Source organism: Phragmites australis, chromosome 22, assembly GCF_958298935.1.
Source record: "Phragmites australis chromosome 22, lpPhrAust1.1, whole genome shotgun sequence".
NCBI classification, from domain to species: Eukaryota; Viridiplantae; Streptophyta; class Magnoliopsida; order Poales; family Poaceae; genus Phragmites; species Phragmites australis.
Genome location: NC_084942.1, coordinates 19561634 through 19622581, shown reverse-complemented (window position 1 = coordinate 19622581; position 60948 = coordinate 19561634). Strand labels below are relative to the sequence as shown.

Sequence of the window (60948 nt, the reverse complement as noted above, 5' to 3'; positions counted from 1 at the left end):
TTACTGTGAGGTTGCACAAAAGTTGTTGGAAAAGTTTGAAAATATTCAGGTGGATCACATTCCAAGGGGCGAAAAGCATCAGCTGATGCTTTAGCTAAATTGGCAACAACACTTGTTTTCCTTGATAGTGAACCTATACAGGTTAGGGTGGAAGAAAGATGGCTACTACCTACAGTGTTAGAGCTTATTCCAAACAAATATGAGGTGAATACTATACTCGTGGCCAATGTTGAACAAGATGATTGGCGGAAGCCATTCTTAGACTATTTTAATAATGCCAATCTGCCAAGTGATCCTGTAACTAGGCGTCATTTTTTACGTCAAGCTCCTTCTTATTTACTTAAGGCTGGGATTTTATATAGGAGATCTTTCGATGAGCTTCTTCTTTGATGTGTTTCCCAAAGCGAGGCTGATCAAATACTAAAAGAGGTGCATTCTGGGGTATGTGGTGGCCACTAATGTGGCGCAAAAATGTGCCATAGCATTAAACTGGCTGGGTATTATTGGCCAGGAATTATGATTGATTGTTTGAACATCGCTCGGTCATGCCATCTTTGCCAGATACATGGCGACTTCAAGCACCGACCCCCTGTTCCACTCCATCCAACTATACCATCATGGCCATTTGATGCTTGGGGCATTGATGTGATAGGCCCTTGTGATCCCCCTTTAGCTAGGGGACATCGATTCATTTTGGTGACCACTGATTATCTCTCTAGATGGGCCGAAGCAGTGCCACTACAGGAAGTAAAGACAAGCAATGTTATTAATTTTCTAGAGCAAAATATCATCTATCGCTTCAGTGTTCCACATCGTATTACTTCTGATAATGGCCTTGCCTTCAAGTCACATAAGATGACTCAATTTGCCGTGAAATTTAAGATACAATGGAATTTTACTACTGGATACTACCCACAAGCCAATGGGATGATTGAAGCATTCAATAAGACCCTCAGAAAAGTGTTAAAAAAGACCATTGCTAGAAATAAAAGAGATTGGCATGATCGGGTGTATGAAGCTTTGTGGGCGTATCGTGTTACAGTACGCACACCCACACAAGCCACACCATATGCTTTAGTTTTTGGTAGTGAAGCTGTCTTACCACTCGAAATTGAGATCCCATCTCTTCGTGTGGCGATACATGATGAACTGACTAAAGATGAACAAATTTTATTGCGGTATCAAGAACTGAATGTTGTCGAAGAGGTTCGACTGAACGCATTACAAAGCCTAGAGTTATACCGTAAGAATATGGTACGAGCTTATGATAAGCTTGTAAGGACACGAGTATTTAGAAAGGAGGAGCTGGTACTTGTACTCCGCCACCTTATTGTGCTCAAAGGAAAGGCTCGGGGCAAGTTCTAGCCGAAATGGGAAGGGTCTTATACTATTGAACAGGTTTATGATGGAGGCGCTTATCAACTCATCGATCAGGAAGGATTACGGCCAATGCCTCCTATTAATGGCCGGTATCTTAAGAAGTACTTCGCATAAAGTTGTTTTTCTTTCTTTCTTTTGGTTGCATTAACCCCTTGGACTACAACATGAAAAATGGGTTTTCTTTTGCTTCCATGACAAAACTCCATGGGTGTCCATATACACCCAACAATAAATAGGCTTTCCTACGTTGCACTTGGCCGGTGGCTTTAGGTTTGGCTGCTGGAAGACTTAGCAAGAGTATGATGAGTGGTTGTTCACAATCGACACACTACACAAGCACACAGTCACATGTTTTAGGACCAAGGCGTTAGGGATTGACTTGAATTGGATCTAAAGCGACAAGCCATTGTTCACCTTGTTTTCCTTCTCATTCGTTCAAGAGAGACATTAAGCCCCGGGGAAAAACCTATAGGAAGAAGAGCAAGAGAGGGCTACCTGACTTAACATAAGTTATAGCTTAGTGTGTAGCTCTTGCCACCCCGGCGAGCTATAAGCAAGGGTCCTTAAAAAAAGAGAGACTATGCCCGCAAGGTTTAGTTCAGAAAGTGTGGATGGTGGGATCTCAAAGGTCTTACAGTTGAAGTACGGAAAGCACTCAAGTCTCAACCGAGACGATGTCAAAATGGACCAACAAAAGACAAAGCATGTCTCATGGAAGTATGTGTGATCATATACGCAATCTGGATGAAAGTGCGTCAATTTTATGATGGAAATTCAAGGAATTAAAAGGAGTCTATGCAATACAACAAGGACAGGTTTATGAAATCTCCAGATTGACCGGAGGGAGATCACCTTCCACCACCCTTGCAACAAAATTGAGGCATTCCTATAGCCTTTAACCCCATGAAAACAATTATCTATATCAGCCACGCCTAATGTCTCTCGAGGGGTGCAGGGTTGGCAGCGTGCTCCAGCAGAAGAGATAGTTCAAGAAGGTCTCCACCGTCTTCAGAACAACCACACGAAAACATGCAAGTCACTTCTAATGATGATCTCAAGGGAAATAGCTTTGGTCACAACCATTCATCGTCAGGGGTGAAGCCCAGTGGGCCGACCGTGGTGCACCGGCACTAGGGTCCAAACTTTTTTTCAGTTACTTGTACCTATGTTTCACCACTTGTGCACTAGGTCTGCTCAAGGATGTGCACCAGGTCTGCCAGCAACCAGCCCAAGCGTGCAGCCCAGCCAGCCTGGTGCACGGCCCGCAATGGTTCTCCTTGCCTTCTCTAGACTCTTCGCCTCCCCCTCGCCGCACGAGGAGCTCGGTCCTTCACAAAAAAACTGCGGGCACCAGGCAGCAGGGACGCCGGCTCCAAGCCTCCAAGGACCAAGGTAGTCTAGCTTTTCTCTTGTATGGATCATGGATGGCAGCGGCGGGTGGGCGGGCGCCGGGCGGTCGTCCGTATGTACGCGGATGCGAAATTGCGGATTGGTTCATTCTTTTGTTGTTTCTAGCTTGCTCGGATGAATTAAATTGTTCCTTTCTTCTTTTCTTTATTAGATGGTTCGATTTCTTTAGATTCGCTTACCTCCGAGCCACCGGAGAGGTCCACAGCGAGTCAGCGATCGTGAGTCCACACGGTTCTTCAAGCGGACAAGAAGCAAGGTACCAGCTGCTTGCCTCCAAGGAACACCCATGCGCAAAGGTGGTGGGTGGATTTTTTTTTTCTTTTCCTATTTGTCAGTTTTGGCTTATTAGTTGTCAATTGCTTCAAGATTTTGGTAGGATGCTCCATGTTACAAACTGCCCTGAATTATGTTGATCGAAAATTGCCCTAAATGTTCAATTGCTTCAACATTAGAGGAATGCGTTTAATTTAGTTATATTGTGATTTTGATCACTGTACTTTTTGTGTGATCTAGGAGTTTGAAATGGGGGATTTGCAAATTGCAAAGAAAGGACTGGAGGAGAGGAATTGGGACTTTTGACTCCTTTGAGAACTGAACTCATTACAGTTATACAAAAATGTCAAGTAAGCTTATCTGCTTAATTCTTATGGATGCTTGATCAATTTATTTTTTTTATGTTGAATAATGTAATTGAGTTTTTGAATAATGTGTGATGACAAGTAAACTTATGGAAAGATGGTTGAAAAGGAAAACGCCAGACGATACTACTAATGTTGGGAATTCTCGTCAACAAGATACCGATGCTATGAATTTAGCTCCACAAGATATCAATTGGGAAGAGGAGATCCAATTTGATACAGGCAAAAGGAAAGAAATAACTACTTACCATCCTAATATCAGAGAAGTGGTAAGAAGAAGGTACTTACAAAATGGGCCTTATCAACCTCGTACTCTTGATTTTCCATGGACTCGGATTGGGGAAAAAAAAATAAGGTTTAATCCTGAATGGTTTGATGAGTTTGGAAGTTGGCTTGAATATAGCGAATCCAAGGATAGAGCCTACTGCTTTACTTGTTTCTTGATGAGAGACTGCACTAAGAAGGAGGCCGGATATAAATCTTTTGTTGTAGATGGTTGGAATAGTTGGCATAATAAAGATAGACTAAAAGATCATGTAGGTGGTGTTGGCAGCACTCATAATATAGCATTAAAAAATTATGATGCTTTGTTGCAAAGAGAACAACATATTGATGTTGCTATTCAAATACAGAGTGAATCTTCTAAGAATGCATATTTTGTTCGACTTAATGGCGCAATTGATACCTCCAGATTGCTACTGAAGCAAGGATTGCCTTTTAGGGGCCATGGTAAGTCAAATAAATCCTACAACAAAGGAAACTTCAGGGAACTTTATTGCTTGCTTAACAGAACAGAATGCAGCTTTAGCCAAGGTATTGACAATTGATGCTACAGATAATAGTCTCATGGTGTCTTCTGATATCCAAAAGGACATTGTTAAATGTTTTGCATATGAGATTTTGCATTCCATCATTGGAGATATTGGTCATGATATGTTTTGCTTGCTAGTTGATGAGTCCAGAGATGTCTCTTGCAAAGAACAAATGGTTGTGATCTTGAGATATATTGATAATTGTGGACTTGTGAAAGAGAGTTTTGTTGGCCTTGTTCATGTGAAAGAGACAACTTCTTCCAACCTCAAGTCATGTATTGATTATTTATTTGCAAAATTTAAGTTGAGCTTGAAACAAGTAAGAGGCCAGGGATATGATGGTGCCAGCAACATGCGAGGTGAGTTCAATGGATTGCAATCATTGATCATGAGAGAAAGTAATACTGCATATTATGTGCATTGCTTTGCTCATCAACTTCAACTAGTAGTTATGGCTGTCGTTAGAAAGCATACAAGCATTGGTAATTTTTTTAGTATGATTTCTACCTTGTTGAATGTGGTGGGTGGATCTTCAAAGAGAAGGGATATGGTTCGAGATTTCAATCTTGAAGAAATGCGTAAGACCTTAGGTTGTGGGTTGCTTAAAACCGGGACAGGATTAAATCAAGAGCAATATCTTCAAAGACCTGGAGATACTCGTTGGAGTTCTCATTATAAATGTCTTAAAAGTTTAGTTGACTTGTTCCCAACAATTGTCAAAGTGCTAGAATTTGTGGAGACAGAAGACAGGGATGGAAAAAATATAGAATAAGCATGTGGTCTTCAAGTGTACTTCTAGTCTTTTGCATTTGTCTTCTATTTACATCTCATGTTGACTATTTTAATGATCAAAAATACCTTATCAATTGCATTGCAACAGAAAGATCAAGATATTGTGAATGCTATTAACTGTGTGAAAGCAACTAGAAGCTATTTGGATGAACTTAGAAGAGACGGGTGGGAGAAAGTCTTAGGTGAAGTGTATGCATTTTGTGACAAGCATGATATTTCCAAGTTGGAAATGGATGAGGCATATATTAATCCAAAGAAGCCAAGGCAAAAATCTGGAATTACCAACAAACATCATTTTGAAGTTGATTGCTTTAATGACGTTCTTGATTGGCTACTTCTAGAGCTTGATAGTTGTTTCAATGAGACAACCTCTCAACTGCTTATTTGTTCGGCTGCTTTCAATCTAAGAGATTCATTTCATGATTTCAATGTGGAGAGTTTGATAAACCTAGCTAAATTATATCCCAATGATTTTGATTCTGGAGAATTGAGGGAACTTAACCATCTTCTTTCTCTTTACATTGCTGATGTGCGGGAAGATGATAGATTCTCCAACATACAAACTATTGCTGAGCTTTCAAAAAAAAATAGTAGAGATGAGAAAACATATTTGCTATCCTTTGGTTTATCGGCTCTTGAAGTTAGTACTTGTATTGCCTGTCGCCACTGCTACAGTTGAGAGATATTTTTCGGCCATGAAAATTGTGAAAACATATTTGCGCAATCTTATTGGTGATGAATACATGAGCAATAGCCTCATTTGCTATGTGGAGAAACAAGAAATTCAAAAAATTACAAATGATGTTGTGGTTCGTCGTTTCAAGGCGTTGAAAGAACGTAAATATTAGAAGGTAATGCATTATTTTTATTTGATCTTTTTAATTTAGTTTCTCATTCAAAAATGTTAAGTCATGTTTTTTACATATTTTGTAGGCCATTGAGGTTGAATAGTGTATTTTGCTAATGCCGATCGTATATTGTTCATGATTTCGGCGTTATTTACCTTTATTATGCTATTATAACAAATGTTATGGGATCCTTCATTTTGGTAAGCATTTCTATCGTTACTTCTTTGTTATTTATACATTATGTTAAATTTTTATTATCATATATACGTTAAAGTGTGCACTCAGGTGGTTCATGCTCTAGCTTCGCCCCTGTTCATTGTCCCACAAGTTGAGTCCTCCTGCAGCCTTACTCTTGGTTACCTCATAGCCCAGTGATAAAGGAAAGCCAACAAAACAAATGGCACGCCCGGTGGGACTAAGCAAAATTAGGACTATTATATGGATGCATACGAGCTGCCCCTATGATTACAAATGATGCTATTACTCCTCAGTTCTTGCTATTTCACAAGACTCCACGAATTTAAGCTGGAGGCACAGCTCTAATGGAAGGTTAGAGCTTCTTTGACTTCCTTCTTCTTGGATGCTAGCTCTGATGCTCTCTAAGCAAGTGTTGCCCTGCGCTAATAGCTCGTCAAAACTGGAGACGGCCTCTGAAGCTTCACCCATCATCTTGGTCATGTGAGTTTGCTATGACTGACTCACACTCTTGTTCCATGGAGAGCTCAAGTTGCGCAAGGCGCACTACATTTTCCAATTCCTTAATTTTGGAGAGATGTTGTTTCTTCTTCTCCTTCACGTCTTCCATGAGCCTGTCCCATATTGCACCGTACTTGTCACACCCTAAAATTCCTATTTTAGGTTGTGAGCATTTTAAAACAATAATATAATATTTCCCTGAAATTTGAATGCTTTTTCAAAATTTTGTTTAGAGTTTAAAAAGAATTTGTTTTGTGTGATGAAAATGTATTTATAAAATATTAGAATAGGTTAAGAAATTTCAAAGTTGGATAAATTCTTGTTCTATTTTTCCCATATTATCCAAAAATCCTCCGTGAACAATCTCATCTCACATCATTTTGATCTAATTCAGCATGCATTGCTTTTCCTCAATGTTTTTCTCTCTAGCATGTGGCTCCAAACCAGGATCAAGCCATCAACCTTGCAATGCGTTGGATTGCTAGCATGACAGCACACATGTGCGCTAAAGCCAGCCCAAACCAATTCTCTTGCATGTGCAATTACCTGATCGTTTCATCCACTTCCAAACGATGCTGTCCTTTCACCTGGCAGCCAAGGCCGGCCAACAAAGCTCGAGTTAGTGCTCAATCAAGACACATTGACATCAATTCATCCTCTTTCAATTTCTAGCAATTCATAGTGGAAACCGCCACTTTAATGGCCATAATGGCAATTGAAGCCGGCTACCAGTTACTCCTCGTCACCAACCTCATCTTCTCACGTAGTTTCGGAGTTTAATATGACCTCAAATGCAAATATTGACAATACCAAAGTTGTAGGTCTCGTCGAGAGCTTCGATTTGAACCTATGGAAGTCCCATTTTGGATAATGGACCTAGGAGTTATGGCCCCCAAAATCAGTGCTGCGTAGATAAATCTGAGCTCAAACAGTTTATCTTGTGGTGTATTTTTAAAAATCAAGATGACGTTTTCAGAAGTTTCAATGAATACTAAAGTTGTAGATCTTTTAGAGTACTATAATTTAGAGTCCAGAAACGTCAAATTTGGCGTCCGTACAAAGAAGATATCATCCTCGGAACACAGGCCTGTGATTTAGCGTCGTGCAATCAGATCACAACTTGGGCCTGGGCTGCGATGCGACCCGTCTGCACCATCTCCGTCAACCCCAGGCCTGTATTGTTTTAGTATCCTATCCAACCATAGAGTTCATGGCTACGATGCGACCCCATCTGCACCATCTCCGTCAACCCCAGGCCTTTTCCCTCACCGGCGATACCGAGAGCCCACCGTCGGCCGACTCCTCCATGCCAAACTCCCCTACTCTGCTCTCTGATCTCGCTCTCTTGGTGAGAATCCTAAATAACCACTCCGGAGATACTTTATTTGTATCTTTACTTTCCTGTTTAGGATGTTTTAGCCCCTGCCTTCTATAGTTAATTCTGTTCCAGCCCTTATTATTCAAATAAAATCATCTATTCAAATCTTGTTCGGTGAATTTCATTCAAATCCAAGCAACACTCTATGAATTCACCTAAATCTCGTATCCTATCCAACCATAGAGTTTTTTTTATGATGTGATGCCTCTTTTGATGTATTGTTCTTAGTTATTTGTGTTTTCTCTTTTGTCGGTTGTTCCTGCGAATAGACGACTACGTTCCGAAGCAATACGAGGATCTCCAAGAGCAACAGTTCGGAAATCGATGATCTGCAAAGTCAAGACTTCGGGTTATGCCAGAACCGAGTTTACGAAGATCACTGAGCAGCAACCAGGCAAGTGTCCTTGAACATCTTATACCTATTTTAGGATATTTATGTTAGTTGTTTACCCTTCATGCATGCTTGTCTAAAATGGAAGCCTATAATTAGAGTTTACTAGATTTTGTATGATTATTCTTGTCGCCGTTGATGAGTCATGGGATATGGAAGGGTAGATACGCTAGTTGCTGTCATGGTTGGGGTAAATGTTAAACTTGACTAATGTTTATGCAACAACAATTGGGTATGGTAATCTTGTAGTAACATGGTATAGGGATCCTAACTGGATAATTGGTTGAGGTGGTGCTGCAGGTTTGTGGTTGTTCCTGTGTGGGATCCTAAGGACCGATTTTTGGAGCATGTAACCAAATTAAACCGCAAGCATCCACGGGCATATATGGGTACGGCCTGGTCAATTAATTAGCCACCCCTCCGGTTCTGCGAGCACCATTGGACGGTTGAGTGGCACAAGAGGGGGCTTCTGCAGCGATGTAATCGTCTGTTAGCGGTGAAACCTCAGTGGGTGCTTGCAGGATGGCAGGAGCTTATTAAAGGCCTTGTGGTGATCTCCTGGCGCACACCTCGGAAGTGTGTAAGTGCTTCGTCGGCACGGCAACATGGAGACTGTCACCTGGTAATGCGGGTGATGAAATCACGACCCGTGGGGAAAGATGGGCAAACTCTGCAGAGTATAAAACCGATCGATCAGCCGTGCTCACGGTCAAGAGCGGCTTGGACTTCTTCTTGATTAGTTGGGTTTAGGGTTCTGTTATGTATGGTCGGATAGCCAGGTAATGGGATTACCTGGTGAGTTATGGTAGCCGGATATGGAATATCTGGTGAGTTTGATAGTCGGATGGAATCCAATGAGTTGTTCTTCTTATTTAAGTTGTGTCTTCACACTTAGTAAATAGGATACCTGATTCTGGGAGTTATAGGTCAAGGTTGCTTAGTGCAGTAAACCGGTGTCTAACCATTTCTTGACTTAAGCCCCATGTCATACTTTTCTACACTTACGGAGTACAATATATACTTACATTTGCTATTTTCAATAATAAATATTGCTCAGTTAGAGAAGACCTCATCAAGATCAAGGAAGTTAAAGGCTATATGAAGACGGAGCATTCCGGGTCGCATTACCCCCAGTCGATTGCCTGTGGTGTGCCCAGAAGATACTTAGGAGTCCTCTTGTGTTCTTCCGCTGCTGTCTTATAAACTCTGGTATTTATTTTAATAAAATTATTTTTGTTCGATATATAGAACTGTATATCACTAATAATGTCACCGTATGTATGATAAAATTGATCCTGCCATATATGTGGTGTTCGATATATAGAACTGTATATCACTAATAATGTCACTGTATGTATAATAAAACTGATCATGTCATACATGTGAAATACATTTGGTTATTTTTTTTTGAAAAAAACGGTTGCGAGTACTCTTGAGAGAATCAAGGCCGAGTATTGCAGAGCTGTGAGAGTTCTTTCCAATGGTTAGATGGCCTTGAATGTGTTCTACTGTTCTTCATCACTTCGCAGAGTAGAAACAATGATGGGAACAACACGCTCTGTGTCACCAGAGGTTTTCCTTCAAAGACTCTAACTCACCCATAAAATCGGAGACTGTCACTGGGATAGTATGACCATGTAACAACATTCTCCAGCTCTCTAGGCTCTGTGCTATTTTGGTTATCAGAGCACACTTGTCTAGCACAGGTGCGCCAATCAGCTTCTTGATTTTCCTAAAATCCTGCCGCAGGTAGCCCATTGCCATGCGCATATAGGGATCATTGAATCCAGGTACAACAATTTTGCTACGGCCCTCGCACTTGCTTGGCTTCTTCGATTCGGAGAGGCGGAGGAGTTCAGTGAAGTCATCCCCAACACCGTTCTTGAAGACTTGGATGATGCGCTCTATGGTAGATTTTGCTGAGGTGACTTCTAGCAAAACAACTTCTAATTTCTCCACACCATCTAGAGAGGAAAGGAAAGCAAACAGTCAGAGCCATGTGGTACTGAATGATACTGGAATGTTAAATAGGTAATAATCTCTGCGTACGGATTTATAACGCGAGAGCAGTATAGGAATAGTACCTGATGGCTTCAAACATTGTTTCTTGCGTGGACTACCATTATGGGAGTTGTTATGTTCAATCTCCATCTCGTATCCCTGCGCCTCTTTACCAATGCCAGCTACACTCGCATTTTCATCTCGACCGACATCAGAAGGAGAGGGACGTTTCCGTGTGGCCTTTTGAAAAACAACAGCTGTTTAGATACAATAATTATAGAGATCCTTTATGATGCCCTCAAATGAATGTGAGTCCTCCATTTTTTTCATTCAACTACTAATATACTTAGTATTTAGGACTAGTATTTACCGTTTAAGGGTATCATTGGAAAAAAATAATGGTATGTAGTAATTTCGTGCATCTATTAGAGTATTAACAGATAATTTCTCTTGTACTAAAAAACTAATATTTCTCTCTGTTTCTATGATTTATCTCTTTCATCGGAGAAGGCGCTGTAAAGGTTCTCTTATCTATTTATTCCCATCCGCCGTCCTCCAATGACCCGCCGCCAGCTGTTCCTGTGTACCCCTCCCGTCCACCCAGCACCCAGGTGCATATCCCATGGCCGCCGAAGCAGCCATGGATCGGAGGCGGCAGCCACGAACCCTAGCAGTCCGCTCGGGGAGGCGCTTGCCAGTCGCCCCGCCCCTGATCCGCCACACGTGATCGCGCCCCTCTCTCAAGCGGACGTGAGCTCCTCCCTATGAGAGAACCTGGATCCCGCGACCACCCGCTCCCGCATCGGTGGCGTCATGGCCGCGGGCGCCGCGCGGGCCGCGTACCTCGTCGCCAGCGGCTGGATCCATACAGTCCGGAGCAAGGGAGGGGTGCGTTCACCTTCGCCAATCGAACTCAAGGCGTAGCACGGGGAGCGGTGGCCCCTGCGCCGCTTTGGCAGCGGCGATTGGCCGAATGGGGCAGGCGGCGGGTCTGGGTCCTCGATGGCGCGGGTGGTGGCGACGGCCCCGGACTTGTACCACTTCCTCGTCGTCTACGGAAGAAGGCGTGGCGGGCGGCGCTGCGGACGACTTCGTGGCGGACCTGGCTGCGTGTGGCGATGTCGTGTTCGACGGGTTCCACTCTTCCACTGCGCTCATGGCTGCGCATCGAACGTTTAAGTGGAGCCTTCTTTCACCTGACCTCATTTGCCCGGCAAGTGTTTGTAGAATTGCTGGTGAGGATCTGTCAGCGTTTCTACTATGCGTGTTGATCTGTTGTTGAATGTTGTTTCTGGGTGCTCGGATTTGACGGAGTATTGGGTGTTTGAGCAACCGAGCAGGTGTGACATCCGGTCGGCGCTGAATGCTCGGGCTCTCTAGTTGAGCGCCCGTTATGCTGTTACTGGGAGCTGTTCTCTGCTAATTGTTTATTTCTCACCTTTTTGCTTTAGTCTCACCATCATATCTTTTTATTTAGTTCTCAAATGTTAGCTCTGTCCTCCTAAAGCACAACTTTTGTCCTGGGCTAGTATGTTCCTTTTCCTTCTTTTGTGATTCTGACATAGTGTAGAAATCAGGTGGCAATTCGGGAAATCTGCAAGGCAATTGATGTTCTTGTCCAGAACTGTGGAAAGAAGAAATTGGTTGATGCTATCAACTTACCACCTCCTGAACTCTACAGGCATGTTGAAGTATGAACATACTACAGCTCTGTATTTTACCAATTGTACAATCTTTTAACTTGTTGATAGGTCCAACTACAAGTACTTAATTGACCTGTAGTAGGTTAAAGAATACTTGAACTGTCCAGAATTTGTGTTGACTGGTGACCATAATGCTGTTTCCTATCCTTCTTTCTTCTATTTTCCTATATGTTTTATCATTTTTATTTGCTTGATATGATTGATGGAATGGCCACTCCTTCATATAAATGTGGTCAGTTGCACCTGAGCTCAGGGGCTTATCCTGCCCCTCAGTGGACGCGTGAAGATTCGGTGGCCGCACAGGCAGGTGGATTTGAGTACAGGCAGGTGGCCCCACTGTAAACGCGGTCAAATGAGGCCAGCTCCAACGGGAGCGGTAAAACGACTTGTATCACTGTATCGATTGCCACGTTCTCTCTTGCCGATCGGAAGTGAGAGGAAAGCTCTCCAACAGCGTCCGTATCAACCGGTATAGGGATACGAGCATGAGATCCTGTTCGGTAAATTTACATAAGTAAAAGTGAGTTTGTATCACTGTAGCTAGATGATGATAGTGGGTTTAAGGAATGATGGAAAATAATAAAAGGTAGGAAATAAGGTAGTTGTTAGAAATGATAAAAATAGAAAATGCTGCAATAGTGTTAAGAGATGTTGTAATAATATTATAAAAAATAAATTTTTAAAGTATCTGCTACTGGATATAATCTGAGGACGGTTTTATTCACAGGTCGGAGAAGTTCACTAGTTCCGGATCTATTGGTAGCAGTAGCGAAAGTGCGCCGATTTATTACAGCGGTCTGAAGTTTGGTGGCCGGGTGGGGGTGGGGGGGAGAATTTTTTTGGATTGCAGGTGCGGGAAGAAGAAAGCAGTGAAGAGGTGCGCGATTTCTCAAAAAAATCTATAAAGCGTGCTGCACAGCCCTCATCATGCAGCACGCCCCGTAACCCGGGCCACATCAGCGATCTCAAAGCACCGCATGAAGCCGAGCGATCGAAAGTTTTGTCTTGCCTCTTGCGCATGCATGCAGCCAAATGGAAAGAAAACAGCGCTAGTTTGCCCATATCTACTGGAAGTGGAGGCTTAATTTGTATGTACACCATCGCCTATGATGCCCATCTCTATCATAGGGGGTAGGTGGGGTCCAGCTCAGTGATGTTGCTTTGTTTGTGCGTACTTAACACCGGAGGGACTAAACCAGCACCGTGATTAACACCGGCGCGACTAAAACAGCACCGGAAACTAGCAGACTATGGTCCAAGTTAGTTTATGTGTAGTATACAGAGGAATCTAATGATTCAAGGATTGCCTCGTTCTTAATTTGATCAATATGAAGATTGCTAATCCTGTGCCCTTCTTCAGTTAGGCGACTCGAGCTTATCCATCTGAAATGAGTTGGATCTTTACCATAGGTCCACCAGAACCATGACGGCCAAATCCTATTCCGACCCGTTGTACGACAATATTTTACTGCATATATACGTAATCCCCCGATATATGTATACACATATATAGAAGGAAAAAAGAGGGGGAAAAGAAAAAAAAAAGAGAAAAAAAGAAGAGAGCCGGCCGGCCTTTTGCCTCGGTCGGCCCGGCTCCTTTTCCCCACCGCACAGGCCCGGCCTGGCCCAGCAGTGCCGCCTCTTTTTTTCCCGTGCGCCGCATCGCCCTAGGGCACCCAGGGCACTGTTCTTCTTCCCTCCCTCGCATGCGTCGCCGCCCCCTCTGGCATCGCGCTCCCGAGCAACGTCGCCACGCGTGCGCCCAACCGCGCCGGCCCAGCCTCAACCCGTTCCCCCTCTCCTTAGCCGCTTCGTCCGAGTAGCCCCCCAGGCGCTTCGTCCGAGTAGCCCCCCAGGCGGACGCCCCTGTGCTTCTCCTTCCTCTCCTCGTACCGCTCCCGTGCTGGCCCTCTTGAGCGCGCCGCCAACAGAGGCGCCGCACCAAGCCGCACCGTCTCCGAGCCCTATCTGAGCCATCTTTGCTCTCTTCCCATGCCACCATCCCCTTGCGGCCGATCTCTATGCTTATCCCTTCCTATCTCTAACTAATTTGGGGGAAATCGCTTCATCCCCAATCGAACCTGATCGGAACTCCTCTTCCCCCAAATCCTAACCGCCTTTGGGCTTTATCTCTTCCCGGGAGCTAGGGCAGCCTCTATAAAGGCATGGAGGGGCTCTTGGTGGATAGAGGAGTTTTTTTGGGGAGGCCTCGGTGAAGCCCTACCACGACCGTGACTCGACGCTGCCCGCACCATCACCTCTGAGTCGCCGCTGCCGGACCATACCAGTGTCTCGGTCGCCAACCACCACTCCGTCACCCCGATGACGAGCTCTGGCCGAAGCTTCTCCACCACCGTCGTATCGGGAGGTCAGCCCCAGCATGATTGTTCCTACTTCCCCTCTTTGTGCTCATGCACGGTCGTGCCATCGTAGGCGGTGCACTGGCCGCGCCGTTGTGCATTCCACCCTTCTACTCTGTGATAGCCCAGCCATCGCGCCGTGGGGGTTTGTGCCGGTGCCGGCCATCGAGCCGTGGTGCTGTTGCTAGCTCGGCCGCGGTGCCGTCTTTCTGTCTATGCATGCCATCGCGCCGCCTTGTGCTCGCTGGCTGGTGATGCTAAAACTAAGGCCCAGCCGTGACTCTCCCTTATCCTCTGTGTCAGCCACCCTTTACTCTTTGTGCCATGCGCCGTTGAAGCACTGGACTCCGATCGTGCGCCGTTGAAGCTTCGCGCTTCCGGCCACACGTCATCGTAGCCCGGGCTCTAGCCATACGTTGTAGTAATTCTGGGCTTCAATTATCCCATAAGTCTTGCCATTACCTGTTACTATTGCCTCCTGGTGGGTGCTTGTGAATGAGACCCCCTTCTGTTGTCAGTTGATCTCAAGCAGTTAGGTCTTGCTTCTGTTCCTGGTTGATGTGGAGGTGGCTAGTGATAGTGCTTGACCCCATGCCATCTGCTACTCGGTGTTGGTTGGAGTTTCTACCTTGTGACTGCTAGTTTGTGCGGATGCTATCCTATTTGTTGGCCTGATTTGGTCTAAGTAGTTCTGATTATTACACTTTGAGGTGCTGTTGTCGGATGGCGCTGTTCTTGTGCGGCTAGGTGTGTGGGATTTGTTATTGACTCCATCACCCTACTGTTATTATTCTCCCTTTTGCTATTTGTGATCTGAAACAAATACGATGATGGCTTGCTGGTGTGTGGCTGGACAGAGATGGTTCGGTGTAGGAAGGGAGAGTTGGCTTTGATTACCTATCGAAAAAAGGGCTAATGATGCTACCTTCAGAGATGTGGCTCTCTGCTGTACCGAGCCCTCTTGCTACCTGTTGCCTTTGTGGCTTGATACTCTAGTGATTGCTCTCCGCCTATGTGGCATAGTGCCGGTGTGGTAGAGAATAAATGCGCCATTGTGGCAGGAGCCATCATGGTCCAACTGTGATAACCCTCACCTTTGTGGTTACGCCTGTGTGGCTTTTGCCTTCGTGGCATGTTGCCTTCGAAGACGGCCGATGAGGACAGGTCCGAGGCCCCGAAGAGGGAGTTAGTGAGTTAAGCACGACGTCGGAGCTCCTGGTGGTGGCCATGCTGCCGCCTCTGGTAGAAGCTACGTGTCGTGCCGCGCTCCTAGCTTACCTCTTCACACAAACAAAATTCTGAGGTCTACGAGGCTAATGATGACCCAGGATACATAAACAGTCCAAAAAGCTTATGCTAGACTGTTGTCCCGTACTTTACCGTATTTTATTGCTAACGCTTACTTTGCTTGGTCTTTGTTGCGTTTGACTACAGCCTTGCAGACTCGGAGACGATCTCAACACGACGACCGCCAGCGCAGCTCAATCGGAGGTAGCCCGAGGACGGGCATAATTACCCGGGGAGCCTCATGAGGCCACAGGAACCAAGACGAAGCAATCGTCGGATCATATTGTATAGTCAGATAGCATGTGCGTTGTGGAGTAAAAATGTATATTGAAAGAAACTGTACTTTATGATTTCGACAAGAATGAATAAAGTTTACATGTTTTCGATCATTGCATTCTCCTTTCTTTCGTATACACTACGTATACTGGCACGCCCGCATATATTCATACTCAAAGTTATACAATTTGAACGTCAAGTTTCGAATCCGCGAAACAAAATGGCACGCCCGGTGGGACATGGTTCTCCTCCCATCTTTGTTGCACTGCGCTAGTCTTCACGATAGTCTCTCGAGTCTACAAGTGCTACTTGCAAAGAGGTCGTTAGGAAAATACTAACCAAGAGGCGCTGCTGTTGCAAGTGGACTCGTCCCTGCCCGCGACTCAACTCTCACAACCCTGCATTTCGGAACACTCCCGCCCGTGGTCGTCTTCGAGTACGAAGGCGAAATTTATTCAAAGATGACACAAGAGCTCACTAAAGCTTAGATGATTAAAAAGTCTGAGCTTTCGCAAAAATAAAAAATGAATGCCATAGCATTATTGCTGAGGCTAACGCCATGTTGGAGGGATCTACCGTCGCTAAGAAATCAGAAGCTGAGTTGGTCATAGCTTTAGACGCAGTTTGCAAGAACTTGTGTCAAAGAACTTCCCTCGCCCGTCAAGCCGGAAGGTCACACACATGCCGGAACTACCAGCGAAAGATCATCAAGGTCGCGAGGCTCCAGCAACTGATTGCCTCTCGCCTCACCTCAACGACCAATACTACAGAAGAGGAAGCAGCTCCAAGTGAAGCCATTCCTCACGCATGGACTTACCATGCATCACGAGCTACGCTCCCCGCACAGGAAGCTATAGTTGAAGAGTTTCTATCTCAACGCCTCAGAAGGAGGTGCAGGCTCTACAACCCTAGTCTTGCTGGCTGCCAACACTAGGTGCCTTGTTTTCACATCGGTGTGACGTCCGACCCTTCTTCGCCTAAGGACAAAAATCAGTGTGCCGTGCTTCCAAGCTAAGTGCCGGCGCCTCGTCCTGATGAATTACAAAGACAATTGCAGCAACTTAGAGACCAAATGAACGGTCTCGAAAGACAGCTTCGCAGTAATGCTGCACGAGAAATTCCACAAACTGGGGGCAATCCCCGTCCTGCAAATCATCACGAATAGCAAGATCATCACAAATAGCAAGATCATCACAACGAGGCTCCTCGACAAAGAGGTCCTCCACATACATCATATTGGCCACACCAAATGAGGCCACCCACTTGTTGGGATCAAGAGCCGCATCGTCATGATCTTGCATATCCAAGAAGGCCCTCTGGGCGCGACCGGAGGACCCTCTACGAGACGGCTTCCTCCAATCATGAGGCCCCGAGGCGCGAGGCTCCTACATGATCGGCACATCGTCCTGCTTCACCTATGAGATACCCCGCCCTGTATACTCTCAATGAGAATCAACGGAGGCGCGAACAAAGAAAGAGAAACCAGCAGGCCTGGTTCTGCGAATTGCAAGACCTCGTGCTACGTCACGTACAAGTCCGTGTCCGGGCGGATGGTCAAGTCCACCCAGAAGATGGAAGAGTTAGTGTTCGGGTAACACCGAATCTCGAGCAAAATCCGAGGTACAATTTCCTCTTAGAACGCCTGGCTCCAAAGCCGCGTCAAGCTCAAGATACTGGCACCTCCCCTGTTTCAACAGGCCTGCCACACAACAGCAAAGGGTCGAGCCACCTCAACCCTCTCTCATAATCGTTACTAAAGAAAGTAAAGAGTCAGCAACGAAAGATAAGTCTGCAATTGTCCCCGAGAAAATGACATCACCGACCACTACTGAAGCACCACAACAGCCTGTAGAGCTAGGCTCAGATGCTTCGATAAATTATGATACGACGTCTGAAAGCTCAAAGAAGTCCAATGACGGAGACGTCGTGATGTGCGGCACCATCGGGGTCTTGAACCCTGAGGAATCAGACTCCGATTGGGAACCCCTTCCCGTCACACACGAGTTAGCATACTCCTCCGACGAGGAAATTTTGCCAAACCCAAAGGCTTGCTTTGGCAGGTCCTAACAAGCTGCTGCAAGACTACAGAAGGAGGCCATAGTAGCCCCTTGCTTTCCTGTGTCCGGGAAATACAAATCATTTGAAGGGGGGTCTTCTTCGTATGACCACCTTGACACATACAGAAGTATTTCTTCGCATTTACCACAAGATAAAGATCAATTACACATGGTGGCCACACGCTCCGGCCCCGACAAACGTTTAAAGATGAGCGCTCTACGACAAATGGAAAGTAGCCCCATCACATCCAAGGATGAGGGAAAATACAGTCCCGGGGCTCATACATCGGACTCGCTTGAGGCGCGCTCTCAGTCACCACATTACTCCCTGCTAGCACCTTCGGCTTTGTCCGGAGACAAAGGAGATCCAGAAGGCCTAAACGTTGCGCATGTGAACATGGCCAACGAGAATGAAAGCATTCATGAAGAACTACCCGCAGGCGTGGGTACAGCTCCATCTATCGTGCCCCTAGTGGGTACAAGCAGTCAACCCTAGCAAGTACATCCATCATATCCGGGCGCTTAAGATGAGCATAATAGTGCCCATGGAAGGCAAGTAAGCGAGCTATCCACAAGACTGGACCAGCTTTGCGCCATGATGTTGCACTTCACGTCAGGAGGCGCACCACCACCTAGTGTACTACGGGTTCCTCAAGTTGACCCGCAGTTTGCCGATATTGAGGCCTCATCCCAATTACGCAATCCTCCTCCGATGGGGGCAAGGGGAGCGCCCAGCCATCAAATGGGTGCCACTCCTCCACACATCATGGCCGCACCGGCAAACCCAGTCACACATGTTGCGCCGACCATAACACTAAGAGACTATCACAGCATCGCAGAAGACGTGGTGGATAGAAGAATGCGTCAACTGGCGGCCGAGCAGGTCCCGAGACCATTAGAGAGTGAGCTCGACAAGCCATATGAAGCGTGGCATGATCGAGTCGCATTCCCCGTAGGTTGGCATCCGCCGAAGTTCCGTTTGTTTAATGGAACCGATGACGCCACCGAGCATCTCGTCTACTTCGAGTCGGTGTGTGGAGACACAACAAATAACCCATCATTACTACTACACCAGTTCTTAGCTTCCTTGACAGGAGCTGCCTTCCACTAGTATGGTCGTTTACCTGCGGGTTCGGTGCCCAGTTGGGTCTTTATGAAAGAGCTATTTAAGTCACATTTCATCACTATGAGGAAAGACATCTCGATCTAGAGTTGTCTCAAATCAAGCAAAGGCGGGATGAGAGGATCGAAGATTACATCGTCCACTTCAGAAACAATTATGTTCGTCTCGCAAGAGAGATGCATCCCGAAGACGACGTGCAAATGTGCATCCATATCATGCTACAACACTAGTTGGTCGGCGTATCACGACACGACCCCAAGACCTTTAGCTCACTTGGCGATGCCGTTGCGGCTACCAAGCTGGAGTTCGAGAAAGTACCACACATTATGGAGATGTACAAGAACGCAGGCTCCACCGACAACACTAGACGATTCGGGTCTTCAAGTAAGCCGGCCGGAAATGGCAACAAGGAGAAGGCACCCGTTGAGTCAAATGCCACGAGCATCGTTACAGTCTTCGGCCCAAAGAATGAGCTGCCAAGACCAGTTGTGCGTCCTAATGTCCAGGACCTCATTAAAAGTCTCTTCGAACAAATGAATGAACAAAGGCTCGTGACCCTGCCTACTCCAGCAAGACCTGATCAGGTCGCTATGACCAATAACCCCTTGTACTGTCCGTACCATTGGTACGTAGGACATGTCATTGAAGATTGCATCGCTTTTAAAGAGTGGTTGCAAAGAGCAGTCGATGAGAAGAGGTTGGCTCTCAATCCCAAAGCTATAAATTCAGATTACCATACCACTAATGTGGTAACGGTGAGACATGAAGGCTCATCATCTATTCACATAAACGAAGAAGAAGAATATTGGGTGCCATTTGCCCAAGTAGAAGATCAGTTCGAGAGACTTTGACTCATGCCCGTTACTCAGCGCGTGAGGGGGCAACGGTGGCAGCAAGTGTCACAAAGGTGCCTTCCAAGAGTTCCACAACCAAGCTATCAAATCAGTCCTCCTCCGGCACCGATGTGAATTTCACGACATGATCCAAATCAACGACGAATGCCTCCCCAATTCGTTCCCAAGTCGGAGGGAGATGAAACTTTCCCGTGAAGAATCACTATGCTGCTTACACAAGGTCAGTTCTTTCCTAAGACCTGGGGGCAGCCAACAACAGCAAGTGATGAACACTCTCTCGACACTACTCCGCCCTCCGAGGTGGTGCTATGTAATGTCATCGCCACAAGTGAAGAAGATGAAGACTCAAATTCAGGAGTCGCTATTACTCCCGAAGAACGTGAAGCCCTAGAGGCGGAAGCCACGTCTGCCGAAGAGGGAGAAATTGAAGAAGTAAATATGAATTTGAGAAATGGGAGAGAACTTCCCGAGCTAGTGAAGCCTCAACAGCCCCGAGCTGACAATAAGACTGATGGGTTGCAACGTTTGAAACTACCCATTCAAGAATCCAAGCCTTCATCGTTAAAGGTGCGGGCTAAAGAAGACGACGTGGAATACAACGTCATTGCTCATTTGAAGCGCATTCCAGCGCTATTGAGCGTCTATGATGCATTGATGCTAATGCCAGACTTGCGAGAGGCCTTAATCAAGGCTCTGCAGACTCCTCACATATACGAGACGGCTATGGCCAAACACCGGCTCCTCAGCACTCTTGCTAAAACCAATGAGATCTCATTCTCTGAAGAAGACAAGATGGTTGAGACCAATAATCATAATCGACCAATATACATTGAAGGAAATATTGGGAGTGTACATCTTCATCGTGTGCTCATAAACCCTGGCTCGGCAGTCAATCTTCTGCCTATTCGTAGTTTGACACGAGACGGGTATACGATGGATGATCTCAAACCAACTAGTGTGGTCATATGTGGCTATGACAGCAACGGGAGCAAGGCGTTAGGCTCCATCACCGTGAGATTGCAAATGTCCACATTCAGCTTTAAGGTGAAGTTCTTCGTCATCGAGTTTGTGACGTCATACTGGGCGCTATTGGGTAGACCTTGGATACACAAATACCAGGTTGTTCCCTCTACGTTGCACCAGTGCTTCAAGTTCATTGATAATAAAGGGGAGCAACATCGAATCATCGGTAACTTGTTCCCGTACACGGTGCAAGAAATGCATCATGCAGATGCCAAGTAATTCTTCCCCAGCGTCGGTGAAGAAGAACGTTTGGGTCGCTCCACCCTAGCAGTGGATGTCATGATCACACCCAACCCAACGTCCTCCAGTTCCGAGATGGAGTTCCTAATCACACCATGCTCAAGGCAACGAGGTCCTTTCCCTCGCGCCCACGGCACTAGGGACCAAGGAAGGCCTCGGTCGTACGCTCCCGTGTCTCGACGACAACAAGGACTAGGGGCAATCAAAGAAGACAGTTCGGGCCCGTTCTGGAGTTGGAACTCTGCGTTGCCCACCTTCACGACACCCTTAATCACGGGGAATTTGGAGGCTTCTTCGTCAGCGTCATTGACGACTACTGCCCTGACAAGGTCAGAAGTTAGACCCTTGATAGAGGTGTCTTCCACTAAAGTTGAAGGAAATACGCCTTCCCTGATACTTTTTGAGTATAATGCTAATGCAGAAAAACCTCTTGTGACATCGCATGAGGGCTCAACAGATGCCCCTCCAGTTGCTACGCGAACACTCCAGACGTCTAATAAAGCAGCCGCATCTACACCCCTCGAGCATAAAGAAGGGAGAGTGAGGAGAATAGTCACCAAAATAGAGAAGGTGGCCTCGAGCTCCCCTCTTCTTCCGCTTCCATCACTTTACATTTCAGTTGCTACTCCATTAGAAGTCTGGGTTGTTCCTAATCCTTAGGAATACACAAGCCCAACCCTTTTCTATAAGGTTCCACATACTCAGTGTTGTAACCTTGTGCTGAATCTTTCAGATACTAAAGCAAATAAGGAGGAGATCATCGGGACTTTGAGGGTTGAACCAAGCATGGTCCCCTTACTCGAGAGGTTCGGAATAAAGCTACGAAGGAATCATCGACTACCATCTCCGTCCAACGTGTGTGAAGAATGGTGGAGCCAGTCAGAATGACTCGCAAAAAGGGGTCGTCTCCCTCGTACGAGGTACGGACTCGGCCACCGTCCCTTCCCCTCGTATGAGAGCGATGAAGAGTATGAAGATGATTCTAAATTTGTTATATGTAACGCTATTTGTGCAGGTGAAAACTGGGGGCACGAGGATGATGATGATATTCCATCCGACGGAGAGGACTTGGTCGAGATATATGAAGTCCCTCATCAATCCTGATTGTTCTGCGCTGCTGTTAACGCGCGACACGGCTTGAGAGATGAGCAATACCTCTTGGCCAAGATACACGAAGTGATGCCAGTTCATCATGGAGAAGTCCTCAATGCTTCCCCAGCTCCTTACCAGTTGGAGGACGGTAGGCAGCAAACTGTAGATGAGCTTGTAGAGATTAATCTCAGGAGTGAGAATGATCCACGCCCCACTTTTGTAAGTACTACGCTCTCACTTGAAGAGCACGAAGATTATAAGCAATTTTTAATGAAATATCGAGATTGTTTCGCATGGTCGTATAAAGAAATGCTGGGTCTTGACCCATGTGTTGCTACTCATAAATTAGCAATAGACCCGCAATTTCATCCCATTAAACATCATCCGTGGTGTTTCCGCTGGAATTACAAGATGACATCATTGCTGAGGTTGATAAGTTGATTAAAGCGGGGTTCATCAAAGAGGTGCAATATCCTCGATGGCTCGCTAATATTGTGCCGGTAATGAAGAAGAACGAGCAAGTCCGGGTCTGTGTAGACTTTCATGACCTGAATTGCACTTGCCCGAAAGACGACTTTTCTATTCCGATCACCGAATTAGTGATTGACGCTACTACAAGTTTTGGAGCCCTCTCTTTCATGGATGGGCTCTCCGGCTATAACCAAATCAAGATGGATCCACACGACGCCATCGACACAGCATTCAGGACCCCGAAGGGTAATTTTTACTATACAATAATGCCCTTTGGTTTGAAAAATGCAAGTGCTACATACCAGCGCACCATGACGGTCATCTTTGATGACCTCATCCACCAGTCCGTAAAATGCTACATCGACGACTTGGTGGTCAAGACCCGAGAACGAGAGCGAGAGCGTCATCAAGAGGACTTACGAGTTGTTTTTTAGAGACTGAGCAAGTATCAACTCAAGATGAACCTGCTCAAATGTGCCTTCGTCATGCAAAACGGCGTTTTCCTAGGCTTCATCGTCCGCTACCGAGGCATTGAAATCGAGCTTAAGAAGATAACGGTGATCCTCAAGATACCTCCGCTGGAAAATTTAAAAGGACTTAAGTCCATGCAAGGAAAACTAGCGTACATCAAACGCTTTATCTCTAATCTGTCCGGGCGAATTCAGCCCTCCTCCAAACTCATGAAGAAAGGTGCGCCGTTCATTTGGGACGAGCAATGCCAAAACACCTTCGACAGCATCAAGCAATATTTGCTTCATCCACCCGTGCTGATGGCCCCTATCACAGGGCGGCCTCTCATTTTATACATTGCAACACAACATTCTTCCGTCGGTGCCCTTTTTGGGCAGATTAACGACGAAGGAAAGGAAGTCGCATGCTACTATCTCAGCAGAACCATGGTGGGAGCTGAATGTAATTACTCCCCCATTGAAAAACTTTGCTTAGCACTAATCTTTGCACTCAAGAAGCTACGACACTACTTGCTAGCACATGAGGTCTAGCTTATTGCGAGAGCATACCCTGTAAAGTACGTTCTAAGTCAACCTGCCCTTGTAGGTAGGGTTGGAAAGTGGGCATTGCTAATGATGGAGTACGACATCTCGTACGTTCTGCAGAAAGCCGTCAAAGGGCAAGCTTTAGCTGACTTTCTAGCGGCGCATCCCGTTTTGGATGATTCGCCCTTAGTCACGGAACTCCCCGACGAAGAAGTATTCACAGTTGACGCAGAAGCTCCATGGGAACTCTACTTCGACGGCGCTTCACGCATGGAGTCCGACCCCAATGGGACTACTCGTAGGAGAGCCGGTGCGGGGATAGTGTTCAAGAGCATCAAAGGAGAAACTTTATACCATTCCTTTTCCTTGCTTAAGGAGGGATGTTACAATAATGAAGCCGAGTACGATGCCCTCATCTTCGGGCTTCTTCTCGCACTATCCATGGAGATACGCATTCTCCACGCGTATGGAGATTCTCAGCTCATTGTGAGACAGGTTAATGGAGTCTATGAAGTGCGCAAACCTGAGTTGGTCCCGTATTGGGAAGCCACTCACAAACTCATAGAGAAATTTGAACTCATACAAATCAGACACGTCCCTCGAAGCAAGAACGCTTCAGCGGATGCTTTTGCAAAGCTAGCCGCAGCCCTCGTATTACCCGATGGGCAAGCGGAAGTGAAGGTTGAAGAGAGATGGCTTCTACCGGTCGTGCTCGAGCTCATCCCCGAAGACCACGAAGTGAACACCGTGGTGACTACCGAAGTTGATAAACAAGATTGGTGCAAGCCTTTCTTAGATTATTTTAAGTACGGCGGTCTGCCAAGTGACCCCATCGCAAGATGTCAATTGAAAAGGTGACTCCCCTCATACATATACAAAGCGGGAGTCTTGTATCGATGCTCTTATGGGCATGAGATGCTTCTTCGATGCCTGTCCCGAAGCGAGGCAGATAAAACCCTGAAAGAGGTACACGCAGGTGTTTGCGGCGGACATCAGAGCGGGCCAAAGATGTACCATAGCCTAAAGCTTTCAGGAGGCTATTGGTCCGGTATGATGACCGATTGCATTCAAGTGGCACGGTCTTGCTATGATTGCTAGATACACGGGGACTTCAAGCATCGTCCCCTAGTTCTGTGACACCCGGCTATACCCTCTCGGCCCTTCGACGCCTGGGGTATTGATATAATTGGCAAAATAGAGCCACCTTCTTCTAAAGGGCAGCAATTCATTCTCGCTGCTACTGATTACTTCTCCAGGTGGGCGGAAGCAGTTCCTTTGAGGGTGGTGAAATCCGACAACGTCATCAACTTCCTCGAGCGTAACATCATATACCATTTTGGAGTTCCTCATCGCATCACCTCCGACAATGGACTGTCTTTCAAGTCAAGTAAGATTTACAAGTTCGCTGAAAAATACAAGATTCAATGGAACTATTCCACAGGGTATTACCCTCAGGCCAACGGCTTGGCTGAAGCTTTTAATAAGACCCTCGTGGGCATTCTGAAAAAGATAGTCACAAAACACAAGAGGGATTGGTATGACCGTCTCTTCGAAGCATTATGGGCTTATCAGGTCACCGTCCGTACCCCACACAATCAACGCCCTACTCACTTGTCTTCAGCACGGAGGCTGTTTTACCACTGGAGCTGGAGCTTCCCGCGCTCCGAATTGCCATACACAATGAAATCACACAAGACAAAAGAGTTCACCTTCGGCTCCAAGAACTGGACGCCCTTGAAGAAGAACGCCTCAACGCTCTCCAAAATTTATAGTTCTATCGACAAAACATGATCCGAGCGTATGACAAGCTTATCAAACCTCGCGTATTTAGGAAGGGCGAGCTAGTACTCATTTTGAGGCACCCGATTATACTCACCAGCAAAAGCAAAAACAAATTTGAGCCAAAATGGGAAGGGCCTTACGTTGTAGAACAAGTCTACGACGAAGGTGCCTACCAACTCATCAACCAGGAGGGTGTTCGTCCAATGCCCCCTATTAATGGTCACTTTCTCAAAAAATATTTCGCTTAAAGTTGTCCTCCATTCCCCTTGGATTAATATTGAAAAGGGAGAACTCAGAAGCTCGGTACAAGTTTTGCAGAATAAAGGGTGTCGATCCACCCAACAATAATCGTTGTCTTTCTACCTGTCGTCGAGTTGCGATTTCAGGGTATGGCTACCTGTAGGACTCACCTCCCGAGATGTATAAAGTGTCATGGCAGTTTTAAGATGTGATAATAAACACACACTGCACAAAAGACACATGTTCCTCTATCTACGCTTGGGCGTCAAGGCTGATTCATTCTGCCTCTAAAGCGATCAGCTGTTGTTAATCCTGTACTCTTCCACCCCAGCATAAGTTCACCTGGGGATGACTATAGGAAAAGAGCAAGAAAGGGCTACCTTCCCGACACAGGTCATGGATATGTGTGCAGCTTCTTGCCACCCCGACGTGATCAAAACAAGGGCCTTGTTACACCAAAAGTTGCCCGCGAGGTTTAGTACCCTAGAGCGTGGATGGTGGAATCTCAAATGCATTCGCAATCGCAAGTTCAAGCAAATTCAAAGACCCAAAGAAGGTCAAGCAATGTTCAAAAACACCCAATCGAAGGTGTCATCAAGTCAAAGCCCTCCCAAGTGTTAAGGGAGAAGAGCCAACAAAGTGCAAATAAAGTCACCATCAATAGGTGTCACAATGACTGCAAATGCCAGAGAGCGACCATCATTCACCACCCTCGCAGAACATGGAGGCAACAATCTTTGATCCGTGCCACATACTAATATAGCTTCCAGGGAGTACAGGATTGTCAGCGTGCTCTAGCCGAGGAGGTAGTTTTAGGGAACCACCACCGTTTTCAGAAGTCCTTTCAGACATGTGTTCTTCACACATACACTCAAATGCTAATTAAAAGCAACTGCCGTGACTCTTTGACGTCTTCGGAAAGAGTCTCTTGTGACTGTATCTTGGGGTCACCTCATAGCTCGATGACACAAGAAAAACCCATATTTCAAAACATCAAATGCATCAAACAGGATTATTAGTATGCATTTCCCCTTTATTATCAGATAACCATGTTTTCACAACTATTGTAGCTTGATGAAGCAGAGAAGTACACTATCTTTGTGTTTACGGATCTATGAAGTCTTAAATTTCACTGGCTGGCACCTTCCAAGGTCGCAGTAGAGCCCTTTAATCATTCCTCACCCTCACTGGCTGCCATCTCCCAAGGTCGCAGTGGAATCAAGGATCCTCTTGGGAGTGGCGCTGAGTTTCGCCGCAACTGAGGATTTTCGGGAGCAGTGAAGCATGCCAGTGCGGTTCACATGGAACTGTGACATCCATCAACCCTATTGGCTGGCACCGTGGCCGTTACATGGTCGCAATAGAGTTGATAAAATCTTTCAAGAGGTCCTTCACTAGCTGGCACCTCCCAAGGTCGCAGTGGAGCCTTTTGTCTTCTATGACAACACTGGTTGGCACCTCCCAAAGTCACAGTGGAGTCAAAACCCTTTTCAACGATACTGGCTGGCGCCTCCCAATGCCGCAGTAGAGTTGATTTGTTTCCTTTGAGGAGTGGTGCGTCTGTCCGCCACAATTCAGATATGATCATCGCTGGCTGGTGATACTCGGCGGCTTTTTTTCTGCCTTCAAGTTTATGAGCACCAAGTCGAGCCCTCGTTCTGTTTCCTCGCAAGAGCTCAACTTGGTGGGGGCATTTGTACGATGGTATTTTGCTGTGTATATGCGTAATCCCCCGACATATGTATACACATATACAGAAGGAAAAAAAAGAGGGGGGAAAGAAAAAAAAGAGAAAAAAAAGAAGAGAGTCAGTCGGCCTTTTGCCTCGGTCGACCCAGCTCATTTTCCCCACCGCACTGGCCCGACCTAGCCCAGTAGTGCCGCCTCTTTTTTTCCCCGTGCGCCGTATCGCTCTAGGGCACCCGAGCCACTGTTCTTCTTCCCTCCCTCGCATGCGCCGCCGCCCCCTCTGGCGTCGCGCTTCAGAGCAGTGATGCCACGCGTGCGCTCGTCCGCGTTGGCCCAGCCTCAACCCGTTCCCCCTCTCCTTAGCCGCTTCATCCGAGTAGCCCCCCAGGTGGACGCCCCTGTGCTTCTCCTTCCTCTCCCCGTACCGCTCCCGTGCTGGCCCTCTTGAGCGCGCCGCCAACAGAGGCACTGCACCCGTCTTCGAGCCCTATCTGAGCCATCTCTGCTCTCTTCCCATGCCGCCATCCCCTTGCGGCCGGTCTCTGTGCTTATCCCTTCCTATCTCTAACTAATTTGGGGGAAATCACTTCATTCCCAATCAAACCCGATTGAAACTCCTCTTCCCCCAAATCCTAACCGCCTCTGGGCTTTATCTCTTCTCGGGAGCTCAAGCCGCCTCTATAAAAGCAGGGAGGGGCTCTCGGTGGAGAGAGGGTTTTTTTTTGGGGAGACCTCGGTGAAGCCCTACCACGACCGTGACTCGCCGCCGCCCGCACCATGGCCTCTGAGTCGCCGACCACCACTCTGTCACCCCGATGACGAGCTCTGGCCGAAGCTTCTCCACCACTGCCGTATCGCGAGGTGAGCCCCATCTTGATTGTTCCTACTTCCCCTCTTTGTGCTCATGCACGGCTGTGCCGTCGTAGCCGGTGCTCCGGTTGCGCCGTTGTGCTTTCCCCCCCCCCCTTTGCTCTGTGATAGCTCGGCCATTGCGCCGTGGGGGTTTGTGCCGGTGCCGACCATTGAGCCGTGGTGTTGTTGCTAGCTCGGTCGCGGTGCTGTCTTTCTGTCTGTGTGTGCCATCGCGCCGCCTTGTGCTCGCTGGCAGGTGATGCTTAAACTGAGGCCTAGCCGTGACTCTCCCTTATGCTCTGTGCCGGCCACGCACCGCTCGAGCATGCCGTCATGCTGTTTGAGCCCTGTCGTCTGTCGACCCTTTACTCTTTGTGCCATGCGCCGTTGAAGCACTGGACTCCGACCGTGCGCCGTTGAAGCTTCGCACTTTCGGCCACACGTCATCGTAGCCCAGGCTCCGGCCATACGTTGTAGCAATTTCGGGCTTCAATTATCCCATAAGTCTTGCCATTACCTGTTACTATTGCCTCCTGGTGGGTGCTTGTGAATGAGACCCCCTTCTGTTGTCAGTTGATCTCAAGCAGTTAGGTCTTGCTTCTGTTCCTGGTTGATGTGGAGGTGGCTAGTGATAGTGCTTGCCCCCATGCCATCTGCTACTCGGTGTTGGTTGGAGTTTCTACCTTGTGACTGCTAGTCTGTGCGGATGCTATCCTATTTGTTGGCCTGATTTGATCCAAGTAGTTCTGATTATTACACTTTGAGGTGTTGTTGTCGGATGGCGATGTTCTTGTGTGGCTAGGTGTGTGGGATTTGTTATTGATTCCATCACCCTACTGTTATTATTCTCCCTTTTGCTATTTGTGATCTGAAACAAATACGATGATGGCTTGCTGGTGTGTGGCTGGATAGAGATGGTTCGGTGTAGGGAGGGAGAGTTGGCTTTGATTACCTATCAAAAAAGAGGCTAATGATGCTACCTTCAGAGATGTGGCTCTCTGCTGTATTGAGCCCTCTTGCTACCTGTTGCCTTTGTGGCTTGATACTCTAGTGATTGCTCTCCGCCTATGTGGCATAGTGCCTGTGTGGCAGAGAATAAATGCACCATTGCGGCAGGAGCCTTCGTGGCCCAACTGTGATAACCCTCGCCTGTGTGGCTTTCGCCTTCGTGGCATGTTGCCTTCGAAGACGACCGATGAGGACAAGTTCGAGGCCCCGAAGAGTGAGTTAGTGAGTCAAGCACTGCGTCGGAGCTCCTGGTGGTGGCCATGTTGCCGCCTCTGGTAGAAGCTACGCATCGTGCCGCGCTCCTAGCTTACCTCTTCACACAAATACAATTCTGAGGCATACGTGGCCGATGATGGTCCGGAATACATAAACAGTTCAAAAAGCTTATGCTAGATTGTTGTCCTGTACTTTACCGCATTTTATTGCTAACACTTACTTTGCTTGGTCTTTGTTGCGTGTGACTACAGCCTTGTAGATTCGGAGACGATCTCAATACGACGATCATCAGCGCAGCTCAATCGGAGGTAGCCCGAGGACGGGCGTATTAACCGGGGAGCCTCACGAGGCCACGGGAACCAAGACGAAGCAATCGTCGGATCATATTGTATAATCAGATAGCGTGTGTGTTGTGGAGTAAAAATGTATATTGAAAGAAACTGTACTTTATGATTTCGACAAGAATGAATAAAGTTTACATGTTTTCGATCATTGCATTCTCCTTTCTTTCGTATACACTACATATACTGGCACGTCTACATATATTCATACTCAAAGTTATACAATTCGAATGTCGAGTTTTGAATACGCGAAACACCCATAGATAGTGATGCATACCTCTACCTCGTCAACGGGTAATGTGGTTTCTCAAAGGACAGGTGATCAATTTGGGGCAAAATTATCTGGTTCAATATCTCTGGTATGCAAACACCTCAACAAGTTCATGTTCAAAATCAGAAGTCTAAAGAGCTGTTTGGTTTGTTACACGCATAAGCCCTACCAAATTTTGGTGCTATCAAAACATGGGCATTGCCAAAATGTGAGTGAGGAAACGTTATTTGGTTTGTAGCCTTATCAATTCATAGGCATATATGGAGAATAAAGATGTTTGGATGGTAGCTATGCTAAAGTATATCAAAATTGTGTATATGACATACAGAGCCCATATGTTATCAAGATTTTTTTTTGGAACAAAACACATTCAAGTGAGATGTTGTTTTGTAGATTTAATTGTAAGTAGTTTAAGGTGAAAACGGATAGTAAATTAGACGCACAATTTATAAAATATTTTCGTTTAAAGTTTGCTAACCCAATAGCTTTGGACTGTATGCAACCTATAGGCTGCTGCCACCTCACTGCTTGCTCTGTTGGCAGCGACGCCAAAATGAGGGCGAGCTTTTTTCTCGACCGTGCTTCGCCCAGTGTTGGTAGTTGATTGTTCATTAGCGTTGCCAAATTTTCACGGACACGCTAAGATTTGAGAGAGAACTCAATGAAAGTTAAATCTTATAGGCACGTCAAAAATTGGTAAGGTTTTCATCGGTAACAAACCAAAAAGCGCCTAAGATACCATTTGGTACTTACATTCAGCGACAGTGGACAGCAGCTGAATTGTCCAAACCAAACAAGCAGCTACGAGCCCAGGTCAAATAACTCAAACAGGAGGAATCATATTCTTTGTTGACAAGATCAGAAGGTGTTGCCGTGTCCTGCTACTGATTTCGTTAAGATCAGAAGCATCTGATCGCTGCCACGATCCCTGTATTGTGTGCAAATTTTATACGCAACGCACTTTTTTTTAGTCGCAACTTTAAAATATAAAATTATAGTATCTAAACTTATACATATACTTACGCTACATACTCACTATAATCGCCTCTCCGAAACGAGATTGCCTGCTATCAAAATTACCATTACAGTATCTCTTATTTTTTCATCTCCAACAGCTACCCATATCAGCCTCTATGAACAGTGTTGCGTGCTGCTACAGTAGTCCGCAAAAATTCAGAACCTCCCTCCCTCTCCCCGTAATACTGTAGCGTCACTGTTTTGTACGGTACCACTGGAGCTGCAACGCTACAGTACTGACCCGGCTCATACGTCATTTGACGATCTAGCTCATCTTCCTCACTTTCCCTCTCCCACTCTTCCTCACTTTCCCTCTCACTTTCCCTCTCCCACCAGTTGTCGCTTTCCCGCTTCCTCACTTTCCCTCTCCCACCAGTTGTCGCTTTCCCGCTTCCTCACTTTCCCTCTCCCACCAATTCTCGCTTTCCCGCTTCCCCTCTCCCACTCTTCCTCACTTTCCCTCTCCCACCAGTTCTCACTTTCCCTCTACCACTTTTCGAGAGTTCACTTTTCCTCTCCCAGTTCTCTTTCTCGCGGGACAAGAACCTACCGGCCGGCGTTTAGGTCCAGCCGGCAGGCCGCCGCCACATGGCCGGATCCGATGGCTCACGACGGAGACTGGCCAAGTCGCGGCTCCACCGGATCTGCTTCCTCCAAGGCATGCTTCTTGTGGTTGCTCAGATTTTGAGCTAGTGTTTTGTGTTGTTATTCATGTTTGCCTTCTTTCTTCTTTTTAAAGGATTTGGAGACCCTCAGATTTTGAGGCGTTGATGAAAAGGTTCGAGTGTTGTGTTAATGAAAGGTGTGGATCTTTCGAAATTTGAAGAAAAAACCAAACCTTACTACATTTCCCAACTGTTTACTCTTGCAGAGATGCATTCCGTCTATGTGACTGTGCTGTTCAACACGGCTGAAACGACAACGACCACCAAGCTCTCAGTTCCTGCGCAGCAGCTACTCCTTGGTCGAGCTCTGCGGCGCACATCCCCTGACTGCTAGTACCAGATCGACGCCGGAGCAGGATGCTATGTGCCTCGAGAGAATCATCGCGGGCTCCTACCTCAACATGGCCGCTCACCCGGACGGCTCGGGCCGAGTGTTCCTGTCCAGCCGGGACGGCAAGATCTGGCTGGCCTCAATGCCCAAACGGGGATCTGGAGCCGCCTTGCGGGTTCACCGCCCTTTCCTCGACCTCACGGATCGGGTGCTCGGGCTGGTGGGCGTGGCGCTGCTGAAAGGAAACGACGTTCCGCCCGGAGTTCGCAACCAATGGCCGCTTCTTCGTCTCCTACAACTGCGACAGCAGCACCTCGTCGGCCTGTGGCGCCGGTAGGTGCTGGGGTGCTGCAGCCGGAAACGGCGTGCCGGTACCAGCTCGTCGTCGCTGAGTTCTCCGCGAAAGGTGGTGCTGACTATTCCAAGGTAATATTTTTCCCGTCTATTCGTGCTCTTCCATCTGAACCTAGTAGAATCTTTACCATGGGTTTGCTCAAGCCACACATATCCTATTCGTGCCAGAACCATGGCGGCCAAATCCTATCCCAACCCGGAGATAGCGATGGATACCTCTACCTCGTCACCGGGCATGGTGATTTCTCAAAGGGCAGGAGATCAATTTGGTGCAAAATTATCCGGTTCAATGTCGGCGGTGTGCCCGGTATGCAAACATCTCAACAAGTCCATGTTTACAACAACGCCTGAAAACGCCGAAGCATCTCAGACGAGGGTGTTGCCTTCGGTGGGATAGGTGGGATGTTTCTCAGGAAGCATTCGGATGCATAGTTCGTAGGTTTATTCTCAACTGGAAATTAACGTGCAGCAACCGTTCGAGCGGGTTTTCTTGATCTCCAACGAGGCTGGGAGCCAGAGCGTCTCAGCGTCCAAGGAGGCCGTCTCCAGTCTCCTTCGATGTCATCAGCCACGGCCGTCCCGCAGACGGCAGGATGCCATCCACATCGTCGGCGGTATCGTCTACCGAGGGTCCACCGATCCCTCGCTGGAAGGGAAGGAAACATTTTCTTTAGCTTTGATACCGAGGTTTTTTTTAGCTTATGCCAGTCCATATTTCAGAATACGCAGGCATGCAAATTACAGTAATACAAGAGAAAAGAGTACGCGGCAAGGATGCACAATTCTCACGACCGGATCCACCACTAGGGCGTGGTCGAGCGGTCGCCGCCCGAGGTGGTTCCCAGCCGTCCAGGTGAGGTCTCCCGTCTCCAGGAAGAAGACGTCCAGGTTATTCCCAAATCGACAAATCCCAATCGGGCGGCGAGCGAGCGAGCAAGCACTCGGCGTCTTGGCTGGCGGCGGTTTTACTATGCTGCAGTTGCGGCGCTCCATTTCTCCCCGTCCCGCGGCAATATCCTCTCCAATTCAGGTAGGTATACATGATCTCAGCGTGAACACCAACTGTTCGTGGAATATTTCTGAGGGTTGATTAGTATCTTGTGGCCGTTCTAATTGTCATTAGTCTCTTATGACGATTGATTCATTACCCATCTGATTGCTACGGGCGGACCGAGCACGGGCTCGGCCCAAAGCACCTACGGATACCACCCCGATTAGCACCCCTTCCCCAAAGCCCAGTCCAGCTGGTCGTCTGCTCTGCTCGTCAGACCGTGCTCCCTGCCGGCCCTCACCCCTCGCTTCCCTCCCGCTAGTGGCGGCCCCTGAGCGGCGGCTGTCCGTGTGGATCAGAAAACAAATCTTTCTGGTTTTCTCTTCCATTATCAAGAACTTGTTGATCCATACTGAAATTTCCATCCTGTGTATGCTCAAGATATGACACCTCTGGACTTGGAATGTACGGGTTGTTTAAATCAGTAGATTCTGAGAGAGCCTGATTCAGATCAAACAAAAATGTGGACAACCCGGTGTTGCTGAGCTCACAGTCATTCGCTTGATTTTTATCCTCATTTGCTTCCTTAGCGTTAGTGAAGGCTTTCTCAGGAATGTGAGAACTAGTTTCTGCAACAATGTGTTTCTTCACTGGACATGTCTGTGGACGATGATGAAGAAGTCATAGCATCAGAGAATATCTTGCAGAGACTTTCCAGTTGGGGTATCTTAGAACTTTGCTTGAGATGAACCCATTTACCATGATGAATGGGAGCCATATCCTCTGGACATGAGAGGAGAATTAGATGACACGGCAGGTTTCAAGTACTTCAAGAAGTGAGTCTCATGCTTCCCAAGGACAAGATTCTTCATGTTATTATTGCATTAGATCTTGCTTATCATTATCAATCGTGCAGGTTGGGAAATACAGAAATCTCTCTACCATTTGGAAGAGTCCTCAGCCCTACAGAAAGTTTTAGAGCAGTGCTTCTGTTCCCTCCCTTCTCAACGTGAGATTCACGGATCGTAAAGCACTGAAGAGGTAAGTAGCTCTCATCCACCTTTCAATCATGCTTTGACTAATGTTTGATCGAGCATTCAAAACTTGTAAATTGTAACTTCTAATTGATCTAGAATGATGGTTCACGTGTTATTAATAATTAATCTTTTTTTTTTTTTTACCGCGCAAGCATTTTCGGTGGTAAAACGCGTAACCGTTTTAACGCATGTACACGGTCACTTCTGTGATATTACGCGGTAGGTCCGCCCCTAAAAGCAGCCTCACCAAACTTTGCACTACATACCGTTAATAATTTTCTATCATTAGATGTGGCCGCCAGCTCGACCACCAGCACTTTACTATGTGAAAGCATCCGCTACTCTCTAGAAATGACGCGTAAAGCCTCGTTAAGGTCAAAGCTAGCGCTGAGTAAAGGTCTTTTCCACGTGACTCACCTCTTGTCTTTTCCACGTGACTCACCTCTTATGACGATGATTTTTATGTAAATATGTAATCCATATTTAAAAAAAGAAAAGAAAGATCAAAATTCAAAAGTGTAATCCAGATGCCTATACGTTCTCGGTGCTTCTATTCTCCTGATCGTTGGTAATTTACTTATATGCTTAGGGGCTAAGTTTCCTAAGTGCTGGTTGAGTCACATACTATCAAAATGAAAGATAACAGGACGTTCGGCCAAAGAAAAGATAACATATCTAATGAGTCCCGAACTCTGATCGGTGGGTACTCGATGAGATAATTTTTTTATTTATATATTTTATTTATTTAATATTTTCAAATTTACACGGTTATTTTAAAAATTGAAACAATAGACTATTTTTGCTCGTTCGTCGGGCGAGATCATGTAAGTCCCGCTTATTAGGTAATAAAAAACTGATGGCTGCCACGTGTCGTTCGTTTCGTGGGCGAGATCTTGCGCCGGTGGGCCCACTAGAAGGTGTTGCTCACTGTTTGGGTGACACAATGTACAGTAGTTCTCTCTTGTCTGTACATCTTGTGTTCATTTTTTTTCATTTAAATATCTATTTTAGCTGTGAGTATAAGAGTAGTTTAAAAATTCTAAACATTTTTATCAGTAAATTAGAACTCACTATTAACTCATTTTAATTGATTTGATCCAAAAAGTCCAAGTCAATATTTAATTAAAATTATCCGAAGAAGCCTACTTTGTAACTTCTAATAATTTTTAATGTCTCAAATAAATTCTTAAAAATCATGAAAAATTCACTAATATTCTTACCATATGATTTACTAATTTATAAAAATATTTTCAACCTTATGTTATTTGGTGAAAAAGTGAGTTTCTTTATAATAATCTATTTATATGTATTTTTATAATTTTATGTGATATTATTTTTTAATTCAATTTGAAAAGGTTAGTTCTTCATCTTCATATTGAGTATTACAAAGGAACTTATTTTTTTTATCAAATAATCTAGAGTTAGAAATATTTTTATAAATTTGTTTCAATTAATTGGTGTGTTGTGCATGTAGAAATACTTGTCTTGAACCCCCTCTCATGCTTTTATAGTTAGGGGAACTCGGATATACCATATCTGGACTTTTTCGGGTGTAATATTTCCAAAATGTTGATCTCTTGAATATTTAGGAAAACTCTTCCGGAATAGGGGATAGCTTCCCTATTTGTTACTTACTTGTACTTTGTCTCTACTTTTCTCTATGGTGGTTACGACATATACTGGATTGAGTAAGATATGCAGGATCATAATATACCATTTATAGATATATACTATTTATAGAATATATAATAATGATTATATATTTTTGTCAGCTAGCCCTCCGATTCAACTCAAAAGAGAGTTGTTGGTTTATTATCTTAGTCAAGAAATTTTCAAGATCACATCCCTTCTAATCGAGAACTTCTCCGATCGCATGAGATGGGTCCATGAAAAAGGAACTTGGACTATATAGTTGCAATATGTTTGATTTTAGTTGGAAAATTCAGAAAAATCTTTGGTCCTTCGTCTTTATCCTCAACGTTTCATTATAGCTATCTTCAGTAGATACTTTAAAATTTTATCTCCTATAATATTATTACAGTATCTTCTAATACTATTATTACAGTATCTTTTATTTTTTTTTTCATTTCCAACAGTTATTGTATTTTCTACCGGACTCACAGTCGTATAATATGAACAGTAATACGGTGCGCTGTTCGATCGGCAGTTTTGCTGTTCTTCCCGTGCTACAGTGACTCGCTCTCGTTACTGTAGCGCAAGAAACGGCTGCTCCTGTAGGGGCGATGCGCCACCCGATCGGTAAATTCAACGCTCATAGTGGTTTACCGATTGGATACTCGAGCCGCTGGATCGTCACTATAGCGCCAGAAACGGCTGCTGCTGGAGGGGCGATGCGCCCCCCGATCGGTAAATCCAACACTCAGTGGTTTACCGATCAGATACAAGAGCCACTGGAGTTGGCCTAAGCACACATAACTTCTAAGATGAGTTGACACGATTAAACCTCTGTCAGACCTCCTCGAAAACCTAAGATAATTAATTCTGAGATGAGTTGACATGATTACAACTCGTCACATGCTCCATGCATAATGTAAATGTTGAGATATTCTCATTATTTGGATGAAATAAGATACCCTTTATCTAAATAAAACACCCTTTCAGGTGCTCCATGACTCTTGCTTGTTTCTTCTCGCCCATCGCTTGAGGCTTGACCGTGAAAAGGGGACGAGGCTTCTAGAGGGATGAGGCTATTTGCACCGAGCTAACTCCAGTGTTACCTGATACGGACACGGGTGCCAGAATTTGATTTGGACTCAAGTGTCCGATTCGGTAAAGAAAATTTGGACACGCGAAATACAACTCAAAATCTGACACAGGTGTCGGAATCCGACTCGAATTCGGGATGTTTGATTTGGCAAATAAATTTGGACACGAGTGTCTAGATAACACAGGCTAAATCACCATGACTATTTGTTCTGTTGTGCTTGGCAACAAGGGCGGATGATAGGGGTTAAGCAGAGACAAATTTAAATCGGTTATAGAAGCTAGTGAATCAATCGATCTTTATAAAAAACATATTTTTTTTAATATTGATTAATCTATTTTTTCTTTATAAGAACAAAATACATGTGTTCGATGAATTCATGTTTTATGATCAATTTATAACATTTTTTTTTCTTATTCATACATTTTTGTCCACAGAAACAAATGTATAACCTTTCATATAATGAATGATTATATATATTCATTTAATGTCATCATATTGCCTTTGCTAATTAGATATGGTCTTATCACATAAGTTGCTACAAAATCTCTATGACTGAAAATTACTAGGACTCAAGCAAATAAAAAGTATAGAAATGGAATATGAATCATCACCATTGACAAACACTTTACTAAAGTTTGTAAAGAAAAAAATGAGACAAGTACTATAGAACTACTATTCTCGGGGTATATCCCTGTCTCAAGGAAGGAAATCCTTGTACGCATGAAAACTGCAGGCAGATGCTCATGATATCTCGTATACAGGAAAATATCTCTTAAACTAGGAAGGAAGGTCTCCAGAGGCCTTACGACGACCCCTGTATATACGGAGACAGTGGACCCTGCAGAGGAACAAGAGTCATTAGAGGTTGAAGAGGTCGCTTAAACCTTTCAACAAACGAGAAAACACCCGAAGCCGAGTAAGAAAATCGTTGATTAAGTTTAGATCCATCTAGACTAGTCATATACCTCCTTGTAACAGGCTCAGATTAATATCTCTCTTGTATTCTCCTGTGATTTGTCTACTCGAAATTTTCTTTATCTTTTCAACAAATTCGTTAGATCGACGGTTCACAAATCATCGATAAAAACGCTTCGTTATATATCTAAGTATCTGGGTCCTCTATAAATAGATACAGACCCCCACCCACCACAATTAAATCATGGAGAAAATGATCGCACTTGTTCTGCCCATGGCTCTCTGGTACTTGTCCTTCGTCCTTCCCCATGCTGCCGCATCCAGTAGTGTTTCTCCTTCCCCGGTGGTGTGCGCCGGCTCAGGTGAGTGACCACCTGCTGATGCTATTGATACATCCTCCACCTCCAGATCGATCTTTCTTGCGCTGCTGTTGCACTGTCTATATCGATTAACCTCCTATAATTCATTATAGGGGCGCCGCCGGTGACGCTGGGAGATCCGCTGGGCTTCTGCGGCTACAGCGGCATCAGCTGCTGCAACGTCGCCGACGATGCTGCGCTGAGGGCGCAGTTCGAGGACAAGAACATCTCCGACGCCGCGTGCGCCGCAATCGTCAAGGCCGTCCTCTGCGCGGTAAGTAATAATCTACGTGCATGCATGTCGACTTAAGCTGTCCGGCCCTTTCCTTTTCTATTTCCATCGACTGCTCATGCGGTAATATTTGACCACGTATTAGGCTGCCTCTCGGCCTCTCCTTCCCATTTCTCCTCTCTCACTTCTCTTTCTCGCGGAACAAGAACCTCCCGGCCGGCGTTTGGGTCCAGCCGGCAGGCAGCCGCCACCATGGTTAGATCCGATGGCTCACGATGGAGACGGGCCACGTCGCGGCTCCACCAGATCGGCCTCCACCAAGACATGCTTCGTGTGGTTGCTCAGATCTTGAGCTAGTGTTTTGTGTTGTTATTCATGTTTGCCTTCTTCTTTTTAAAGGACTAGTTACATACTCATACGTTGCAACGGAAATCATAAAAACTCTATTCAACATGGACTGTTTGGTTACCTGGTGGTGCTCCCATCCAGGTTTAACTCATGCAAAATGCTCCTCCGAGCCTGGCTCTACGGAAACGGAAATGATTTGTATTTCTCTGGAGCCAACTCGCGGGATGCAGGCATGCGCTCAGCTAACGATGGTATTAATATGTGATTAGTGAGTATTAACTTAGATTAGTACATTTCAAATTAGATTAAGATTTAATATGATAAATTAAGTACTATAGATTGTATTTATGCAAAATAAACGTCATGGTAGCACTTACTTTTTTATTTCAATCTCATACAATATATATTCATACAGTTAACCAAACACAATTTCTTTTCAACCAGACTAAGCACATACAGTTAACTAAATACATAGCACTACATACACACAACCTAACTCAAATGAGCCTGGCTCACTAATACGAGCCAAGCTAGAGCCATGCGGGCAACCAAACGCCCCCTAACAGAACTAAACTAACACACGCAGAACTAACACATGCAGAACTAAAACAAGCAAACTCTGATCAAGATTAGTGCTAACACCTCAGATTTTGAGGTGTCGTTGATGAAAAGGTTCGAGTGTTGTGTTAACGAAAGGTGTGAATCTTGAGAAATTTGAAGAAAAAACCAAACCTTAATATATTTCCCAACTTTTACTCTTGCAGAGATGCATCCCGTTTCTGTCGGCTGTGCTGTTCAACACAGCTGACCCGACGAAGCTGTCAGTTCCTCTGCTCTGCGCAGCAGGTACTCCTTGGTCGAGCTCTACGGCGCACCATCCTGTGACTGCTAGTGCCAGATCGACGCAGGAGCCGGATACTATGTGCCTCGAGAGAATCAGCGCGGGCTCCTACCTCAACATGGCCGCTCACCCGGACGGCTCGGGCCGAGTGTTCCTGTCCAGCCGGGACGGCAAGATCTGGCTGGCCTCAATGCCCAAACGGGGATCTGGAGCCGCCTTGCGGGTTCACCGCCCTTTCCTCGACCTCACGGATCGGGTGCTCGAGCTGGTGGGCGTGGCGTTCCACCCGGAGTTCGCCACCAACGGCCGCTTCTTCGTCTCCTACAGCTGCGACAGCAGCGCCTCGCCGGCCTGCGGCGCCAGTAGGTGCTGGGGTGCTGCCGCAGAAAACGGTTCGAAGCCGTGCCGGTACCAGTTCGTTGTCGCCGAGTTCTCTGCCAAAGGTGGTGCTGACTATTCCAAGGTAAAAAAAAAACTTCCCTTTCTAGTTCTATGAGTACTATACGGGAGATACTATGGCGCCTTCTTGGGTCGACGAACATCAGCTATTGATTACGATCGGACGAATCTCAGCTCGTCTTCTTCCTCCCACTCCCTACTCTGTTCTTCTCCATGTGAAAACAGTGCAACGCTCCACTACAATGCTGACCCCCTTCATCTCCCCCACCCGGGCACCGCCCATCCAACGGTCCTCCGCCGTCCGCCCTTGCGCCTGCCATCACTGTCAGACCATCCTGCCTTGCAAGGACGTCCTCTAAGAGCATCTCCAAGAGACTCTCTAAAATTCACTTCCTATATCCTCATATAAGGAGCCTTCCCAATAAATTTCACTCCTTATATTGTTATTCTCTCCAACAGACTCTCTATACTCCAATCCCTATATTCCAATAGCTCCCTTTCCTATCTCACCGACAGGTGGACCCCGACCGTCAGCTCCATCTCCCCCGAACTGTTCATCTGCGCTGCCATCTGATTCGCCGGTCCGTCTGGGATTGCGTCGAATCTTCGGCGCCGCCGCTCACCGTTCACACAGCGGCTCACCTTCGCGAACACGAATGTGTTGAGCAGCCACAACAGCGCGTAGACGATCAACCAGATGACCGACGCGAGCACCAATGCCGACGACGGGGCGCGTACTCTCAGGAGGACGACGAGGTGTGGGGGGCCCAGGGGCGGGAAAGCGTTTTGGGAACCAGATGCGTTCTCCAAAAATGGAGAGCGAGAGAGGTGTTTTTGGGACTCCCTAAAGATAGGGAGTGAGATAAAGATACTGTTAGAGATGAATTTTGGATTAAAATCCCTATATTTAGCTATAAGGAACCATTTAAAGAGTCTCTTAGAGATGCTCTAAGCCCGGCATCCATAGAGACTCCTTAAAATTCCGAAACCCTAACCCACTCTTGTGAACTCCGACGTGGACTGAGAGCTTCCAAGATTTCAGTCCCCTAAAATCTAGGAAGTGTGGTATTATATTATTGCCCTAAAACGAAATTCGACTTACAGAGGAATCTAAAGATTCATGGAATGCCTAGTGCTTTGATTGATTCAAGGATTGCCTCGTTCTTAATTTGATCAATATGAAGATTGCTAATCTTGTGCCCTTGTTCTGTTAGGCGACTCGAGCTAATCCATCTGAAGCGAGTAGGATCTTTGCCATGGGTTTGCCCCAGCCACACACATCCTATTCGTACCAGAACCATGGCGGCCAAATCCTATTCCAACCCAAAGATAGCGATGGACACCTCTACCTCATCACCGGGCATGGTGATTTCTCAAAGACCAGGAGATCAATTTGGGGCAAAATTATCCGGTTCAATGTCGGCGGTGTGTCCGGTATGCAAACACCTCAACAAATCCATGTTTACAAATTTTATCAAGTTCAATGTTTGGTCTCCATGGGATTTTGACTTTCAGGAGAAAGCCTGAGATCTTCAAAGATGGACAAGCCCGAGATCTTCTCCATGGGTCTGAACAACCCGAGCGGATGCAGCTTCGATTCCGAGAGACCGTCCCACCTCTACTGCGCCGACGTGGACGATGTACATCCATATCATATGTTTCTCATGAAGCATTCGGATGCACAATTCGTAGGTTTAATCTCAGCTGGAAACTAACGTGCAGCAACAGCACGAGCGGGTTTACTTGATCTCCAACAAGGCTGGGAGCCAGAGCGCCTCCTCGTCCAAGGCCGTCTCCTTCGATGTCATCAGCCACGGGCGTCCTGCAGACGGCAGGATGCCATCCATCGTCGGCGGTCTGGTCTACCGAGGGTCCGCCGATCCCTCGCTGGAAGGAAGGAAAGTTTTGTTTCCTTGATCGATACATATATAGCACGTACTTCCATCGATTCATGTCTGATCGATTGTGGCACAATACCATTGCATCCATGCATGCAGGTATCTGTACATGTACGCCTCCGGCGTGTGGACCGGCCAGAGCAACTCCTCCACCCAGATGCCCAGGGTGAGGTGCTCCGGGAGCAGCCCCACGCCGTGCCGCTTTGGCATCGTGCTCTCCTTGGGCGAGGACAACAGCAAGGACGCGTTCGTCCTCGCCACCGGAGGCGTGTACCGTGTCGTCCCGCCTCGCCTATGCGGCGTTCCTCCGCAACCGCCACAGTGGCCGCCTGCGACAGGCTGGGTGCTGTCCTTGGCGTTTGCATTCTATCTCATATACTCGTCCGTGTGTTCCGCCGCCGGCGGAGGAACGATACAAAAAGCCAACATCGGTTGCTGCTTTATTACATGTAATAAAAATGTGACAAACAACTACCACAAAGATTAGCACGGAGCATAGCTCGCGGCCGGTGCCAGGTGAAAAGGTAAAAAAATACAAGTATTGCTGGTGTGACTACTGAGCTTAGTGGCTTCATGAAAACGTAAAAGTATGCCGCATTGTGGTACGCATCATATAGTTTCCTTGTTGAAAAGCTAACAAGGTTGGTTGTGCAATTTAAATACTTATTTGGTACTTGATAGACAATATGTCCAAGTATTTATTCGGTGCAAAAATTAGCTTTGCCTTGGGAGAGAGAACAGAGAACACTATGATCAACATTTTGTAAGAGGAAAAAGAAATGTGCATAAGATCTGCTTCCCTGATGTAAATCAAGTGGAATTATGCTTTTGCATGGATGAAACACTGCTGTTACCTACTACCACCAAGTGATATGCGTGACTGACTGCTGTTGTTTATTAGGATAAATTCCTCTGTATCACTACCGACATGCAATCGTTTGGAATTCAACCATCACGCCATCTTCTGGGCTCAAATTTTGCATGCAATTTTCATAAATACAGCATGGAAGATTAATAGGTGGATATTATGTTATAGCTAATTGATGAATGAATGAATTGTACGGTTGCTTTAGGACCCTTTTGAAATGCAGGACTTGCAAAAGCAGAGTATGAAAACATGTGAATAGAATTGATGCCACGTACTACCGAATCTCACGCGATTGCAAAAACACATGAATGGTAGAGGGGTTGTTGTGCTTGAACGGTTCACAGGCAAAAAAAACACAGAAGTTTTGAAGCAGGGAGAGAGCATTGTACTTTAAACAAAATGAGGTTTGAGCTCATTTTTAGTTTCCTATGGGAGTTTGGCAAAGCACATTTCTTCGCGAGAACTGAGCGCAATAAGTTGGTTAGGATGCTATCCACCCGGGTCATGCATGTTTACCTCTCTCGGAATTAAATCATGCACATGTAGGTGTGTTCAGTGTTTATAGCACATGTCCTCGCACACTGCGTGAGGCTACCTAAGCCTCCAATCTAGCTTAGACGTTTGCTATGACACACTTATGTAGGTGTATGTGAGTATGAGTGTGCGTTCGACTTTTATTGAAAAAGAAATAGCTCCCTTCCAAAGGACTGGAAATTTTTTCTAATGAGTAAAATTTCTTAAAATCCTACATCAAGAAAATCACCAAAGACAATCGACTATACATAGCCTAGGGTGCATTTGGTTGGCCCGTATTTGTGAACCAAGCTCACCCCAACCAGATTGAATGCATGCAATAGCAATTTGTTTGGTTACCTTTATGTATTTAGTCTAACTAAGAAGAGATGGTGTTTGATTGCTCACATCATGAAGACATATTACATAAGATAAAAATGAACAAACAAGTGTTACCATGATAATTATTTTACGTCATTGTGCTTTTATAGTCTTTAGTTTATCTTATTAAACCTTGATGTTCTTCAAAATACATTAATGTCACTTAATGCGCACTAATCACACACTAATAGCATCATTAGCTGGGTACCGGCCTGCATCTAGTGAGCCTAGCTCTGTAGAAATGCCTAAATTTTAGGTTTCTGCAGAGCCAGACTGAGTGCATGCATTTGCATTCCGAGAGCCAAGCTCCTCCATGAGCACCTTGAATGGGAACTGCGGGTCTGTGGCCACGTGGACGGCACCACCCGGCCAGGAAGAGGCCAATAAGAATTATCACTCTACCAGTTGATGGTGTAAAAAACTTCCCATAAATCACCAATTAGATGGGGATAACAATTGCCAGTAATATACTGCTAATGTGACCATTTGTCTGACTACGCAAGTTACCAGATCACTCAAGTATTCAACATCAGTAGCGAGAGTAATAAAAAAAGGTAAGTAGCCATAGCAACACATATTTTCTGAAGAAGAAATCATTCAAATACAACTGTTATTGACTACTGCTGCTCAATTGCCCTTCTGTTAACCACAAGCAGTTGAGAATCATTTGGGGATAAAACAACCGCTGATGCTAGTTCTACAATTACCAGTACACCAATAACTTAGCAATGCAACAATCATTAATATAGTCACGAGTTCACAAGTAAGAGATCACACAGCATTGTAGTAGCAATTACAACCAGTAAACCAAAGCTATTGCCAGCACAACCACCGCAACAGGAAGCAAACTATCTGTCTGCCACTAACGTTTCACCAGTACAACAAAGGAGGTGACTCACCTGGACCATGCCGGAGTGGCCTCATAGGGTGAGGAACGTGAGCCCGGCATGCGCCCGGCGGAGAGCGACCCAGCCGCAGAGCCGCACCTGGCGCCCGGCGTCACCGGCGCCGAGATCTCCACACAGCGCACCCCTCGGCGGACACTGCAGCGGCTGCAGTTTCTCATGCCTCGGCTCCGCCGCGGGTGCCGCCTCCTCTGGCGGGGTCGCCGCGTTGGTAGCCGCTAGGGTTCGGAGCAGGGGCGGAGAGCGGGAGGGCGAGGCGGAGGTGGAGAGCGGGAGGAGGCGGCGGATGGGCGACGCGGGAGGCAGCCTAGGGTTGAGAGGATTTAGGCGGGCGAGGAGGGAAAGGGGCGAAGCCCGGAGGAGAGAGGAAGCCATCGGAGGCGACCGCCGCCGGAGTCCGCGGCGTCGCCAGATCCGCCGCCGCCGTATGAGCGTGGGGTCGGGGGGAGCCTACGTCCGGGGCCGGACGGAGACGCGGATCGGAGGCGGAGGAAGGACGCTGACGAGGACAAGGAGGCGGGCAGCGGGGAGAAAGAGAGGTTCGCGTGGGGCGGCGCGGGGAGGAGTCGAGGTGGACGGGGAGGAACTTGGTGCGGCGAAGGCCGTGGAGGCCATCGCGATCGGCTCAGAGTTCACGGGAAATCCCTCGAAGTCTAATCTGACCGTTCAATAGGGATCGGACGGTCCTGGCGCACCAGCCAATCAGGAGACGAGGCCATCGCGATCGCGCTGCCTCCTCTGCTCTCTACTTGGGCCGTCTCCCTCTTGCTCTCTCATGGCGGCGGCGGCGGCGGAGCGGCGGGGCATCCCGGCGGCGGCCTTCGTGGAAGACGTAAAAGCCTACCTCCGCCAGGCCGGCCTCGACGTCAACTCCGCCCTCGCCTTCCTCCAAGAAAGGTACCCGTCCCCTCCCCTTCCTCCCTACCCCTTGCGGCGAATCTCAGCATGCTTGGACCTCGCTTGATCCGAGGATCGGGTCTTGGGTGCTGCTAGAACTTTTGCGTCCTTCTGGGGGGGGGGGGGGGTGCAAAGGGGCCCTTGGCTTGGATCCATGGTCTAGCCCTCTGCGGGTTCGTCGGACGCGTAGCTTGCGGAAAGGTGGCAAAACTTCGCTAGAGCTCTGTCACTGGCAGGCACACCCAGAGTTGGATGGTCTACCTCCGCCACTGGTCGGGCAGCTGCCCGGTCCAGGCGAGGTCTCCCGTCTCCAGGAAGAAGACGTCCAGGTCTAGGAACTGGCCGCCGGCGCCCGGTCCGCAAAGATGGCCCACGGAGGAAAGAAAAATCGTGCTCTTAGCTCCTCTACTCCCAAATCGACAAATCCCAATCGGGCGGCGAGCGAGCAAGCACTCGGCGTCTTGGCGGGCGGCGGTTTACTAGGGCGGTCGGGCGCTCCATTTCTCGCCGTCCCGCGGCAACATCATCTCCCATTCAGGTAGGTATACATATTTGAGCGCAGCAGAGGACTCTTCCGTGATTTGGGCGGCTCGTGTGGATAGAAACCGGGAGCAGCCCCACGCCGTGCCGCTTTGGCATCGTGCTCTCCTTGGGCGAGGACAACAGCAAGGACGCGATCGTCCTCGCCACCGGAGGTGTGTACCGTGTCGTCCCACCCGGCCTCTGCGGCGTTCCTCAGCCACCACAGTGGCCGCCTGGGACAGGCTGGGTGCTGTACTTCATTGCATTCGCGTTGGCGTTTGCATTTGCATTCTACTCGGCCATCATGTGCCGGCGGAGTAACGATAGTAACCAAAATCGGTTGCTGCTTTATTAGAAGTAAAAATGTGACAAACAACTACCCCAGAGCTGAGCACCAAGCATAGCTCACGGGTGCCCGGCGGTGTAGTGAAATAAAACTTAATGCCATCTCCAACAGCTATCTTAAATTTTCATCCTCAAAAATACTATTACAGCATCCTCTATCATTATTACAGCGTTCCTTATTTTTTTCATCTCCAGCAACTACCTCATTTCTTATCTTCTACTCCTCTTTTTTTCATTTCATATAAATGAAGCATTACAAAATAACTCACTTTTTCATCATATAAATTAGGACTGAAAATAATTTTAGAATTTTTTCCATCACATAATAAGAATATTAATGAATTTTCCTAGATTTTTTAGAATTTATTTGAGACACTAACAATTATTACAAGTTATAAAAGTAGTTTTTTTGGAGAATTTTAGTTTTAAATATACAAAGGATTTTTCGGTGAATCCAATTAAAATGGTTTGCACATGGATTATGGAATATGTAAATTTTTTTAACATTTATGGAGTAACAGAAGACCACCGTTTAAAAAAATAGAGAAAACGAAATTCAAACGCACTGGTGTTACTGTTCATGTGTGGTACTGTTTATTTTCGGCGTATGGCGGCACACCGTGTGCCGAATACGGTGCTACAGTGCTATTTTCGGCATACCGTGTGCCGAATATGGTGCTACAGTGCCATTTTCGGCACACCGTGTGCCGAATACAGTGCTACAGTGCCTTTCCGGCACACGATGTGCCGAAAATGTCACTGTAGCACATATTCGGCACACCGTGTGCCGAATACGGATGCTAAAATTGTAAATAAGCTAACATGTTGTCTATTTCGGCAAATATGGTCACGTATGTTGTCTAATTTTGGATTTTTGCCGTCACCAGGAGATGTGTATATGCTGCCTTCTTACGATATCAAGCTAAGGAGTTTACGGTGCTCAAGCTGATGGCTTTTGATCTGCTTCCCTGATGTAAATCAAGTGGAATTGTGCTTTCGCATGGATGAAGCATTGCTGCTACCTACTACCACCAAGTGATATGCATGACTGACTTGCTGTTGTTTATTCGGATAAATTCCTCTGTATCTCTCCTACTTAAAAATACCGTAAGGCATGTTCCATCCATCTGTCAGATCCCTCTGTGATTCCTCTACCCGTCCGCACACGCATTCGTCCGATCGGACACCCGTGCCTTCGTCCGCATGCCCACGCTCTCCTGCCCTCGCCCAGTGCCACCGCCATCGCAACCATGCCCTCCTACCCTCGCCCACGTGTAGCCGCCCCTGCATAGTCTTGTCACTGCATACCCCCCCTCCCCCCCCTCTCCTTCTGTCCCACGACGTGCATCTGGGGCGGGCAGATCTAGCGGCCCCCAAGCTCGGGGCAGTAGATCTGCCGGCTAGATGAGTGGAGGAGGAGGCGGAGGAGCGGCGGTTGGACGAGCGGTGCATGCATGAGGCGGACGGGCTTCTTCTTCCTCTGGCAAGCGCCTTCACTGTGTTCGCGAGAGATCGCTCCAGCCTTCCTCCCGAGACCGGACCACTAGAGTCCGGAGACGTGCCTCCCCAATTCGATATACTGCTAGCGGGTGATTCCCATTCTCGCGTGCCCCGCCCTCGCTACCACCGTCGCCGTTGGTGCCCATTGCAGAGCTGCAACACTCAACGGCGGTGCGCGTATCTAACTCCCCTGCGAAGCACAACTCCGATGCCTCTACCGTGTCGTCTCCTTTCCTCGCCTCTCCCTCCGCCCATGGCAGCCGCGGTAGCTACAACGATGACTGCAAGGACACACACCACTCATTTTGGTACTCGTGTAGTCATGCTTGCGTCAGGTGGTCTGAGGAATTCTTACTTTGGGTGCAAACGAAGGAACCCCCCTCGCTATGGGAGAATCCACGTGCTGCCACTACCTCTTAGAAGCCTTGCACAAAGCGACACATCGATGAGCCCTCTGGCAAGTCCACCATTCATGGTGCTTGAAGACAGTAATGTACCATATATTGCATCGTTTTTTCATATGGCACCCAATTAATGTCAGGTCGAGCTTATATTGTGCAAATTTTGACATCGTGGAGTGACTGGGATGTGTGGTACGCAGTTTGGTAGGCTTGCTAAAACCTGATTATCCAGTGTTCCTTGAGAACTTATCAAATTTGTTCCATGTTAGATGGCAGATTTATGAGACATGCACACCTTGTTATGCGTATCAAAATGTGCCTTCAAGTATCATCTACCATATGTTTTCTTTTGTGATTGGGTCCTGATGACTGATGATAATATATATTTCTATGTCACACAGATGTCCCTCTAGAGAACCAAACCTCTAGGTATATTATTATTCATGCTGAGGGTGGACTAAACCAGCAACGCATAGCTGTATGTATGCACTTCTGTTTCTCTCAACCTTCCTCTCCTAGCTGTGCGTGAGCGCTAAATATTTGCTTTGATTGTGCAATGTCTCTTGCTGTCTAAGCTCAGATTTGTTGCTACCTGTTTATGTCCAAGTTTTGTTACTTGAGAATTCTTTTCATATTAGCCACTTTGCTACACAAGTGTAATTGCAGTATACTTCAATATAAGCTTGTAATTGCTTTTGATTGCTTGTGTTTGGCATGACCTACTAAATATTGATTGATTTATAACTATTGTTTACTACAAATTAGGGTCTTTCCTAAGCATGTCATGTTGATTTTTTAAGCTGTGTTTATTAGCTTTCTAAGATGGTATAGAGTTTCAACTACTCCTCTCAAAAGAAAAGAAAAAAAGGAAAGAAGTTACAGTTACATCAGACAGAGACCCATCGGTGAATTTCCCATATTTAGTGTTCTGGCTTCTGCAGATATGTGATGTTGTTGCTATTGCTAAGATAATGAGTGCAACACTTATTTTACCAGTTCTGAAGCTGGACCAAATATGGAAAGACTAGAAGTAAATGTTGTTTTCTGTTTTGATTTCTTCTACGTCTATTTCCTTGCTGTATTTACTGGATAATCTATAATATCTGACTCACTAGTACTCTAATTTTCTATAGACTCACTAGAACTCTAATTTTCTATAGATTTCTAGTCTCTTCCTGGCTCTCCCTACATGTATAAGCCTCCCCTCTCTTTTCTCTCTTTTTTACAGTTCTTATCTTTTTTTTTAACCTGCATTGTGTTTTGCTTTCTGCCATATTGCCTTCCTTGTGAGAACATTTATACACTATACAGGAAATTTGAAGATATCTTTGATGTTAATCATTTTATAAACTATTTACAGGATGATGTGCGCATTGTGCGAGACATCCCTAGCTGGTTCACAAAGAAAGATGAGCTTTTCACCAGTATAAAATAGGTTCTACATTTTGGCTTACTCATTGTCACGACTACCTCAAACTTTCAAAAATTGATATTACAATATGCAAACACTGTCGACAATAAACTTTGTATTACTAATTTACTATTAGACTATTTTATATCATCAGGGGTACCTATTTATGATTTTGGTTATATCACCTCGATAGGCGTGGGACAAATCTAAGTCTATGTTGATGTTGTTATAGTGTCGTTCTCAATTGCTCGTGCATTCTTAGTTGATTTTTTTGGAGGTTCATTTATTTGATTTTAAAGATTTGAGATAGCCTTTCCTCAGATGGTAATGTAATTCTTTCTCAAAATAAAATGTGTATGAAACGTGACATGCTCATATTAATTGTTCGATTGGATGGATAGTATTTAAAATCACCATGCAAACTATATTTTCATGTCTAACTAGATGGAGTGAATTGTACATGATCAGTTAAATGGATCTTCAAACAATGTGTTTTTACATGGCTTGACCAACATGTAGATCAACACACCTATTTGTTGGTTTCCTTCTTGCGAGTGAAAATGAAGACTCATATATTGTTGGTACTGTTTTTGTTTCTCATTAGCTGCTACCTTGCCTTGTCTTATTTCATGTCAACTATTTTTTTTTAAATCCCATTGTACATATTTACTCCTAACAGATCAATTTGAGTGTTTGAGATCAACCGACTCTATTATAGTCACCTTTTATTTAACTGGGTTTTCCACTCCGTTTGAATGAATATTCATTTTTTCATAATACATACCAAATTATGTATCTATAATAGGTGTATTGTGAAGAACATCCCAAAATATGTATCTGCCCAATTTTATATTGATAATGTACTTCCGAGGATCAAAGAGAAAAGGATAATGTCTATTAAGCCATTTATCGACGGGTTGTGGTAAGTAAACTTTTGAATGAAACTATTTTGGCAATTTTCTATTCATTTAATGTTGTAATTTAGGATATCCTGTCAGGTTCTATGATGTTGTAAAGGGGGGCCGTACAATCTGTTATATCTTCCCCATAGGAATTGAACAAGATAAACCTAATGTAAAGCTTCAATTTCAGGTATGATAATGTTCCAATGAAGATTAACCGGTTCAGATGCAGAGTTAACTATCACGCGCTAAAGTTCCTACCCGATATTGAAGAAATGGTTGATAAGCTTGCAGCTAGGATGAGGAACCGAACTGGCAGCGTAAATCCATACATAAGCTAATATTTTATCCGATTTAGCTAAAGTTGACACTTGACAGTCATATATTATCCGATTTAGCTGAAGTTGACACGTACATTATACCATTCTAACAAATATATTTTCTTTTGTGTTTGCAACTTCACGTGTAGAATGGATCCCATCTATGGCCACTGGCACTGTAGAAGAGAAAAGAAAGCGTTGCCCTCTTGAGCCGGGTGAGATAGCTGTGATCCTTCGAGCACTGGGATACACAGGTGGAACACAGATATATATTGCGTCAGGGCAAGTGTATGGTGGCAAAAATCGGATGGCTCCCCTCAGGAACATGTTCCCCAACTTGGTAAGCACAAATCCACATCTCAACCCTCCTCTTCTCAGTTCCTTGGCGGCAGGATAGATTCAAATGTGAAAAAAAAAGAAACACCTCTTCTACATTACTTGGCAAGGCATATCATTACGAGTTATTTTCTAGAAGACCATATCATTACGAGCTGTATATGTGTCTCACATGACATTTTGTTTGGTGCTGATCATTTCATTTTGTGTTACAAAGGTAAAGGCAGCCATGCATGGTAGAACCTGCCCGTATGTTTCATCTGAAGAAACCTCGAAGAATCCTTGGAATGCAAGTAAGCAAGATAGCTTTAGAGGGCATTCAATTCTAAATCTCCAAGTTGGGTTGTGAATCAATAAATATTTTCTTGCGAGCTATGAAAATCTCTATGCATATTATACGAGTGTGAAAATTCAGGTGACCTAAAAGACACATACATGAATCCTGTGTTGTTCTTTGTGATGAATTGATTGGTTTCCAGTTCTTTATTGTGTCATTATTTTTTTGTTGATTATTGTCAGTTTAGTCCTTGTGAGGAACCGTCCAAACGGTATTCAAATTAATCACTAGGCGGATCATTTTTCATAATCACAACCTCGACGATTAATCAGAATGCTATCCCGGTAGTCCCGTCACGTGTTTTATGCCCAAGATCGGAACACATGCCTTTCTAACATATACATCACAACAAATCTTAAAAAAGAGCGAGTAATTAACATTATATTACAAGTCTTTAAACATGCAGCTGTTTCCACAATTTACAACAAAAAGTAAACAACAACTACGCAATGGAAGAAAACTATACAACAAAAGGATATGGAGCCACATGCCCTTAGGCTCCATACCAAAACATTAAGTTCGGAGTAGAGTGTGCTACTCCTGCCCGCCACCCTAATCGGCAGGCACAAAGTAGCCGAACACCGCCTCTTCCTCGCTAACCTGTGAACCTGCATCAACTTAAGGGCAGCACCCTGAGTACGAAGGTACTCACAAGTCTTACACAATATAGAGCATATATACATAGCTCGACTCTAAGGATCATGCATTAACTAGTAGCAAGGATTAAACATGGTTAAGTTAATTAAGCGGTAAGCATCCTAGACATAGGTGTGAGCAACTAACTTAACCAACTTATATGAAACTACCCTACCATAACCAACAACTGAGCGTATGTAAATGTAACAAGTATATCAATGTGAATAAGTACCAACTCGAACCACCAACCACCAACCACCATACCCAGACCATAATCACATACCCAACCATCAACCTCATGCCATCATCCACAAACCACAACGAGAACTCTATGACCGGGTGCAGATAAAACAATAGCATGCTCATGACCGAGAGCGCGGCAGTTCGAACTGTTTATACACCATGCAGGGGATACTTCTGGACCCACACGACACGAGGACCATACGGCTTGTGCCACCCGCTAAAGTGCACACAAGGGGGTATCCGTGACAACCTTTCCCAACCAGCCCCAACCGTGTGGGACATGCATCGCTCGGCGCGGCGATACTAGAACTACTCCCAGAGCAAACTAGTACCGCTTACAAGCCCGCCCGCTCACACCGTCGATGTCCACGCCCACAAAGCCACAGCTGCGAAGGTATTCAGCTCGCCTTACCATTAGATCGGCATGTGGTGAGTAGGGTAAGTGCTAAAGCCAACAACCCCGACGATCGACCTTAAACGATGCAAGCGGTCTATGGTGCTCGGGTTTCCTCTCCCGACCTGCCCCCTGGACTTTCCACCGAGGCAGACGACACCCCTAACACCGCCCACATCTCGTCTCATACTCACCACTCACCTACCATACCATCACCAACAACATGTAATTGTAAACAGTAGTAGATCCTATTCTCGCGAACAACGGAGAATGACATCGTTCGACTTCTACCAAAATACCTAAGCATTGCTAAGCATGTATATCGTACTCGTACCTAGACATAACACCATCTCTAGGCTACAAGGAAATTACTTGAACAATTGACCAAGGTAGAAAGATGCAATCGGCATAGGTTCTACCCAAGGGTACCGACACATGCATACATACATAAGCATATTCATCAATCGAGACTTCCAAATTTGACATGGGTGAAATATGTTAGTTGCTTGCCTTGCTGCCCTGGATCAAAAAGGTGGGGTGCCTCCGGACCGCCCTCGCTCGTCGGGATCGTCAGATCGACGTTCTCTAAAAAGAATAACGCATGCAATGCCATGAGTATGGATGAAATGCAACAATGCATGCCATAAAATGCACAAAACATGAATTGCCCAAATGGTTTCACAATTTTCGGAGATGGTATTGATTATCGGTGATTTAAACAAGCGGAATCACATTTAATTAACTCATCAATTATCAAAAGTATTTTATGGAGTTCCAACACTTTTAACACGTAATTCATACTCATACGAAGCTAACGCAACTGGTCTCACGTCGTTTGTAGTTCGGATGAATTAATTACGAATTTTACAAGCCTCAATATGCCTGATGAATAGTAAGTACGGACCCTCCGCACTTTTCTGCGGAAGCTTCGCACTTTTGTGGACTATTCGCACTTTTCTGCAGAGGTTCCAGACTGCGGAACCTCCGGACAATTTTTCGGATGTTCTGGACTTTCCAGAACTGCTCCTATTTGAGGGGAAACTTTACCAAATTAATTTGTGATCTTTTCCACTCTAAAAGGGGATATGTTTGGGAGAGTTTAGAGAGTCTAGAACTTAACTAACCACCTAGCAACTCAATTCCTAAATCAATTCTCAACCAAATCCATAATTCGCTCCTAATGCTCAAGAACGCATTGATTTCACAAAAATCAATCCAAATCCAAAATCGATCATCCTAATGCGCGTTCATGCTATGGGAAGCCTAAAGGACTCACCAAGGATACTTTTGCCCCGCTTCGCGACCTTCAGGAAGAAGCGAAACGCTCGGGACGAAGGAGAACTCCGGTGCTCCAAGTGTTTCAATCTAGAACACCTAAAACGATCAAAACTGGCTCGAATCCTTCGAGAAAACAAAAATGAATTGGATGGATGAGTAGCTCTCGAGCGTGTGGTCGCGTGGGTACCACATACGCACCTCGGCTTTTCTTGTAGAGGCGGGAACCAAGGGGAAAAGGGATAGGTAGAGAGAGAGAGGTGAGAGGGAGAGAGAGAGAGGAGCACGTGGGGAGTGAGGGAGGAGAGAGAGAGGGTCGGCTGCCCCCTTTTGAGAGAGATATTTCCCTCATGGGACCCCACAAGTTAGAGAAAAAATCTAATTTTGCTTCTAATTTAATTCTCTCTCTAATTTTCTTTTCTCTCACTTCATTAATCTAAATTAAGGTGCAATTGAGCTGCAAAATCTGAGAAATTTTTATGTCATGATTAAATCCTTAGGAGCATCTGATCACAGAATCGCACCTCAAATTTTAATCTGGCGATCGGAAGCGATCCAAATTCAAATATGAAGCTATTGATGCATGTTTAATATTAAACACGTAATTACGGATTTCGGGACGTGACAGTCCTCCGGTGTGAGTTCCCTTTACGAAGAAATGGAAACAAAAAAAGGACAGAGACAATAAACATAAAAAGTGTTCGCAACGCATACCCAAAAAGGGTGTCGTGACCGCATCGTAAACCAAGAGATTCATAGGGATAGATGTAACAAAAATGCTTGTTTGAACGACATACTTCGCCAAGTGTTTGCGCGTCATTTGTGCTTTATAAAATACGAATGTTGTGTGGTGCAAGATAGATTTTGTTACAACTCGTCATGTGACACTCTATTATCTTATGCAAAATTTTAGCTTATATTGTAACACACGGGTATTTAACTATATTGACTGTAGATACTTGTTACCACCTATTTTAGGTATATTGTTTGGGGAAAATTTCAGTGCAAACCAATTCTTCGGTGTAAACCGTGAAAACTCTCTAAAAAACATGTTTAGATGTACTGAAAAAATGGGAAAAAATCACACATGTACATAAGGGGGTGACACACATGCATATAAAAATTCAAGGCTAAACTCTTTTTAGTTTATGAGATATAAAAATGAAAAATCGGATTTACATGAGGGGGTGATACTGATTTTTGTCATTTTTGTCTTTTTCTTTCCGATCTGTCATTTTTATATCTTATGAACTAAAAAGATTTTAGCCTTGAATTTTTATATGCATGTGTGTCACCCTCTTATGTATATTTGTGATTTTTTTTCTGATTTTTTCAGTACATCTAAACATGTTTTTTACAGAGTTTTTACGATTTGCACCGAAGAATTGGTTTGCACTGAAATTTTCCCCATATTATTTTGCGTAATATCGTCATATCAGTGCAAACTTTGTGTTTCTTTGCAACACGCGGGCAATAAGCTAGTCACTACCAACATGCAATAGTTTGGAATTCAACTATCACGCCATCTTTTTAACTCAAATTTTGCATGCAGTTTTCATAAATACAGCATGGAAGATTAATAGGTGGATATTATGTTGTAGCTAATTGATGGATGAATTAGCTCATGGAAAATCACTCATGGCGATTTTCCCAAAAAAACACGAAAACGTGGTGTGTCCTTTACTTGTCTTGTCCTTTGTTTGACCGGTGTGTCATGCTGCAGTCAACATCAGTCGAGTGCTTTTGCTTTGTGTCATAACTGACAATCTGCTGGGATGTCACGGCACGCGCCTGTGCAAAGTCTGTGCTCGTGGATATGTAAACTTTTAATGGAAAATCATTCCTTAAAGTTCATTATTACCACTATATGAAAAACAGAAAAAACATGAAATAAGTGAGGAGCGGTGATGATAAAAATAACGGATTATAGTTGTGATCCGTCACTTATGATTTATCATAAATGATAGATCAATATAGATCAGTCATATGTGACAGATTGTAGTTGTGACCTGTTACATATTACGACTCATAAGTAACAGATCATCCTAGGTGGTTACGAGAGACGAGTCACCACTTGACCTGTCACTAATGACTAACTCATCAGTGACGAGTCATCTTAGCTAGTTATTATTGACTGATCAAGTTATGATCCGTCATCAATAACTTGATCAATACATAGAGCTATTATCCCATGTATTTATGTGTATATATATACTCTTAGGTATTCATATATATACTTAGGTTCATGTACATAAATATACACAATATTTTTCTCTATGCAAAAGTGCATGTACATATACTCATATATATAGTAGGCCAAACATTTTATTTTTCTCATCTCAGCAGCACTAGAATAAGAATTATTGTATAATTTTGCTTAAGTTCGATGTAAGGGGTGATGGCTATGGACACAAATGCGTGTGTCGAAAATAGTACAGAAACTTACAGGGTGAGAACTCAATGTTCCAAGCCTTTTTTTGGCCTCAAAAAATTCTTTGAACCCGATAAAGTCAGAGAGGAACATATGTAACTTTTTCTGTAGATGTCCGTAGGGTAAAAAAAAACGTAGAAACCGACGTAGAGTAAAAAAACGTAGAAATCAGAGCCCGTGTGCAAAAGTTATGCCATTTTTACTGAAAGCACTTCGAATCACCTATTTTATTTATCAAAATAAAAATCAGTCATTGGTGACGGATCGTAACAGTGACCTATCATCAATGACTGTCAGAGGGTTAGCTCCTATCGTAGGGATCCCTTTTTAGAGATTCGGTCGGGGGGGGATGATTCTGAATAAGTTTACTGGAGAAATAAATAGATGTAAATGCGATGGCAGGTGGGGTGGAATGATCCAATACAGAAAAGAGTAAATGCGCTGGGGGATTTTTAGATAGGTTCGGGCCGCACTACGCGTAACACCCTACTCTTGTGTGAATGTTATAAATGCTCTGAGAATGTCTCTAAGGAATGTGCTAGTTACAAGAATATCTGTCTATCATAGAGCCTGGGGCTCCTTGTTCTTCGGCTTCTATGCTCGTACGAATGTGTTCTTCGATCTCTGTTGGACTCTGGGTGCGCCTGTCTGAGAGTTCGAGCGTTGCCTTTCAATACCCGCCGGCAGTAGCGTACCCCGAACGGGAGGGCACGAGTTCCAAGGCGCCATAAATAGAAAGGGCGTCATCATAGCCTCTGTGCGAAGTGACGGGGGTTGAAAACGCGCCCCGCGCCCGGTCTTCAGTCGTCATGATGGCCCTGGCAACGGGCGCCGTGGAGAGGGCCCACCGGGCAGCCGCAGAGCGGCCCGGCGTGCCCGCCCAGTCTTGTTCGCCTGCCACAGCAGCGCGGCAGATGGAACGCCTTGGGCCTTGCGATGCTATCCCGAGGCGCGCCGGATAGCGTGGGATGAGACCCGTGCATTAAATGTCCCCACGCCCTTCTGCCAGAATATGACAGGAGCTGACATCGAGCGTGGCGGGAGCAGTTGGAGGTGACAGGCCACGCGCGCTCTTAAATGCGGCATCGAGCCTTTCACTGGCTGACACCTCATCGCTGGACCCCTGTGGGGGCCACTGACGGGGGGCTTCCTGGATCATCGGGGAACAGAGTGCTCGGGAGTCACTGTTCACCTCCCCGAGCGCTCTCTCCCGAGAACGCCCTTTCTTGGTCCTCGGGGAACTGAGTGCTCGGGGGCCGCTGCTCGCAGCCCCGAGCACTCTCTCCTGGAACTTCCTTCGTTGGGTCCTTGGGGCACTCGGTTTTCCTGGTCGTCGGGGGACTTGGGTGCTCGGGGGTCACTGTTCACCTCCCTGAGCACTTTCTTCCTGGTCCCTTAGTCTTCGCAGATCATCGGGGAACCCGAGTACTCGGGGGCCACTGTCTGTGGCCCCGAGCGCCCTCTCCCGGGACTTAGTCTTTTTTACCCCGCGGAGATGACCTCTGCGGGAGGGCACCACGTGGCGGATTGCTGGCCTGGCCTCGGGATTCGGGGACCCCTGATTCCTGATTCACCGACAATGACCTTCGGCAAAAAAACTTAAAAGGATAACATATCCGACTTCCTTCAGAACGCACGCGAGGGTGAGGTGGTAAGGGCGTTATGCGTGTGAGGCTAGGTCACAGGTTTGATTCCATTGGAATGCAAAATATTAAAACAGTGTGAAAAATTGCCTATGACACATGGCGAGTGGTGATGACATTGCGTTGGGATGGCTCGTGTGACCCATTACTTATGATCTTAATAAGTGACAGGTCAAGTTTTGATTTGTCACCAATGATCTTATCGGTAACGGATTCTTACCCGTCACTTATGACTAGTTATTAGTGACACGTTCCGGGTGATGGGTACGGTACCCGTCACCCATTACGATTATGACTCGCCACTTTTAAGTTTTTTTCATATAGTATACAGTTTGTCACGACAAGCAAGTATATTAGAAAGTGCACAAAAATAACACGGTACATAATTATTGATATTTCAAGCGTCACTTAGCCTGATATCAAACCGTCACTTATTTTTGATGAAGAACCCCACAGTAATAATCTCTGATGTTGTAATACCTTGTGTATATGTGCTCGCTTCCTCCTTGAGCAGCAAACTCTAAAGCAGAAATCAGTATGGATCTATGAAAAGTGTCTGCGCAAAAGTTTTTTTTTGGACTATGTTCCTTGTGGTATGTCCCTGTGGTGTCCGTCAAGGACTTCAAAGTGCATCCTGAAGACGGCTATGTCTGTTTTATAAAGCGGTCTGATGGCACAGTGGTTGGTCAACACTGATAATTACTCACTACTAGTATCGAATAAAAAGTATTGGTTAAAAAATCAGCACTAAAACTGTTTTTTAACCCATAGTCTTATGCCTTTTTTTAATAGCACGATCTTCCTCGCCACCGGACGTGTGTGCCTTGTTGTCCCGCCCGGCCACTGCAGCGTTCCTCCGCAGCCGACACCGTGGCCGCCGGGGAGAGGCTGGATGCGGTCCTTGGGTGTATTCGCCTTGGCGTTTGCATTCTATCTGATCTACTCGACCATGTGTGTCGGCGGAGGACCGATAGTAACCAACATCGGTTGCTGTTTTATTACAAATAAAAATGTGACAAAGTACTACCCAAAAGCTGAGCACGGAGCATAGCTCGCGCGGGTGCCGGGCGGCGTAGTGAAAACGTAAAAAATATACGTCATCGTGAAGCACGTATTGGTAAGCGTAGGTCTTACTGAGTTTCAGTGCTTCAATTCTGCTCCCCGTGTAAATATTACGTATGTATGGAAGGAGGCCTGCGTATGATGGACCCTTCCACACGTCCTTGTAAATATCCTGGCCATATGTTCAAAGCAACTCAGCTGGAAATAAATATTTTAATAGATACGCTTTCTAAAGCAAATATCTATGTATTGGTAGTGTCCACGAACAACAGTCACCATGCATGCGTATGGTAGTATGTCTTCAGCTTTATACGGTTTTATTTACCGTTGACACCAGTCACCAGGAGATGTGTATACGCTGCCTTCTTACGATATCAGGCTAAGGAGTTTACTGTGCTCAAGCTGAAGGCTTGATCTGCTTCCCTGATATAATTCAAGTGGAATTGTGCTTTTGCATGGATAAAACATTGCTGCTACCTACTACCGTTTGTGACGACAAGCGTATTAGAAAGTGCATAAAAATAATATGGTACATAATTATTAATATTTCAAGCTTTACATAATCTGTTATCAAATTGTCCGAACTAGAGCTCGGTTGACTATGACGGGGAGAGCAAGGAGCTCAAGCCCATGAGCCATCCACGCTCGATTTCCAGGGGAGACGGCGTGGGATGCACCCATTTACGTCTCCAATGAAGACGCTAGGGGATGAGTCCTGTCATTTATTCTTTAACTCTACAGTAACAATCTCCGGTGTTTGATACACCTTTTATATATATATATATATATATCTTCCTCTTTAAACAGCAAACTCTAAAACCTAAGTCAGTATATACCTTTGATGGAAGATATATCTTTGACCTTTCAATGGCTAATGTCCGTCAAGGCCTTCAAAGTGCATCCTGAAGACGGCTGTGCCTGTTTTATAAAGCGGTCTGATGGCACAGTGGTTGGTCAAGGACACCACAAAGTTGCTGATCGATATTGTTGGCTGTTGTTGTCTTTGTAACGAGGGCAAATTCCTTATTCACCATCAGAAAATATAAGACTTCCTTCTTTGCTGCTGGAAAAATCAGGTTTTCTTATTCATTCGGTTTTATTTTCGTTTTCTTCCACGCCACTTTTTAGCCTTCCTCACCATGGTACTGTTCTTAGATATCATTTTTGACAGCTCTAGTTTCCTATTCTCATCTTCTCTGTTCAAAACTGTGGTCTTCTGTTTCTCCAAATATTTTACAACTTGTTGTACGTGTTTAATAATCCATGTGCAACATATTTTAATTAG

At 45.6% G+C, this 60948-nt stretch overlaps 3 protein-coding genes and 1 pseudogene across 3 annotated transcripts; all 4 read left to right on the top strand.

Moving 5' to 3' along the window:
- Nucleotides 1-3508: 3508 nt before the first annotated feature.
- LOC133905119 (uncharacterized) lies at nt 3509-5409 on the top strand. Its single transcript, XM_062346832.1, has one exon. It carries the CDS (start codon nt 4155-4157, stop codon nt 5010-5012), a length of 858 nt encoding a protein of 285 aa, XP_062202816.1. The 5' UTR covers nt 3509-4154; the 3' UTR covers nt 5013-5409.
- Nucleotides 5410-10917: 5508 nt separating this feature from the next.
- LOC133905040 (uncharacterized) lies at nt 10918-12813 on the top strand. The gene is made up of 2 exons (XM_062346736.1): nt 10918-11581; nt 11924-12813. The coding sequence occupies exons 1-2, from the start codon at nt 11111-11113 to the stop codon at nt 12041-12043; spliced, it is 591 nt and encodes a 196-aa protein (XP_062202720.1). The 5' UTR covers nt 10918-11110; the 3' UTR covers nt 12044-12813.
- A 19166-nt stretch (nt 12814-31979) lies between these two features.
- On the top strand, nt 31980-42918 carry LOC133905314 (HIPL1 protein-like). The gene is made up of 13 exons (XM_062347075.1): nt 31980-32021; nt 32115-32665; nt 32738-32900; nt 33063-33623; nt 33717-34420; nt 34501-34625; nt 38111-38626; nt 38737-38897; nt 39968-40507; nt 41658-41877; nt 41959-42083; nt 42166-42342; nt 42442-42918. The coding sequence occupies exons 7-13, from the start codon at nt 38509-38511 to the stop codon at nt 42826-42828; spliced, it is 1728 nt and encodes a 575-aa protein (XP_062203059.1). The 5' UTR covers nt 31980-32021; nt 32115-32665; nt 32738-32900; nt 33063-33623; nt 33717-34420; nt 34501-34625; nt 38111-38508; the 3' UTR covers nt 42829-42918.
- Nucleotides 42919-45783: 2865 nt separating this feature from the next.
- Nucleotides 45784-52065, top strand: LOC133904577 (protein PECTIC ARABINOGALACTAN SYNTHESIS-RELATED-like; annotated as a pseudogene).
- The last annotated feature ends 8883 nt before the right edge of the window (nt 52066-60948 follow it).

Excerpts from the sequence above, each read along its gene's own strand:
- LOC133905119 (XM_062346832.1), top strand. The coding sequence starts at position 4,155 with ATGGTAAGTCAAATAAATCCTACAACAAAGGAAACTTCAGGGAACTTT.
- LOC133905040 (XM_062346736.1), top strand. The coding sequence starts at position 11,111 with ATGAGAGAACCTGGATCCCGCGACCACCCGCTCCCGCATCGGTGGCGT. Across the intron at positions 11,582-11,923 it reads AAGTGTTTGTAGAATTGCTG|GTGGCAATTCGGGAAATCTG; the intron begins GTGAGGATCTGT and ends TGTAGAAATCAG.
- LOC133905314 (XM_062347075.1), top strand. The coding sequence starts at position 38,509 with ATGGAGAAAATGATCGCACTTGTTCTGCCCATGGCTCTCTGGTACTTG. Across the intron at positions 38,627-38,736 it reads GGTGGTGTGCGCCGGCTCAG|GGGCGCCGCCGGTGACGCTG; the intron begins GTGAGTGACCAC and ends AATTCATTATAG. Across the intron at positions 42,084-42,165 it reads ACTGCGCCGACGTGGACGAT|CAACAGCACGAGCGGGTTTA; the intron begins GTACATCCATAT and ends ACTAACGTGCAG.